At 40.5% G+C, this 72,089-nt stretch overlaps 1 long non-coding RNA gene across 3 annotated transcripts; it reads right to left on the bottom strand.

Moving 5' to 3' along the window:
* Window positions 1–26,103: 26,103 nt before the first annotated feature.
* LOC139678189 (uncharacterized) lies at window positions 26,104–71,736 on the bottom strand. 3 transcript variants are annotated; one of them, XR_011698978.1, is made up of 9 exons: window positions 71,663–71,736; window positions 67,318–67,550; window positions 66,436–66,522; window positions 64,730–64,863; window positions 55,813–56,116; window positions 49,032–49,128; window positions 41,074–41,320; window positions 39,335–39,422; window positions 26,104–27,432 (listed from the first exon to the last, which is right to left on the bottom strand). It is a non-coding gene; the product is annotated as an uncharacterized lncRNA (long non-coding RNA). The 3 variants fall into 3 exon arrangements; XR_011698980.1 differs by having other exon boundaries at window positions 39,335–39,419; XR_011698979.1 differs by lacking the exon at window positions 26,104–27,432 and adding an exon at window positions 27,618–27,657.
* Between the last annotated feature and the right edge of the window lie 353 nt (window positions 71,737–72,089).

Raw genomic sequence — 72,089 nt, 5'->3', positions numbered from 1 at the left:
AGGGGGCTGAACTCCTCTTTTGAAAGTCTTTCCATAAACCAACAGTAAAGTACCACAGTGCCAGTGTATTAAATAAAGTCTCTTTTCCTTAGTTTTCTATTTTCCTTCTTGCACTCTTCTGTACTTCTGTCTCTCTGAAAATCTGAAAAAACCCTCCCTGCAGTTGCATTCCTTATTCTCTGTTTTTGTAATTAGATGTGCGGTCTGTGTTACCACTATCATGGGAAGACAATCAGGCTGCCTGCCTCCTTCCTGGTTGCCTCTGAATTGCTCCAGCTTGCAAAGAAAACATTGTGGGACTTCGTTCAGAGCAGTAAGAAACTAAATATTTATCTTCCCTCTTATAATTTATGCACCATGGGATTAATATGGAAAGTACCAAGATTGAAAGGTCAAGTGAGCTTCCAAACAGTGTTTCACTATGATATATCATTGCACTTTACTATGTCCTCCTTTCTAGAAAATGGAGCACCAGTAGCAGTGATGCACCTAAAGAAATAATTTTAACTGTGCTATGGTCTAGTTTTCAGTTATGTATTTATAAGTTTCATTTAAATTTGCTGTAGGAATAATTATCTCTGCTGGAAACTTTAAATCAGTGTTAGTACCAAAAGAGTCTGCATTTGTAGTTTACCCTTTAATTGTTTGCAGGCAGCACCAGCTGATATTGTAATTATTCAATGGGCTGGCTATGGCATGAAGGTAGTATAGCTGAGGGATTTTCTGGTGTTGGACTAAGTCAGCACAGCCCACATTCCCACCACCCTCCTGGAGCAGAGGCCAGGTAGTGAAATATCTTGTTGAGAATATCTGTGTTTCTTCTGTCATATAGTAGTAAAAACACCTTGTCCTTTCTCATGAAAGACTTTTTGGATGGACAATTTCTCTTTCTCCAAGCTGCTGGAGACACAATTCTCACATTTATGTTCAAAAGACCATACCAGTGTCTGGGATTTCTTAAACCATTCCCTTTGCATGGCCATTCAAGGTAGGCCAGTGCAAGCCACAAGCCAAGCTGCACACCACAAAAAAAAAAAAAAGAAATGTATCTCTGGTAACTTCAGTTTTCTTTAGTTTTAACTTGATTGAATCCGATAATATGTGTCCTTACTGTGTCCTTACTATGTCCTTTATGCATCTGGTCAGTAGAGTTATTCACTTAACCATGCTCTTCTTCTCAGTCTGGAAAAGACTTGTCTATCAGATTGCATCATGGGTCAGAATAACACACTGGTTTCTACTTAGAAGATATTTTAGGTGCTTTAAAGCTGAATGACGCAGGTTCCTTGTGCATGTGGCACTTTCTCCACCTCTTTTTAAGTCTTCAAATCAGGATCATATACCTTTCTGAAAGATATGGTTTATATGCAAATTATTTATTAGTCCCACTACAGTGGAAAATGGGTGAAATACTAAGGCTGGAATTATAGAGCAGCTTAGCATAGGCGACCTGATGACCCCTCCTGGCTTTAAAAATCTAAGTATTTAGCCAAAGATCCGAGAAGTGAATATGGCTTTTTTATAGGCATGATGTTTATGTGGATGTGTATGTGAACCAGAACTCACTCAGGTTTTCCTAGGTCAGATTTGTAGCACTTTAGAGCAAAAGTTCACCTCTTCATGTGTACAGCAGTTATAAAAGAATAATTTGAAAAAAGAAACTAATACCATAGGTAAGAGATAAATAAAACAATGGAATTTTTTCCCCTTAAATGTCACCTCCTTTGGAAGAAGAGAAGAGGAAAACTATATGTGGCTGGCCAAAAAAAAAGGGAGGGGACATGGAGAAGAAAAATCAGCCATCAAAATCTTCTGCTTTGCAGATAAGAGGGCAATGAAAGACTTCCTGCACACAGGGAACAGAGGTCCCAGGGGCCCAGGGGCTGTGGCCAGCTGGGAAATGCCTAGTGCTGGATATAGAAACCCTGGCAAAAAAACAGCTCCTGCCTGGCCCAAAAGTCATAAAAAGCAAAAGGGGAGAGTGATGGTCCCGACCCCTCTGCACCCGCCTGGCCAGGCGGATTTAACTAGTCCAGCAGTCACATCAAAAACACCCTTAGCCTTTAGATGAATGAGCTGTTTGTTTTTCTTCCCGATGGCTTGATAAGAGGTCACAGGATGCATTCAGTTTATTTTCTTTTTTTCTCACTTTATTTTTCCTTTTTTTTTCTTTAATATATAATGAAACAATAGGTTAAGAGAGAAGCCCCAGCCCAGTCCCAATAGGTCTCTCTGTCCCCCGCGCTGCTCCATTTCCTGCCTTTTTTGAAGCAGACATCCCGCTTTTGTTTTCCCCTGTCCCGGCCAGCGCGTGTCGGTGTGGCGGCCACCAAACAAATGGGTTTTGGCCACCGCCACCTTTTCGCCCCCGTCTGCCCAGTCACTCATGGCCGGCGGCTTCCTGAGGTCCGACAGCCGCTGCCGACCCGCCACCAGCCTCGCAGGAAGACATGGAGAGGCCTGCACCCGCCTGGGCGGAAGCGACGGGAAGTCCCTGCAGCTGCCCGATTGCCTGCGGGACACGGCCCGGCCATGTGGGCGCACGGCGAGGGAGCCTTCCTGTTGGCCCGGCCACAGTTCTCCCCCCTGGTGCTGGAAGTTCGCGGCACGCCGGCTCGCACACGCACGTCGGGGGAAGTGCTGGGAGCGGGAGATAAGGATTCCAGCTGCCACCCAGCTCTGTCGTGGCGGTGAAAGTGCGGAATAAAGCCAAGGTTCCTGGGAGGACCTCTCCTACCTGGAAGGGGACACTGGGTGTCTCCAACCCTGGTTTATGGGAAGGGCTGGGACCAAGCAACTCACTAGACAAGAACAAGTGAGTGTGCTGGAAACCCTCAGTGTCCAGGGAGAGGCAGGGAGGAAGAATGATCAAGGCTGGAGTCAGCTGTTGAAGCTTTCTCACCCCTTCCTGGACTGCCAACCTGTCAAAAAATCCTGGGATGCAAATGGGTTGTTTCAGATATATGTGAATTCCATGGGTTTCAGGGGTTTCAGTCCCTGCCTCTGGTCATGCACCAGTATGACACCAGGCCTCCTCTAAGGAAATAATGCTCCTAATCACAATAAACAGCTGAAATTCAAAAAGCAATCACTGCCCCTCTCTGTGCCCAGAAGGAGTTGAGTAGAAGTAGGAAAACCAAATTTTCCCTTCTGGCTGGAGCTGCCCAGAAAGAAGGATGGTGATGCACACAGGTTTTGGCAGTCCTCAGGCAATGAGTCTCTGCTAAAGGGAGGGATAGGGAGATAGCATTTTCAGGAATGAGCTGCTCCTGTCTGGAGCTTCCTTGTTCCATATCAGCCCAACTTCTGATTTTCTTATAAAATTGTGAAATTTGAAAAAATTGAGATCTCTTAAACTGCTCATTAAGGTTCTCAGTTTTCCACCTTCCATCTGATGACCTCTTTATCATTCCCTCCCTACAAGTGACCTTTTCTTTTGCACAGTGGATGAAGAGTTCATCATCAAGGCAATGCAGGAGTTAAAAATATATTCATATAGGCAAATTCGAACACTGAAATAAAATTGTCTTCCTGAGGTCATTGTCTCTCCAGACCAAAGTGAGGGAGGAAGTGCAGGAATGTGATGCTGATTAAGATACCACATGCTGGGAAAGGTATCAGTTTAAACACTTTAGACTGTTACCTGCTCAGCAGGGGAGACCTGAATCCACATTTGATGATTAGACCATATTTATGTCTCAGCTCAGCAAGTTTCTATACACCAGCCTGATGAGTAGAGTGTATAAAACTCACACTGGTGTCTCCATATTCATCAGAGGGGTGAAAAAAAGTTTCACAGGTATGTTGGATTTCTAAATATGTGGGTGTCCAGGACCCATTTACCCCAGGCTGCATTATGGAGAAATGAGAGTCTACCCACTCTGACCCCTTTCACATTTGGGATGAGTCATGCAGCAAGCTGAGTCATCTGAAATTAATACTCATTTACAGCTGCATAGGCAACAAAACAAAAATGTGGTGCCTGAAGAAAAGATTTTCTAGTACATGGAAACTCTGTAGATATAGATACATACACAAAAATATATACACATCTATCTATAAACGTTGCATACACACCTATAGGGACCTATGTATGTATTTTGCAACTTTACATCAAAAACAGTCTCTGTGTTACATTGTACAGTATTTGAAGGTCTCAAATTCTGATTAGCATTCTTGATGGGTTCTTTCAGCATGGTTTACTCAGGAAACCAGGCTTATGCAATCACAGTCTGTGTATGTGTGTACGCGTCTGTCACCATTAGACATCAGATAATTTACACAGGAGAGAGGCATTATGAATGTCCCTAGACCAGGAAAAGCTTCACGGAGAAATAGCTGCTGTCAGTATTTTCACCTTAAAGAAACAGAGTGAACCCAGCTAAAAGACATGTCACCATTGAAAACCTTCATTAGGTTTTATTATATCCTATACTTGGGGAACTGTTTGCTCCATAACTAAAGAATTATAATCAATAAGAAGTCATAAAGGATGTCATCAAAGAAGCAAAATGCTACTCATATTTTGTATTAATCTGCTACATTTTTCACTGCAATATATACATTTTTAAAGGTTTTGTTTTCAGTTTAGAATATTCTCCTCTTGGCTGTACACAAGTAGGTTTGCAGCCCTGGGCAGAGCTCACCTTTCAGGATATTACACTCCCACAGGACCCAAACCAACTTACATGACACAAGGACTAATATTTCTATTTGGGAGTTAAAGCTGCCCTCCAAATGCTCATGAGTGATGTGAGAGAAGGGTCTTTAGCCCATATGCTCTGTAAAATAGAATTCCATAGTAAAGTCTGATTAGCACAACTTCTGCTAATGGACCTGGATGTTCCTTCAACAACAGCCCATGAAGTTTGAACCCCATAAGATCAAATTATGAACTTAGAATTTAATATGGGATTTTATATAGGACAGTAGTTTAATGTTTTTTCCTTGCGTTTTATGTTTTGGGGATTATTTTATACATATCTATCTATCTATCTATCTATCTATCTATCTATCTATCTATCTATCTATCCATCCATCTATCTATCTGTATATATATACAACCTTGGCACCAAAGTTCACACAAAGAGCAAAGAACTGGGCTGCAGTGTTGCTTACACAAAATATCAAACTCAAACAGCTGGGATTGCACCTGGAGAAGTCCTGGCTCCTGCCAAATTCATCTCTGACTTGGAGAGTTACTCCAATGCCCAGTTAGGCATTTGTACCCATGTACATGATATTCCATTGACTCATCTCATTGTTACAGTTGGAGCACAGGCAATTTACCAGAGTTCTTTTTGAGGGAAATAATTCAGGGATCTGAAGAAAACAGAAAGAGAATTAGGGTTTGAAATGCTGATATTTCTAAAGAAAAACACCAGTTGCCATGACAATAAAAATGTGAAATATTCAAAGAGGTCAAAATTAAAATACATGATTTAGTTGTCATGAAAATAGTGCTACACACACACACACACACAGAGCCTGTGGATTTTAGTTTTTCAGATTAAATTCTTTTATTTGTTTTGTGTAGACTCAGGACCATCTCTTAGAGTATCCCTCACTGTTCATAATCCTTCAAACTGACCTCTGTTCTGAAGCCCATTTCTGAAATTGAGTCCTTCTGCTTACTAATAATTTCTAGAAAATAGAAAATGTGTCAAACAGCTCTAGCCCATCTTTACATCTGTGACTAAATGGGACTGAACAGGCCAGGAGAGATGGAGTATCCTCAGCAGGGAAAAGATGAGAGCACTTGCTTCTGGAATATGACTATGTTGGCAAATAGAAATGCTTTGGGAAGGACAGACCCACAATCAGTGCATTATGTTCTTTTCTTTTCCAGTTCTCTGGAGAGAGAGGGCTGTTTTGGTTTTCATTTTTGTTTTGATTTTAGCCTCCCTGTGGCATATTTCCAGTTGCAATATAGCCATCTTGGCACCTCCTTTCTCCTTCTTTTTATGCTGCTATAAGGAAGACTGGCTCTTACCAGAAGCTCATTTTGGTATCTACATAATAAAACAGTCTAGACGATCCATCCACAAAAGTTGCCAAAAAATCCAATACTCTTTTGAACCCTTAAGATATAAAATCAGATTTTAATTTCTGTCTTTGTAACAGACTACTATAATGAGAGAAGTGTCATGGGTAGCCTATTAAAATGAGAGGATTGCCATTACAAAAACAAAATCAAAAGCAAAACAAACACCAACAAAAAACCCCAAAATGACACCAACAAAAAAAAAAAAAAAAAAAAACAAAAAACAAGCAAACAAAAACAAACAAAAAAACAAAACCCCAAAAAAACATAAAAGAAACCAAACCCTAAAACCAAACAAAATCCCCAGAAACTCCTCCTTCCAGGCTGGGATTTATCTCTGTTTACCTCAGGGATTGCAGACTGGCAGGAGAACCTGCCATCTGATCATGAGATGTGCCAAGTCTTGCAGACTTCTTCTTGCAACCTTGTGCTGTAATTTACTTTCCATGGAACAAGGAAGTATTTGGAAGGATCACTGAGGTGTAAACCTCAAGGTGTACAAAGCACCTTTTGTTCTGCACTGATGATGTTGCTACTCATCTGTGTCCTGGGTTGGAGATATCCAAGAAAGAGCATCCAAATCTCTCCGACTTGGTCACTGTTCAAGCCATAGAGGAGGGCTGGGTTTTTGTCCTCAGGGCCATCTAGAAGAAGGCACTTCAGGAATTCACAAACCCAATAAATTGTAATACAATGTGTGAGTGGGAAAATGGAGGAGAAAGGTCAGCAGGAGCACCAGCCTACTTAACATTTGGGTCTTGCTCAAAGTGGACAGGGGAAGGGGGCACAGTTCTCTCAGAAGCTCTCCATTTACTGAAACAGGTTGAAGACGTTGAGCCACTTAAAATCAGAGTAGCTTTAGAAACTGTTCCTTTGCTGTGCTTGCTCAGAAAACGTCACCAGTAAACACCCTTACCCACACTGTTTTTTGAAGAGGACAGATTCTGATCTCTGTGGTGCTGCTGTAGAGCCCAACTGCATCAATTGTGTCTGGATTTACCTTGCTCAGATCCTTACCAAATTGTGCATGTTGTCTTAATCACTGACACTGGGAAAATCCAGTTGAATTCTTAAGTAATGACTTTGAGCCTTTTTTTTTTTCCAGTCATGAAGAAGTCTGTGCCTCCTCGTTTATCCTGCTCAGAGTGCAAACACACCTGAAATGTCCTGAGAAAATCAGCATCCTCATGGAAAAGGACTGATCTATGGCTTCACTGGGCTAGGGAACAAGCCATAAAAGAATAAATTTTATTAAGAAAGTAACAATTTACCACCAAAAATCTTCGAACCATTCACCATTCACTTAAATTCTTGAATTTGGGGCAAAATATTATTTGCACAACAGACTCAGCTCTCCTTATTTCCATAGCCTGAAGTATTCCAAGTGTTTCCAGCTGTACAGTGCATATCTCATTGCAGTACACAGTGCTCTGAAGTGTGCCAAGTAATAAGCTATAAAGAGAGAAGCAGGACTCAAGCAACACAAGGATGCAAAGCAATATTTTCCCCTGACACCCAAGGTCATGGCATAAAGAAACATGGAACAAGGGACTGTCAATTTTCATTGGAGATGCAGGGTACAGTGCTGCTGTACCAAGCTAACAGAAATAAATTAATGTGATGGCAAACGTAGAGTGTCCTCTTAAAATGTGTTTGTAAGTGTGTTAGTGTGCATGTGCAGGGATGATGCTGCATTGCTCTGTATATTTTCATGGCTAGCACAGACTTAAAAAGAAACACTGTTTAAAGATAATCTACTCTGTATGTGCTATAAATACTGACATACAGTTTTGCAAGGAGCTCTGGGTTAAAAAGCTGAGAGGGAGAAGTATGGTTTGCTGCCCAGTGAATTACTCATCAATATGGTCTTAATTCATTACCAATTCCTAAACAAAACATATACCCAAGATTATTTTTCAGGATTCATTGTATTTATGTTTGTGCCCCTGTAAAGCTGGAAAAACTCTTCCATTCTTCCATTCTCTTGATCCCATAGTAGGAACTATAAATTTATAGCAAAATACAAGAAATTTTGTTTATCTGTATATAAAGTAAAAATGCGGAGTAAATGATGAAGAAGAGTTGGGTTTCTGATTGTTCTGTGCCCAACTTGGAGTCCTGTGAAGTCAATGGAAAATCTTCCTATGGCTTAAGTGAGGTTTATATCAGTCCCTTGAATGTTATCAAGCCAGCCAGGAGGATTCATAGCATTCACTTTGTGGCTCCAACTTACTTTAATTCTTTACCTAGCATTTCTGAAATGCAGACTGTAAGAGAGCATTTCTTTATAGTTAAGAAAGCACATGGTGCTTAATTTTAATGGAAAACTCTTTTTTAAACACAGACAGATCCTGCTGTGTTTGACAAATATGTTCCAGAAAGAAGCTCAATCTAGTTGTTATGTGTAACTTTATCTTATTCCCTTTTGAGCACTACTGTTCTTGCAAAGTGATCTCTCAACTGCCCAAAGTCATTACACTTTTTCCCTTTCACATTGTACCTCTGTAAATGTCAGGCATAACTACATTTTTATTTGCAGAGATACCACTGCTATGAATGAGTAAAAATTTCCTGCTCCCCCGCCTCCTTCTCTTTACCCTGTGCGCTTTCTGCTAATATGATTTGTTGAACAAATTGTTCCATTAATCTGGGGCTGTTTGACAGAGTGAGAAAATAAGTGCCAAAGTGAGAAGATTCACAAGAATCGGAAATCTCAGTCCCTCTTTCTCAAGGTAAATAGTTATTATATCAGGGTGTCAGACTGGTGAAATGGATGTACTTTCATTCTCAGTTTGTAAATGTCACTTTTCCTCAGCCCATCAGGGTGACAAATGAGGTGTGGGTTACAGTAAGAGTTCATTCCTTGACAAAGTTCTTGCTGGCTTATTTCAACAGGAAAGTAACCTCCCCTTTCTCCCCCCCCCCCCCCCCAAAAGCAGAGGGAGGGGGCCACATCTTCACTCAGGAGAGAAACCAGAAACAAGGCAACCCGGGCTTGAATAATGCCCAAATTGCTCCCATTTGCTGCTAAAACCTGGCAGAGGTTTCTTCAAAAACAAGTCATGACACACCTTGTTTGTCTTTCTAGTCTTGCTTGTTGTTTTTAGCAAAGACCCGTATGACATACTTTTACTGGTCCTTATGTCAATATTTATTGAACAAGTGGTCAAGAGAGGCCACTTTTAAATCCCTGTCCTATCAGGTTGTTAATTACCACACTGCAATGTGTTAATGAAGAAGAACACCCTTTTCTTTTGACAGTTAATTGATAAGAGATCAGGAGGCCCAATAACTGACAAGGAACATGAAATGGCTTCTTTGATTGCCCCACAGATCATGGTGTCAAGTCATAGGAATAGAAAGGAGCCCACATGGCTCATGGGGAAGCACAATCCCAGGGAGACTGTAGTGAGGAAAGAGCAAAGGATGATCCAAACAATTTGAGTAATAGGACTTCTTTGATTTCTGAGTCTCTGATAACCCTATGGACTCTCAGGAAAACAGGATTTGCAGTAACTCACGAAATGTCTTTCAAGGCTAAACCATCATCTTTAGGACATGGACTGTGAGTTTTTTTAATTAATGGTCTGGTAACCATGAAAGGAAGCTGCTTTGTCCAGAATTTGCCATATTAGTAATTCAGATACTTTTTTGATGGATTTAACTCTTTTGTTTTGGCTCATAGCGGCTTCTAGCATTTGGAACTATCGGACGACTCAGTTTGGATTCTCATATTGAGAACAGTTTGTGAGGCGACTGTGCTTGGTGCTCATGAACAAAACAATTATCAACCAAGCAGATGTGATTTTGTGAGAAATTTTGAAGAAAAATGAAGAAGAAAGTAACTGTGGAAGGATGTTTTTAAATTTAATTTGAGAATGAAACAAAATTTCCTTCAAAAGCTAGGAAAGTAAGGAGGCTGAAAGGAAAAAATGCAAACATTCTAAAGACCCCACCTGTATTTTCTTAGACACTCATCAGAAGCGGCATTTTTCCAGGTAACTTTTTGCTTTTGGTGAATCAGCATTTTCTGATGAAAATACATTTAATTGGAGAGTGTCTGCCCCATTGGCATATAATCCTGCACATGCCATAAGAAATGAAAAGGTCTGAGAGTGAATGGCAACAGGACTTTCAGATCTGGATCTACTGCTTGAACTGAAAGGCTCCTAAATGAACAGCTATTACACACTCCTGTGCGTGTTCGAACCCTCAGAGGGAGATATTAATTAAATGCATGTAACATGTTTCTTTCCCTGACTGATAAAATGTCAGGCTTTGAATTAGCTTGATGATGACAATGCTTATGATTCAGAAATGGAAATTTGCTTTTCATTATTAAGAAAACCACTGTCCTCCAATTCTCACTTAAAAGAATATTTCTACCAATGCTTCTGCCGTTAAATTCCCATGTTGGAATATTTGTTATGAATTAACATTAAAATGGAGACTGCACATAATCAAAGCAAATCTATCTGATTTTTTTTCTCTGTGTGCACATTTCCAATATATTTATCCCTGTAAAATCCAAGTAGCAGATAGTACTGAATTTTATATGATATCATACACATTTCAAAGAGATCACAGTCTTATCACTATACAATTATGCTTCACTTAACAAATCGGGGACTAAAAGGCCTTAATGAAAAAGAAATTTTAAGAAGTAATAGTACAGTGAATAAGAAAAACAAATCACTTCACACTGTGACTTTATTTTTTTAAAATGTTCTTCTCTTTTTCTCATCAAGCTTGCTGCTGCACATAAATTGTTCTTTGAAGACCTATTTTCTCCAGTACTGGCTAAAATAAGCAGAACAAGTCAACAATATCTGCCCACTTTGCCAGAGCCTTCATAATTTATGTCTAACCTGGATAGGAAAAGCCCTTATAAATTTCAACAAATGTCTCATTAATTAACACCCCATCTCCCTAAGCCACAGAGCAGCTGGTGAAAGGAATTGTGTAGGTTGATTCTGTAGATATAAACTAGGTCAACAAGAGGGATCCATACTCACTATTGCAAGCTGATATTTCTCTGGAGGGTATTAATAGTTTCTCGGATCTTTCAGCTTAGGCTCAAAACTATACAAAGTCAACAGTATAAAGCTGCTCAGCCTATGTACTTAAATTAAATAAAAATAAATTTAAAAAACCACAATGCATTACAAGGTTTCTGTGCAATCTGATGCGATGGGTCAAATCCTGAAATCCTTCCTTAGGCATTCATCCAAGACAATAGGAGTCTTTCTATTGATTTAAGTGAAATTCGTATTTCAAAATTTTTCTGGTTAGTATTTGATCATGCAAACCCTTTACTGATTGCACTGTATATTCATGGCGCATCTGAAGTCCTTAGTCAGGCAAACTCTTTCTTCTTGCCTGCATGATAAATTATCTAGAGAGCATTTTTCTCTGCTCATTTCTAAATACTCCTTAGCCTATTCAACATGCTAATTTTAGGGTAATTTATTTTTTCTATAACTGTGCATAATTCTAATAAAATTAAATTTTAAAAAATAAGGCTGGACAGCAAGGAATTAATATTACAGGTCTATCTAATGCAAGGACTTAATACAAGGTGGAAAAATGAGAGGAAGAAAATGCCTAGGAAGCATTTCCCATGGTATAGATGTCTTGAATATAAGAACCTTGTCTGAAGTGATCTGAGGAGGCAGACAGGCAATTTTCACCTATTCTTAGTGTTAGTATATATTATATCATGATTGGATGCAAGGAAAAGAGAGGAAAATGCAGTGGCTAGCAGGGAAAGACTAGCATGTAAAACTTTAAGCAGGATCTGATAGCAGGAGCAGAGAATCAATGGGAGGCAGAGCAGAGGAAGACTTTTCCATGCTGGCAGACTCATTTCAAAAAGCTGCATAACTAGGAGTGTGATACCTAAACACACGATAGCAAGAAGGTGAGCATTTATCAGAAAAGAGGGAGGGCAAGTAGGGGATAGAGTAGGATGTGAAAACAGCAAAGCAGTCAGGAGAAAAGCCATAAAGCTCCTCGGAGGAGATAATCCAGCCTCTCGTGAAGTCAATGGGAGTTTTGCCATTGACTTCAACAGGGTCAGGATTTCACCCAGGGAGTGTTAATATGATGTGGAAAGAGATAGGAAGACAGGGGAGATACTCAAGAGAGAGAGCAACATGGTCATAGCATATAACATTAGCATATTAATGGCTATAGCTGTTTTACTTTACAGCTCTGTATGAAGCATGGAGACCATAGGAACTTCAAGAATACTAATATGTCCCTCATTATTAACTAATGCACTGTCAGGAATACTCAAAATAGAGAACTCCCACCCTCCCCCACCACTATTTCCTCCTGCAATATCTCATGAGGGAGCTTGAGTCAGACTAATTTTGGTATTAAAAAGCAGTCAGAACAAATATCATCATGTCCAGTAAACCTAATGTATTGATTGAATCCAAGCCGACCACAAAATTTAATTGCAGGTCCTTAATTATTTGAGGTTAGGAAAAGTTACATTATAGTTTGTGAGTTAAGCTAAATAGATCAAGACTTTTTATCTTGTAAAAGAACAACCTAGAAGGGGGATAAGGAGGTCAGCTATAGGTCTTTAGCATCCTGGCTGGCCTGGAAATGGCAAATAGATAATGAGTCTTCACTGTCTCTACTAATGTAAGATGTAAAAGTCATCAAATGAAACTAGCACAGGGTGTACTCAAAATGAATAAGATTTCACTCTTTGTAGCCCAAAGGCAACTTGTAAAATTCCTTGCAACAAGATTTAGGAGTGATTGTATGGTTTCAAAAGCAATCTATGGAGAAATTCATGGAAGAAAAACAGACTGAGAGATATTCAATGCATAGAGAGCCTTTGTTGAGGGAGTTTCTGAGTCACAGATCACTGAAAAGCAGCCCAGTAGTTTAGAAAAATACTCTTGCATTGTTCCCCAGATGCTTGCTTATATCCAAATCCAGAGAGCACAGGGGGTTATATGGCTCTTAGGTTCAACCAGATGCAGCAATTTTCTATTCTAAGGCAATAGAGGAAAATTTCTTTAAATAAAGTCTACATTCCTTTTTTTTTCCTTTTTTTTTAATCAAACATTCTGGGGGTTCCAGATAAGGAATAAAAGTGTCTGATGTAAAGTTATGTTTGTCAGAATAAGTCCACTGGACAGCTCTGCAAGGCTTAGCTATGCCATTGCTCACTGAAAGGAGATGGGGGTGCCAAGAAATCGACAGCTTTGTTGGCTGGGATTTTGCCTTCTACTGGAAATTCACTTAGGAGCTAATCCAAAGCCAACTAAGTCAATGAAAAACTCCCATTAAGTTTAATGGGTTTGAGATCAGGCCCTTAAATCATATGTATGCAGCTAAATCTGCCAGTCCTTTAAATATGCTTAAATTTACCTTCTATTCCCCAAAGCACAACTGCATCCCTCCAACACCTGTTTGACAGAACTATTGAATATAATAAGAAAACCTTCCAGAATCACAAGTGAGCTGTGAACACCAACTGCCACCAACCTCTTCCGAAGCCGAGGTAGTTAGTACCTGGGACTACTAAAAACCCATAATCAGGGATGGTGCTGAGATATGAAATACAAGTATTCCATCTGTTTAAGCTGAGCAGCTCACTAAACATTAGCCAACTGCTAAGTTGCTGCTTTTCTACAAACTGAGTCATCCTCATCACACATTCCGCTGGGTTTTAAATGATTGACAGGAAAAAAAGCTAAGAGAAGCAGCTATTTCTTTACATTTAGCTGGTTTGTCAGGGCATTTGAAAACTTCTGGATTAAGGTGAAAATGCTTGAGGATTAAGTGGGGAGTGAAGGAAAAGGGAATGAAAACATTTTAGTGCTGTGAATTTAGAAGTCAAGCAGACACACACAGGAGAGCTAGCAAGACCTTACCAATATGCTGTATCTAATCAACAATATCATTTAGAGTTTCCCACTTTATGGAGGAAAAAAAGTAATGTTTGAAGGTTTCTCTTCCTGGCACTCTATCTCATCAGGGCCTTAATATACTCAGCATGTGTTTTGCAAAATGGGATTTTGCAAAAATCATGGTCACCCCTTGCACCCAGGCAAGAGGTATTAAAAGATATTCATCTTTACAAAGAGTGTCCTGAAATGATGGAAATAAATATAAGTTCCAAGAACTTTTGAGAGAGTTAGCAGGGCCTTGATCACACCAGACAGTTGTGAATCATAACAAGAGCTGTCTAGGAATGTATTATTCAAATGGAAGCACTAATGTTGATAATATTCACATTTAAAAGATTTGTGAATTATTTTAACGTTGTCCACTGCATGAATGACAGGCAAAAATAAAAAGAGGTAGGCAAAAGTTGACTTGAGGGGGTTAAGAAATAATTGTTTCATTCCTTGGCCTCTTGCAGGTGTCCAGCAATGTTTTGAGTGCTTTATTTTCTGTGTCTGTTTCCCCATCTAAAATTTTTGTGCAGGGGGGAAAAAACCAAAGAGAGAGAGAGAAGAAAAATCAGAAGTTATCAATATTACAGAGAGTACTGGGAAGTCCTGTCAGGTAGCAGATTAAAATATCTTCCACAAACTGTGAAAGCTTGGTTTGGAAGACTACAGGAAAAATTAAGGAAGTTTTTCAAATGCTTGAAGTAAGTTTAAAGACTCCAGGGAGGAAAAAGGCAAATAGGAAGAACAGGAAGATTTCATATTATCACTTGTAGGATGATGTTTCTTTTGCAGAGACCCCCAGAGCTGGAAGAGCAAAAAAAAAAAAAAAAAAGAAATAGTGAGTCATTAATTCTCAGCTCAGTTGTTTCCTTTCATGTTTGCTATTCAGAGGAAGTAGTTTATGCCCATTCTGGGACTGGAAACGTTTATATACACAGTAGCAGCAGCAGAAGCATCACAATAACTGAATAATTCATATTAAAAAACCCAAACTTGCACATTTTATAAAACATTGCACAGGTACTGCTGTGTTTGCCCACATGAAGGGCCCCACCAACTCTCTGCCTTCAATTCATTGCCTAGAAAATGTCCCAATGTTTAGGGTAAAAAATAATGTAGATTACTAAAGACAACTACTACCTATGAATAAGATGTTTGAGGTATTTTCAGTTTATTGGTAAAGATTGATTCATGCAGCATACAAAAGTAGCAGCTATGATTCCAATATGTCCATCACAGCTCTGATTAATTCTGAGTTTTCTTCTTGGGGCAATACCTGAAGGGGGCTCAGGTTTGGGTGGTGTGGTTGATGACAGATTTTAAGAAGCAGCAGTGATTTCCTTCATGCAACTCACAGCCTCTCATGGCCTGTGTCCCAGTTATTTTAAAGACCTAACTATAAATTCATCTGCTCTCATGGCAGTGATGTAAGAATATGCTTTAAGGGAGATGAACCCAACCCTGGGTATGTCTTGGTGATGGTATCTTCACTCTGAAACCTGCTTCACTTCAATCCCAACAAGACCAAATTCCCTGGCTCCTCTCTGACTGATACAAGCTTACGGACACATCATTGGAATGAGCACCAGTTCAGGGTTTGTTTTATCAGAAAAAAAGCTACAGAAATTAGACTGAGTCTTCTACCAAAAAAAAACCCAAAAAACCCACAAAACGCCACAACAACCTGATGCTGTATATGTTGATGAGTTTCTCAGATTTAATTTGTTGAGATGTACCCTCTTCAGGCACCCCAGGTACCTCCTTAAAATGAGGGGGAATAAAGACAGGACTAGGGGCTTGGAACATCACATAAATCTGCACCCTTCCAAGCCCTGTAAAACGCATGTAGGTTAAATCCCACTTAGAGAAAGGTTGGTTTTGCTAAGTGTGGCATGATTTTTACTGAGTGTTTTACTCAGCCTGCATTCTGGTCCTCAGAAAGCATGTGTAAGTACACATGTCACTAGCTGATGTAAGCACCTGAATGCAACCACCTATCATGTTTTAGCCATTTCTTCTTATTAGCAGAAAGGATTTTTTCTTATTTTAATCTGTACATTGCAAATGCGCTTCATTTTAAATGAAATAAAAATGTATGCATAATTAGGCATAGCAACAATGAAGCATTCCCATTTGGAAATGTCCTGCCCAAACCCACGGTCGCATTTTGGTACCAAGGCTTTCTAATACATGACAGGTCATTACCCATTAGTTTTGAATCTTTTCTAAATGCCTTGTTTCAGTTAGAAACTGCACAGTAGGAAATTAAAACTTGTTGATAGATTGGAAAGTTATTAAGCTTCCTTGCAGTGTTAAACAAGAATTTACAAGAATTCGCTCTCCAGATTTATCAGGGATATATTTACAGTTCTTGAGTAAGTGTGAATATTACTCACTGGAGATATTTAGTCACATACTGTATCTCTCTGAAGGGAGACCATATTGCATTAAATGTCTCCACCATGTTCTGTAATTTGAAAGATAAATCCTTGAGTGCTGATTAGTCATATATTGATACAGAACATCTATTATTTTGAGTCTATAAGAAGATTTTCATCTCTGTAATATTAATTTCTTGGCTATCATCATGCTTTTTCTTAGCAACCATCTTTCATTATCATAACTCAGGCCACTCGATATTGTTAAATTTCCTCATGTACAGTGCCAGAAATGACATTGCAGGTGGGGGAGGTAAATCTCACTTAAATTAAATGGTTTGGTGTGGGCTTAAAACAAGAGCAGACACTGCCAAGGTTTTGTGTGAAGTTTTTCCAGTGACACATTTTGTGGCATTAAGGAAAATGCTCAGGCTCACAGGGACTCCATTTCTACATCTGAAAAATGGGTTGTAATGAAACATCCCAGTGATATGAGGCGATGTTGTCTCTATTCCCAAATTGTTATGTAATATATTCGTTAAAATAAGGTCTAATAACCATGATCAAAAATAGTGTTTAGCAGCTCTCCTCCCACTGAATTCAAGTATCTGACTCTGTTTGGGTATCTGGTAAGTAAAAAAATAAATGCTCTGTCTTGGGTGTGTATTCTGGCCTAGTTATAAAATACAGGCAGCAGTGGTGACCAGAATAAAACCTCAATTTACCAAAAGAAAAGGTAAAATAATTTTGATCGTATTGTAGGTAGTAAGAAACATCAGCTATATCTGATACACGAGTTTTACTCAAAACTCAAAGCCAAAATAGCTCCTGTAGTCCCATAGCTCAAAGGTGAAGCTAGGAACAATTTTTAAGCATTGATTTTTGACTAATCATCAGTGTAGCACTAGATTTTGCTGTCTTTAAATCACAGCTGGGAATGGTATTCTCAAAATACTGTGGTTGAGTAAGAATCGAATTTCCATGGAAAGTTACTTTTCACAACGCAATATTGTTCCTATACATTAGAGAAATATCAGTTCTCCTTGTGTGTCTTCAGCCCACTTGTCAGGAGAAAATTTGTCATGTTTTCAGTTTTTCTTATTTTTTCCCCTTTCCATTAAAAAGCAAACAAACAAAATCCCCAGCAAAATAGCTGCCCACTAACAAAGTGCACAGAGGGACCCTAATTTACTTCTCTCCAATTTAAAGGTTGTGTAAGTGTTTCAGGATGAGGAAGATTTATTTTTTTCCTAGAGAACAGGCACAGCACAGACATTTGGTGCCAAATGCCCTTATGCTGCCCTCCTAACACCTCTCAGCTGTGAGACAGAGGGAGTCAGACCAAGGGATGACACAGGATCTCATCCCTCTGCCTTTTCAGCCCTCGTCTCTCTGAAGCAGTAACGATCACCAGCAGCTTCATGTCTTTTGTGATCAAAGAAGCTGCTCTAACTCCAGCAATTAATTTCTCCTATTGGGACATCAGGGGCTTCAAACAGTTCACAAGCACAGCAAAATAGATGGCAAGACTCCAATTTACTTCCATGAACTTTCTAGGTCAGAAATCGGGTTTTAAGGGCACAGAAGATCATACTGTCTGGCTTGCTCTATAATCCTGGAAAAGAGACCTGTCCTAGGCTGACCAGCTTGGGAATCGAGGCCACTATGTTTCTTTAGTAAGTCCTGCAGAAAAATATATTTTTCTTCTGGCTGAATGCTCAGAATTCTTATGGCAATAAAGGGGGGGAAAAGAAATGGAAACAAAAAGAACAGGAGAATGGAGGCAAAAAGAGAAAGGAGAAAGGAGAGAAAAGACAAAGGGGAAGAGAAAGGGGAAAAGAACTTCTACTGTGTTAAACCCAGCTGGATATAAACCTTCCATAACTTCACATACAGATCTTAACCTTTCCTCCCTCAGTTTGACCAAACTCCTGTAGTTCACAAAATGTTATCACAACCAAGTTGAGCTGACTGCACACTCACGACCCTTCAAGAACTCAGACCACTGTGAGACAAACCAGCTGTGCCAAATCCTGAGCTGAAGCATTGCCATGAGGTTCATCTGGTTTAGATCAAAGGGCTATAGGGTGACCCTCATCAGAAAGTGCTGGGAATAGGAGTCCTTAAACCTTTTGATTCCTGCAGTCCCTCAACTTCCAGATAAATTAAAATATTTAATCAAAATCTAATGACAGTGATCTTGTTTGTAGAAATGCTTTATTAGCCCTGCATTTTAACCACATTCTGCCTGGTTCCTAGTGCGACCTAAAGAACTAGTCGGCATTTATTACAAATGCAAGGCAGAAAGCTTCTGGCTCAGCAATTAATCACTGACATAGAGGAATTTCTTCTCTCCAGGTGGGGAACCCATCCAAAAACTAAGAAAAATAATCGGGCTAATTAATTCTTATCTGCAAAGAGCAATTAGATAAATGACCTAAAAACAGGCCTGTCACCCCTAGTGAGGTGCTCGGCTTCTAAATAGAATAATGTCTCTTTGCCAGGCCATCTCTGCAGTGAAATGGAGATCACAAGGAGGAAGGGGAAAAGACAGCATGTGGGGAGGGAATGGACTGATAGGGGAGTAGGTTAATTAGAGCTGAGACCAGCCATTGATATAAAAAAAAATTAAACCAAAGCTCTGCACTCGGGTAGATTTGCTGTGATCCCATCACCTTCACAGCTTTGCCTTTGTGCAGTCAGTGGTACTAAGGAGAGTGCAGCCAAGTCTCCAAGCTACTTTTCAGGAGGAAAACTATTCACCAGGCTTGTCCACCATTGCATTGCATTTCACCTTGGTGAGTGGCACCCCTGACATGGCATTCTTATTAACTCTGAACTGTGCATCTCTCTCGCTTGGAATGATGGTGCCAAAGTGAGATGCAGAGTACTGTGCTTCAATTAGTTTGCTCAGTCAGACATTTCTGTTTTAGTTAGGAAATGTGCAATGCAGAAAGCTTCTTGAGTGAGCCAAGTTAATCTAAGCAGCACAAGTGAGAAGGCAACAAGAGTATATGCACTCTGACCTTTGGTAAGCTGTGTATCACCAGCTAAAGTCTTACTGTCCTTTCCGATGTCTCATAGCCAGACAAAAGCCATGAAGGTTGATCAAAAGAGGAGAGAAAGGGCTTTGGGACACTGTAATATTCAGAATAACACGGTTTTTGCAACCCATCTCTTTTTGAGAGGCACAGAAAAGCATGTGAAACATCTCTCTTTGTGTACAAGGAGCTGTCTTCCAAGGTGGTGTCTGTCTCCGTTAACACAAATATTCCTTGCTCAGTGGTGCAAGGTATCATTTCCCCGATCCTGCTGTTCTGCTTACTTATGACACCATGCCATTTCTGATGGCAGGAGACAAAGGGAGACATTGAAGTAATTGATTCAGGCTTATTGAAGTATTTACAGAAATAAGTCTAAATGACCAAACATAAAATACTACAGCAGTCAGATTAAGACAATCCACTCCAGTTATAGTTAACCAGGGCTTTAGCCTCCGAGTAGATGATTTGAGACACTTAAAAGTGTTTTCCAGCTCACAAACCCCATGTCAATCACATTCTGCCTGCCTTGGAGCCATTAGCACAATATCAAATACAAATGTAAATACAAGTCTTCAGATAGTACTACTATTTCCAAGATCCAAAGATTCTTACAGTAAAAAAAAATATAAAAAAATCACTATCCCCAAAGCTACAGATGCTGGTAAGAGACCTTTGTCTCTCTCTGAAAACTTGTGTGACCAAGGTTCCTGTAATTTATACAAAGCAGATGCCTGCTTAAATGCTTTACTCAAAGCTGTCATGGCTCCTACATCCAAGCAGTTAACAATAAATTATAAAGACTAATGGATTAGATCAAGATGTATGAAAACATTGTATATATTCTGAAGAATGATACTTCACCTACCAAAAAACCCATGAATGTTTGGAAAAGAGAAGAGATATATATTCCAGTTAAGTGCTTTGCTGCTTGCATTGGCTGAAATGTGGCAGCACAACAAAAGCAACCATCTGTGTTTAAATACAAAGGAAGAGACAAGCAAGTCTGTGTCAGTTTAAATTTATATTTTCCCTCTGTGATGTTAACGTGAGGTTTAAGGCAGAGCAGAGTCTACAGGATGCCTAAGGATGCTTCTGGAAGATGGATGCATGTATTGAAGATGGACAGCTCAGGTCCAGGTGTGAGCTTCTGCAGGACTGGGGATGTTCTGGGAAGAAAGCTTCCTGCAGGAGTAGGATTCATTGCTGAGCTTGTGTCTGCTCTGTAAACTTTGCCAGCATTCAGAGCATAAGGATGAGTAAGTTTCAGTTTGAACTTTTCGTTGCTTATATAAAAATGGACAAGGCTCCAGGCACAGGCTGTTGAGGGTGGCTAATTGGAAGATTGATCTAATTAATATCCTCTCCATTTTTTTTGTTAAGATGCAGGAATGTTGTCAAGAATTGTAAATTCAGACAAGAATGAAGTCCAGAGTGAATAGTTGTTAATAATGCTGGATAAGAGAGATGATGGGAGAATCTGAAAATATCACAGGAAAAAATGAAAAACTAGCTGGGAATTTTACAGGCAAATTGGTGTTTTCAGATAGCGTATTTATAAGAAATTATGGTGGCATGTTTTCCAAACTTCCAAATAGAAAGACTAAATTATGCAGATCAGCAATATAATGCCTAACACAGTTTCACTAGTAATTTAATTAAATTTCATAAACCAAAAATCAAAGGATAAGAACAACCAAAATGCAGTTTTTCTGCCAAAGTTATTCCCTTTTATTTCTGAGCCTACTTTGACTTTCATCAAGAAGAGTCAAACCAAGGCTCATTCCTGTCTTATCTAAAGTACATTGACTGCAAGCTATGGGTGATATTCTTGCCCACAACAGAAGTGGACATTCAGAGCTCCTCAGAATTGAAAATTTGGGGGCAACTGATATATAAAGATTAGTCCCCAGTGCTCTGCATATGTCTGCAAGGGCTCAGTTCCCCCTACATGCATCCAGCATAAGGATTTGGAGTCAGGAGAAATAACTTCTAGTTTTTTTATCTTTCAACCAACTCACTTATGTTTAATTTATACAGAGGCAGGTACAGCCTCCTTCAGCACCAGAGCATTAGGGTGTTTTTAATGAATAACTTACAAGAAACACTCACCTGCTAACAGGTCAGCCTCCCTTTTGTGTTTCATTCCAGTTTCATTAGTAAAGAAAAAAAAGACCTTTGATTGGATTAATGGAAATAGAACCACAGGGACTAAATTATAAAGCATCCAGTGGTTATTTCTAGTAGCTCCTACTTTCAACTGGGACTACGATTTTTATCATCTCATGCTCAAAGCTTTGGTATTTAAGTATGACTATCTCAGACTGCAACATGGAAATGTTTTGTTTTAGCAGAAATCACATTTCATCTTTCTCTCTTCAGTGATGCAGCTAAACAGCGTCCAGTTTTAAGGATATCAGCCCTACTTGATCCCTGAGCTGGTGAGGTTGTGCTCTGCAGAAACTTTTGAGCAGACTCCCTTTGATTGTTGGTTTTTGCCTCCCCCACACTTTTCTCCTTCTCATATCCCTGCACAACCACCTTCCAGTGAGGGGCTATTTTTATTTATGTATTTATTTCTTTTCATTGAAACTGCAATATCTGGAGGTGGCTACAGGCAGGACGCAGAGCCATATGCTCAGCCTAACTTATATATACAGCGTCCTGGGTGACAGCCTTTTCTAGCCCATCTGCAGCTGCCAGGGAATCCATTATTTTTCCAGTCCCTGGGGAGTAAAAGTTCTTGAGCATCATTACTCCTAGGCAAATGTAACTGACTCTGCCATGCACCCTAATTTGCTTGCCATAATTATAGGTCGCTCACCCCCCTTTGCTATTTATAAACCCTTTTTATTTATTTTTTGTACTTATCAATAATGAATGGAGGCAAGTGAATCATGGGGCTGTAATATTTGAATATTATGAAAAATGCTAATAACAAGGTATCATAGGCAGCAGCACCCAGGTCTTATCAGCTGGTCAGATGCTCTATTAAGCAGCCAGTGAGGAGTTCAAGCAAATTGGTTATGTTAATGTCCTGTAGTACTTGGGGAAGACGAGGAGTTAGCAATTAATTTTTTTTTCCTCCTTCTTCCCAGGCTGCAAGCCGACAAGGCAGATTTATATTCCTTCTATTCTATGGGACCCCAGCTCAGAAGGGGGGCAAGGTGAAAATGCAAGAGGCTACTGAGAGCTTTCTGAGATCTAATTGAACAGTGCAACTGAAAAAGCTGGTTGAAAGGCTAGGGGGTGAGTAAGGAATAAATGAATAAATAAATAAATATATAAATAAGTAAGCAAGCAAGCGCCAAAACAATGGGAATGCAGCATTCTTCCCCATTCATTCAGCTGACAGTGCTTTTGCAACTTAAACCTGTTTTATTAATTATGTTTGACATTTCCTTAATTAGTTTCATTTACATCCCATCAGCCCCTACCAGACGATTGCCCCATACATCATTTCACCAGAGGACTGAGATGCCTACAGAATTACAAAACCCCACACACACACACTGTAATCCTCAGTAACTCATCACTGTATATTCCATAGATTTTGAGAATTAATCTTTTCAACTCCTCTTTTCCTTTAAAAATATACAGACATTTCATCATTTTTATAATTATTATGAATTTTTCAAAGGAATGTGATGCAGGACTAAATTTTTAGTTTGCTTCCATGCAGAGAATTTGCTTTGTTTTACAGTTCCTATGTGTATCCTGACATTGACAAAATATGGCCTTTACTGAAGGACCCCGTTCCATGCACTTTGCACTGGCTCCACAAGAGTCCTGCTAGTCACCTCTGTGCTTTTCCCAGATAACTCTAGAAACTCACTGTAGTTTTCTTTAATTTATAGACAGATTACTGTTGCCCCCGCAGTTATTATGCAGTTTTCCTTATACTGATTAATTTCTATAAAGCCATGACAGACTTTTGACAACTTCAGAAAGAACGAAAGGGTTTTTGTTGTTTCATGCCATTGCTCAGAGTTCTCTCTGGCATGTTCGTGTCCTACCTCTCCCCCCATCTCCTGCACGGTGTGTGCACTGTAACTCTGTACATTGAGCAGCCTGAGACAGGGCATCAGAGCCAGGCATTTTAATTTTAGAATCAGCTCAGTGCATTGTGCACTGCTGTAAAGAACAGTGAAAGCAGGAGAGGCAGAGCCCTGTGCCTCGCAGGGTGGCTGCTCGGAGATCTCCAGGCTCATGCAGGTTATAGTTTAGCACAAGGAGGATGGAGTGCTTTCAGTCTGGAAGCTGCATAGCCAAAATCACATGGTGCTGCCTCAGAAACATCGAGTTTCCTGTTGAAGCAGCGAGCCCTGCACGCCTGACCTGAGAGAGCCACCTGGCAGGAGGCTGGACCTGCTGCCCGCTCGGGCTGTCAGATGTCTGGTGCGGAACCCGACTCTTCTGTCCAGCTCTCAGCACAGAGAAACTGACTGTTCCTGACTGGGGTAAACTGACAACCTGTTTTTGCTAATCCCAGAACGTGCTACCAGGAGCTGTCATTTCAGAGTCATCACAGTCTCTGTTGATACCAGTGAAGTTAATCATGCAGAAGGAAAAAGCTTGTATTAAAGCAGATAATTATTCCCCATTTTCTTAATACCACATGCAAAGGAAAGTGATTCTTATTGTCTTGGCAAACTATGACATTTCAACACATTTTATGCTTAATATTGATGCTCAGGCATCTTTCTCCTTTACACTTCCTAGATCAGGGCTGTTGCACTGTGCACTGTTATTGTGGACTGCTATACTTCATACTCAGCTCATACTCATTTTGTAGTATTAAAAAATGGCACTGTCAGAGCTAATTGACAATAAGTAACCTGGTTATCTTGACTGATTTGAGACGTTTATCCAATTAAAAAGACAGCTGAGGAGATGTTGTCTCTATCTAACCACCTACCCAGCCTTGTAAGGGCTTTCCAGACCTCTGTGCAACAGCACAGGGTAGGGATCTGCCAGCTCAAGCCCTCTCAATCCAAGTACCAGATGGACTTACAAATCCCAATAAAAGAAATACTAATGCGACATATGGAAATATATTCACTAAAAGAAACAGACTTGAAGAAATATTGATGTCTTGCTTTCTCAGTGGGACTCGCTTGCCAGGGCAAAGCTTGCTTCAGTCCCTTAACCACATTTCTCAGCCATCTTGGCTCTGGGACCAGGTCATGCAAAGCCAGGCAGATATTTCTGAGCCTTCAACAGGATCCAGATGTCACAGATGCTCCTGGTCCTCTGCCCTCTCCAACCTTCACTCAGCTGGATCTAGCCCAGGTTATAACCAACTGTCTCCTCAAATTAAGTTTGCCCAAAACTTTAAGCCTTCACTTTAATAAAATTCTCCCAGCTCTCAACCCTCAGAGGAAAGGCACAGAAGAGAAGATGGGGGAATAACACTCTCATTTCACCTCAGGGGTTATTACATCTGCACTCTGGGAACCAGCAGACATCAGGGCTAGAGTTCCACAGTTGGACTAGACAGAGAGAAAAGAAATCTTGCAATTTGTTCTGAAACTAGAGAAATTTCATCCTCTTTTGGAAGCCTTCCAGGTAAAAGCCATGTCTGGGACCCTCTCCAGATTTTCTGCAAAGCAATGGCTGTTTCATTTCCAGATAATTTCAATCCTCAAGATCAAAGGAAGCCTGATTTTAAAAGCAGGAATTAAATACTGGCAAAGAAGAAGGCAGTTTTAACTTTGCTGTAATCATGCACAGGATTCACAGAGGAATTTTGTCAAAAAGTTTGGGGGGTGGTGGTTTTGTTTTGTTGTTTGCTTCTTGCTTCATTCCTTCCCTTGTTCTCTCTTATCTTTGATCCAAGCATTTCCCCAAGACACTGCAAGAACACGGGTGTGAGAGGAATATGAAGCAGATTGTAGAGAAAAGGTTGATAAGACCCATTCAATAGTTGCTGGTGTTTTTCTTTCTCAAGAATGCAGCTCAGAAGCATTTCAGAGGAAATTTGGAGAGATGAAGACAGAATGAAATACATATCCCTGCAGGACCACAAACAGCCCTGGGTGCTTCACACAGTGGTTCTTTCTGAGTGAGGTCGGCTGCTTTTTAATAACGTCCTCTTCCGTCATTGATGCTCTTTCATGGCATGTTAACCTCAAAGGGTTTAGATCATTTCCCAGTTTTCCTGTTTGGATTCCACTACAAACACACGGACACAACCCCCAAATCCTCCAGTTCAATTATGCATAGTTAAAAATCTCCATTAAAATAGTTTGCTAGATTTATAAGATGCTGCTGGGACTTCAGATTTATCTGAAATAGCTTCAAAAGGCCAAAAAAAAATATTTCCCTGTCACATGCTGTCATACATTGTCAGGGAACCTAGTGCTGTAGCTGCAGTGAAGTTGAATCTGATTAAAAGATCAGCAAACAAGGCAGGTTGAGGGGAATTTGATCTCATCATTGCTATGCCTGGAAATGCCTGTCATCTTCTAGGTTGTCCTGCACTGTGACACTCTTTCTTATCCAGTTTGCCAATGGACGTTCATGGTGACATTCTCTGCAAGCAAAAAGGGGGAAAATAAAAAAGAAAAAGAGGATCTGAACCATTCCAATTTTAGTTTCAAGCCTTGTATTTTTATTCCTCTGAGATCAAGTCTAAACATAAATACCAATTATCAGAGCTACAGACAAATGAATAATTTGATGTAAAACAATCCCGCTTTATTCAAATGAGAGTAGAGGTGAAATTAGAGCTATGCAGGATATTATGTTAAAAAGCACACACACACACAAAAAGAAAACAACATGTCTAATTTTAACATAGTGTTGTTATCTGTGATTAATGATTTCCGTGGGTGTATAACTCTTATGCAAAAATGCCATGTAATCATGTACATATTTGATTAAATAGCTTAATTTGTGTTCATTTAAAAAAAATAAAATAAAGCCAAATAAGCTAGATAATGAGTGGGCGTGTTGTAGGAAAAGCAGATGGGATTTGAGGCACTAGCTGTGTTCAAAGGAAGCCACCAATTTCACTTCAAGAATATTTGCGTATGAAAGCTGATATTTTCTAGAAACATTCATGAGTAGAACACAGAGGGAAATTTTGCCAAATTCTGCTGTTTTTAATGGAGGCACACAGGGAAAAAAAAGTTCAGCTGAGCCCAGTTAAATTCCTACTCCATGGGAAGAGCATCTTTATTTTTTTATTTTTCTATTTTTACTGGGAATATTTTTTTCTCTGAGTCAATTATACCTAAAGCATCCTTTTGTTTACTTCTGAGCCCCTGACAACTACCTTGCTGTTCTTTGCCTTCACCTGTGGAATTAAATACTTATTTTTCATCACACAATAAAAAAGACCCCTCTCCAGACTGGAAATAATGGGATTCTTTTGTGGTAAGGCTGTGTAAATCACAGTGTCAAATGAACGGACAAAGCTTTAATGGGGCTAATAAACACGTCCCTCTGTATTGAGCAAGGGGACTTCTTATGAAAATGATCAAATAAAGTAATAAAAAAGAAGGGGCTTCCCCTCTGGGTTTATGAGCTCTCTTGTTACACATCATGTATGACACACTGACTGGCAGAATATATGATGGACTGTCATACATTGCAGAATGACTTCAATTAGGATGATAAGATGACAAGTTCCCATAGTTCATATCTGGGTTGGCTGTGGGTTTTTTTTTTCAGTGGGGCTCTTACTTTGACCTCTTTCTTTCTAATGTTTGATATGAAATTTAAAGGGCTGGCTGAGGTCATAGGAGACAAAATATGACTTATGTCGGGGGAGGGAGAGGAAGGCCACTGGTTTCTTTGTTTGCTCTTATATCCATGGGTAGGATCCTGTAATTCAGCATCTAACTCACTATTAAAAATAATTAATGCCAACAGTTCAACCCACACACACAACTCCAGAATAATAAACCAACAAGTACAGCCTGCCGCTCAAAACTGACTGCGAAAATCACACAACCTACAAGCAAATCCAGAGGCACATCAGACGAGGTGGTGAATGATCCAGCATCCACGAGTATCATTCATGTGCTTTACACTGTCCAGTCCTGCAGGTGAGATCACAGGGACAGAAATACTTTTATTTCCACAGCAAAGTGACTGACTCCAGGCCCACAAAGACACAGTGGAAGAAGCAGAGGGCTGACATAATTTGGACTTCTGGACTGTCCAGCTAAAAGCTTGATTTACCTCTCTCTGTTTGTCTGAGACAGGTAGGAAACTGTAACTTGAAGGAGGAGTTGTGTCCAAGATGTGAGGCAGTGATGTCAACACTGTGAGCCATAGAAAATACAAAAATGGGGATACAAATTAGGAAGTACTTCTAATTTAATGATGGTTTTGAGGGTCTGAAATACTTCATGTGTAAAAAGTACACCCCCAAACCCTCTGTGTTCAAGCCCTTCTTTCAGGGTTATTTTAGAGTTTTTTAAAGGAGTATGTCCCAATGGTCACCAAGAGCAAATATTGCTCTTGTAAGACCTACATGTAATACTACTGGGTCAGGATCAATCTCAGACTGCTTCTTCTGTGGCAGCTATAAAATAGACAGAATGAAGATGGAAAGCTATTCATCCTCTGCAGGGCTAAGCAGTCTCCATGATATTGCTGATCCTGAAGACCATCATCTGTCTGACCCCAGGAATGCTCTCTGGCCAGACAGTATTGCCTCATCCACTCAGAACCTGACCCAGAAATTTTACATTGTGGCATGAAACAGTCCACCAATCTGGAAAAGGGAAATGTTTTCCAATGGAAGATCAAGTATTTTCCAGGTGGCTTACTCTGCAGATTCAGCGTTATTGCAAAGGATTTGCCTTCAAGTCAAAAAATTGCTTGTGTACAAGCCTCAAAAGGAAATCAGTAAGTGGAAGGAGTAGGATAATGGAGGCACTTATCGCTGAACAAAGTCACAAGTTTGATTTGCATAGATCGCGGCAGGAATGAATATGACTTTGAAGAATGGCACATGTCAGGGTACAGCCACAGAAAAGAATACTCAAACATGATGAGAAAGAAAAGCCTCACTGGGTAGAAACTGAATAGCAAACCTCTCTTCACTTCTCCTTAGCTCTGGGAAGCCACTCATATCAGTAGCTACCAGGAAGAATTTCCTGGGCATCTACTCCTTGGGATAAATTGAGGTCTATATCTATATTAATGTGTGCAGAAACTCCTCTTGGAGGAAAAAGAGAAAGAAAAAAGCAACGAATAAAGGGGACAAATTCAGCTGAGTTTAATCTGAACAGTGTATCCATCACCAAAAATGATACAAATCAGCTATTACTGGATCATGCAAAGGCAACTTCACTACCTGTGATCCTTCCTTTGCTTTCTAAACCTCTTTTCAGCCCAGCCTAATGAATTGTCAGAACTGTCAGACAGCTCCAAGGAATGACAAATGTCTATGATTTGCTGCTGCTACTTTGCTGAAAACACCTGATGTATATAGTCTTGAAATTCACTGTTTTGTATTAAAGGCAAGGGTAAGCTGAAGGAATTGGTGTACATGTAGAGTTATTTTCTTTCATTTTACATATATGTGGTTTACCAAGAAGAATATGACAAAAGTAAGTTCAGGTTGAATATTAAAGCCATCCTAAATCAAGAAATGCCAAAAAAATGAAGTAGAAAGCCATCGTCAACCATGGCCCATTGTGGATATTTACAATCCCATATTTCATTATATTTTTTCCTATTATGTATAATAACTGTGTACAACCCAATATAAAACTTGCAATGATATACCTCCATACTTGCATGATATTTTCTTAATCAGAATTATAGATAATAAAACACAAAGCATTCTAACTCCACAAAGAAATTGTTTGACAGACAATAAGCTCAATCAAATAATTAATCTGACAAATATCAGAGTTTGACTTATACAGGCTCCAAACATTTATTAACTTGCAGCCAGATTCTGTGAACATTTGTCATTGACTTAAATGGGTCTAAGATTTCACTTCTTGACGAGTGACAGGCCCTGATGGGTATTTAGTCATTTCTGCTATACCAGATTGGCACTGTACTTAATACATTTGCTAATTCTGTCATAGAACTTACTCTCTATAACATTCCCCTGCATCTTCCCTAAAGAAACTCTTGTGAAGCTGTCCCTTCAATAACACACACAGAAAAAACATAGTTTTGAAAAACAGACAGTACAAGTCTTGCCTAATTAGCCACTTGTCCAGCACTGTAATGCATTTAGAAAAGGCTCCAATTGACTGGGAGGATAATTTTTGCTGCTTCAATGCTTGCTCGATGATGTTTTCACAACAATCACATTGTTTATATGACTTTATAGGAAAAAGAGAGAGACACAACAATGGTATTATCCTGAAGGTAATGGACACAGGGAGGCTGATCTGAGTAAGTTTGGGAGTGTCAAAAATTGTGCTTCTCAGATGAAAGACTGGACACAAAACACTGAGATCATGGAAAGCTGAACCAGCTGTGCAGGAATTAAGCAGAGCTGAAGATTCCTTATACTGTCACAGGGTGAGGTTTACTGTCATAGTGAGCTGCCTGGGGATCCAGTCCAGATTTCAAAACACTGCTAAAAGTAGGAACCTTAATGACAACCATGAGGAAATTTTGTCATATTTCTTATATATCAACTCATTTACACCTTGGGAAATAGAAATAATGCTATTTGTAGATCAAAAGACACTGCCAACTGATCCTCTTCAAGTATGCACAGTGATCTCCATGAATGGTAGAGACAAGGATGATGCTTTAAAGATGGAAGATGGGGTTGAGCTAAGCCTCAAATTTTTGCAAACTCCATTAATGGTTCAGGGTCTCCGCAAGCCAAGAGCATCCTCAATTCTTATTTTCCAACAAATCAGTTCTATTCCAAACAGAGAGTAATTGCCCAGACCCTGTGAGTCTAATAAAAGGTAGGGTTTGGGAGAACGAACAAAAAACCCCAAACCTATAAAATTTAAATTGATTAATTGAATCCCATGACAGACTGCAAAATGGAAGGCCCTTGTGATGTGTGTCTTACAATAAAACTCCATTGGCACACGCTATCACAGCTGCAACATTGGTGTGGCATGTCTGCAGGTGATACAACGTTGTCATCTCTCTGGATATCATCACGTTCCTCCTAAACCACTCCTGGGGAATGGAGGCACAGATTAAACAGCTCCAGAGCTCCAAGCCATCAGTTTGCTGGCACCTAATGAAATCCAAAGCAATCAAGCCTCTAAACAGGGGTCAAACACTGGAGAATTTAATCTAAAAGGCTTTGTCCTCAGTGGTCAGTTACAATAAACCAGGGAGTGGAAAAGAGGTCACCACATATTAAGTTACTGGTTAAGTACTGTGATCCTGCAGCCTCTCCCTTATGAACAATCATGGGTTTGGACCAAAAATCCTGAGTGAAGATACGGGGTTGCCATTCCCTGCGATGTCACATCAAAGCACATTGGCAGTATTGTCTGAGGATTTCACAGGGCACTGGTGCTGGTGGATAACAAAGGGAGCCTGGTGGAGCTCTGGTGCTCATTCAGCTACCAGAGCTGAGCTCCCAGAAGCAGCCTCAGCAAAGGGCAGAAGGAAGCTCTGAAATACTGCTGGTCCCATAGATGCACTGCAAATGAAGATGTGTATATCCAGACAGGAGGAATAATGAGAAATATATGCCAAAGAGATTACTGGGTTCCTCTGTTAGATTAACTCCAGTTTGACAGTGGTTGGGTTTGGGAAATCCTCTATGATTTAAGAATAAGAATCCTTCTCTAAGTGGGCTAAAACTCGCTGCTATATCATCACTTGCTGTTGTCAAATAAATAATCATGCGAAATCAGCTGCAGAGAAAAGTCTCCTGTAGAAGGGAGTTCATGCATGACATATGATATATCTTTTCAAAGGGACAGATACATCTTTCTTACAGCCAGCATGCAGCTTCCTTCACTGCACCTTCCCTCCCATCCAAATCACCTCAAATAAATGTGAGTTCTGCTGTGTTCACAGTAATTCCTTCATTTTTAAACACATAATGGAAATGTATAACTAGTCCTCATAAAAATTTATATCTCAATTCGTCCCTTTAATTTATAACAGGCCCTCCAGGCAGTTATTATTCAAACATTAATAAAATGCCTATGGATCACCAAAAGCATCAATTTTCACATTCACCTCCCCTCCTATTTGTACATATATAAAGCCAGATTAGAGTTAATGCCACTTCTGTGTCTAACAACAATTATGCCTTTAATAAGATAGGAACAAATGATATATTATCTTAATCATGTTAGGAATTTGAGTTCTTTCCATGAAACAAAGTTGAATTTTTTATGCCCTTTGTGACAATTGTTACTTAACAGCCTATATGTTTGGATATTGCAGTTTATGCAAATGTTCATGTTCTATAAATTTTAGATTTATCTCCATTTATCATTCCACATGTTCTAATACACAGACATTATGGCTTAGTGTCTGACTTTGCACACAGTCTAAAATATGATTAGGATACTTTTCATTTATTTATACTGTAGAAAAAAAGGATGGGGGTAGGGGAAATAGCTGCTGTGGAAGCAAGATCCTCAACTTCCATAAAAACATGTACTATGCAAAGCTGCAAAAGCTCTCTTAGAATTTGGCCTTTCATTCATTAACAGTTGAATTTCAAAGGATTTAAGTTTCTAAGGGAACTCTTAATTCTCTGCTCTAAAAGCAGTCACCAGTTCATTGTATATCACACTTTAACAACTCTTACTCAGGAGAGTAATTATGGCTAATATGAGATCTCCCATAGAGGGACAAGAAGACAACTTGAATGCACAACTGTTTTTGGACTGAAGCTCATTTAAGAGGAGCAATGATCATTAGGACCATAAAGATTTGTAGGAAAAAAAGCCCTGGGATCTTTCATTTTTCTGCTGGGAAATTTAAAGCCTCTTGAATTTGGAGAAGCGAGTAAGAAAAGCACATCCTAGGGCACAGTTTGATTCTGCATAAATCGCTACAATTGTATTGACATCAAAAAAACAGTAACTTGTTTAATATGAAAATCTGGACCTCTTCATGGCCATGAAAAAAAAATCCCCAGGAAAACCAACAAAAAAACCCATACCAAAACAGAACAAAAACCACACAACTACAAAAACCGACTCAAAGCACCTGAGTTCTAAAGGAGGTTAGATTTACTTTTAGATTTCACCCATAGGAACTAGCAGTGATATTTCAAGTGGGTGCTAAGCTAAGGGGAAATTACTAGGAATGGAGATGTTGTTATGGTTTCTTTGCACAGTTAAACACAGTGAATGGACTCGGGAACTCAGCTCCAGCACCTTGCCTTCATGGTGGAAATCTGTCTCCTTCAGAGAGCTTGCAGCATTGATCTGGAGGATTTTATTACAGTGTCTTCCACCCCTGCCAGCGGGAGGTTCCCATTCATTCACTGAGATTTCCCTCCATTGCCCGTGCAACGTGGAAAACGCTGATGAAGACTCAGGGAGGGACCAAAACTAAAGTGAACCCCATTAAGACGGAAGTTGCCTTCCTGTGTGTTTCATTATTAATACTGAGTTCAATTACTCTGATTTCTTCTGTTGATGAATTAGTAGCACCAGAATCAAGTCCCTGGCTGATACCCATTTGTCTTTGCTTATAAGTGCTAATGTGATCCTGTTCCTTTAAAATCAAACTCCTGCTTCAGTCACTTTACATCTTTGCAACACTAACTGTCGTTTCACTAATTGGTTCTGTGTAAATGAAACAAGCTGAAAAACACTGTGGCACCAATAAATATTAATAAGTTATTGTTTGTTTTCTTTACCTTGCTTATGAATTCATACAAAGACAGTGCTAAGACATTAACTCCAGTCTATTAATTGCCACCTGATAATTGCCACCTGATACTTTTCTCCTGGATAATTAGGTACCCATTAGTTCTAATCAAGTAGTTACTTAATTATTGCAGTAATTAGTCTAATGGACTAGCAAATTGAAGCTTTATCACTTTTGGATACTTAATGTTCCTGACAGAGTACTTCACAAGTGTCAGGGTTCCTGATTCAGCAACCTGCCATGATGAACCCCCTGCTGCCATCTCCACCCCACCCACTCTGCTCCCCAGGCAGACACAACCCATCTTGGATGTGTGAACCCCCAGGCAACATAAATGTGAGCCCTTTCTCTTTCCCTTTCCCACCCCTGCCTATGCTTCCCCTCCTGTGTTCTTACTGCTCAGCTCATTCCACACCAAAAGAACTTTGCTGGGAAACTAAATAACATCTTGGCATGGAGATCACATGCATTAGGCTGTACAGCAGCGTGAGTCAAAGAAAAGAGCTAATGTTGGCAGGTGTGGGAAGAAAAAAACAACTGTGAGGGGAGAAATAATAAAGAGCATTCATGAATACTCATATACAGCCCCACTTGGAAAGGAAAAGGGAGAGGAGCAAAGCAGACTGGTGGTAAATGAAGGCATGGCTCCAAGGTCTGGGACTGCTAATAGGGCTCTCTTTCATCTCCAGACTGGAGGTGCAAATATAACACAGATTTTTACTGAATAAAAGTTATAGAATGTTTTTTTTTTCTGCTCATGGTCTGTGTCACAGAGTTGGTAGACAAGAGAACGTTTCTCTGACCCATAGTTTTAGAACGAATATAATTTTTAATTCTTTCAGTGTCTCAGTTCCATAGTTCTCCTATATTAAACTGAGAAAGGCATGTGCCATCCTCACCCCTGTACTCTCTCCATGTCCTAGTCCAAACACTGTCCTTGTGCACTATGCTTGCTTTTGGATACAAAGTTTTTGAGGTGGATATAACACAAATAGACATTTTGAAGCATTAAATGTGGATTTATCTCTCCCGTTGATCATCTGATGCATATTCCCTCCTGTTTCTTCATGTCAGATTTGTATCAGAAGTGATCATCAAGCCCTTTGGCAAGTGTCATCTGCCCCAGACGTTGCAATGTGTAACATGTAAGCGCTCATTGTACTGGGAAGGGGAAAAAAAAGATTGATCCTGACCAGAAATAAAGAGCCTAATTCCATTCAATAATGCTTGACAACTTGCTAATGATTAAACTACTTCACATATGTGGTAAGATTATGTATTCTGAAATAGATGTATTTATTTTTCTTGATCAGATAACTCATGTTTCCATTGTGCTTACACTGGAGCACAGTTTCAGACATTGCCCAGAAAAACAGGCCCTGTGATGTGCCTTGAGTGGGTCCTGCTGGGTTTCCAATCAGCCAGGTACCCGAGTTTGCTTTTTATGGATGGCAAGGTACAGGCTGATGGCACTGAAGAGACATGACTGATGCTCACCTGGGTTTTGACCTACTATGGAACTGGAACAAGGGCAAGTTGTAGGTCAGATATCTCTTATGTGTCAAGAACTCTATAATTTAGGTTACAACACAGAGACCAGAGTCCCCGAGTCTACTATTTAACGCAAACTTATAGACCAAATTAAACCACACAATCTAGAGTCCTTACAAACCATGGAATTTAATTTTAATTTTACTAACCTAGCCTATGTTCATATTATCAGACTTGAGAAGCCAACAGCTTTCAGAGGAAACTAGTAAATTAGTAACTTTATTGCTCCTCATTCTTCTTACTGCATGAGAAGCAGTGTCTTTTTTCAGTTACTTTGCATTCTTACCCAAAATATGACAGACTGTGACAGAGAGGTCACCATCCCCTGAGTTTTCTGCCACAGCTCCACATGCATCCATCACAAACTGCTGTGGTTGTCATTTCATCTAAAGTTACTCTTGAGGTAACAGTCAATAAAACCTTATGCTGCTACTGAAAAAAATCATACCACAAAACTGCCTAAACACCTGTGTGGGGCCACTGAGCAATAACAATCCCATGCATTGAAAGCAGAATTAGGCAAAGCAAATTTGGCCCATTAAGAAAACACATTGCTTGAAATTACAGTGCCCCAGGATGCCTAGATACTGCTCCTGGTGCTGCCTTTGGAGGACACAGCTCCCAGCCCTGTTCAGTATGGTACTTCTATTGCCCTAATTCATGTTGCCAAGACCACTGTCTTTGTCAAAGAAATCTGTCAAAGAAACTTTTGATGGTGAGAAACAGTAAAATTCTTGTTCATGAATAGCTGAAAATTGTAACTGATGCTAAAAAATAAGCAAAGCCACTGTAGGAAAGCAGAAAACCTTGGAAAACAAGTGACTGTTGGATCCACCTGGCGTGCTGAGTTGTTTGCCTACTGCAGGCACCCAGAACCATACACGAAGCTCTCAGCATGAAGCCAACAACAGGGAAACACTGACAGCCTCATTCCCACAAATTGCTTGGACTTCTCTGTCCCACTGGAAACAAATTTGGTGTAGAGCTGCTTCTCCCTGAGTGCTCCCCACATGCACAAGCTGGCACCTGAGGGACAGAGCAGGGGGCAGCAGGTTGGGGGACCCATCACAAGGTCTCACCCATACTGTGGCTGCTCCAAGGCTAAAGAGAGACTGTCTGTCTCCAGCACTATCGATCCAGCAGAAGCACTAAATTCTTTTTAAGGATGCAGAGAGACAGTGAGTAAACTATACGTGACAGATGTTAGTCACATTGCTTAATGTACTACTTGAAGGTGTTCAGATGCTCTGGTGATGAGGGTACGAATAAAACTAAGGCAGAATAGAGTGAAACAGGCTAAGAAAGGATTTTTAGTTTTAAAATGCTTAAAAGGCTTTTTCAGATTGTGGGGGTGTAAATATCATAGTACCCACATCATCGATTTTTCCTCAGGAGCTGACTTGGAGGCACGTTTGCAGTTCTTCAGAAATGACACTGTAACAAGCAAATCAGAAGACAGACCAAGAACACCTTTTATGTTGAAAATACCTGGAAAAACTGTCCAATGATTACTGAGAGAGATGCAGAAGTCATTAAGACAAATTTGCTTGAAAACCTTATGATGGTGTTTTATGCATAAAGAACCTCCAAATAATAAAAAAGCAAAATTCATCATACCCTTTCCCCACTTCTCTCAATGCTCTTTGTAGCACTTAGTTCACAGGCTCAGTTGCAATCAATTGTAGCTTGTAACAATTCAGCAGCTTAAGATCTCCATAACAGTTTAGACCACCGCTGTTCAATGGGCTCCACAGCTTTCAGGAAAGCCTGCAAGCCGGTGCTGGGGAGGGGTATGAGTGCAAAGCAAGGAGGAATCAGGCAGGCAAGCTGCTTCCAATTTATCCAAAATCTAAGATTTTTTTTTAAGGGGTGTGGGTTATTATTGGAAAGATCTTAGTCTTCACCTCTCTGAAGAGCTGTCTGACTGCTTCTTTTGTTATTTTCTTGCACGTTTTGAAATGAATGCCAGCCTATAGGATAGAGGGAATAAGACAAGATCAAAGACAATCATTCAGCTTTCTGCCACCGAATAAAGCAGGGCTGTTTGTCTGTATGGTAAAGTTAGTAGCAAAGTAACTACAAGGTGGCCACTTAATGGTTCCTCATGAGAACCTCTGGTGAACATCTAGTGAAAGACACCTTGCACAAGGGGAATAGGAATATTGCCTAAGAGATGGCCCCTGAAATGTCAGCAAGGAGTAGCTAAGTCACAGTCAGTCTGAGCATTGCTCTCATCTCCTGACGGCCACGAGCAGCCACATCCTGGGAAGAGTTTGTCACCCAAACAATTCAGTGGCAAAACAGCTCTCAAAAAGCAGTGGCTGGCAAGAAGAATCTGAAGAAAGTGGAGTGATAACTACTTTGAAAAGAAACCCCAAGCCATAATTTCATCCTTCTGGCCATAACCAGAGAAAGAGCTGGAAGCAGCAGCAGGAGCAGCAATGATATAAGCACAGCCATCCCTAGTCTGAACCAGCCCCCCAGAAACAGACACTCCTGTGTCCTCTTAAAGCAGCAAATAACCTGCTTTTCTGCTAACCCTGCTTTCCCTCTCTTTTAGATCATCCTAGTGTAGCATTGAGGGGATCCGAGGGTAAAAGTATAGACAGAGGAGGACAAATCACTCTGAAATTTGGCTGTATGGGTGGCTGAATCCCTGGATTTGGGGATCTTTGCTTTTTTCTGGTTTGTGTTTTTTTACAGGTTGTTCTCATCTGCGTGTCAGACGGGGCCATGATGAAACCCAACATCTTGTGGAGACATAAAATGGAAAACAGGCAACTCATCAGAAAAGTAGCAGCTGTTTTACACCATCACAAAACAAAATCATCATACACTAAAAAGTAGATTTAGCAGTTTAAAAGAGCTACTAACGCAAAATTAGCTGGAGACAAGAGCGTGGTTTTGTAACTGACAGTGCTTCACTCAAACACCCTAATTCATGTAAAAACAACTTAGGAAACATTAAACGGCTGATGCTCTTGGAAAGGGGAAGAGCATCCACTTTCAATGGCTGCTTAGGAAGAACACGCAGATTTATTACATCCTTTTTTTTTCCTTTTACAAATTTTAAATAACAATTGTGTCAAAACTGCCACCTCTTAAATAACAGTAATGCTATAGTCCTCCTGACAGAGGGAGACACCAGCTTTTATTGGCAAGTCATTTGTATTTATTGCGGGCTGAAAGCCAGTAAAAAGGTTGTACAAAACTTTAACGGTGAATGAGACGGAATAGGAAGGCCTTGAGCATTTTGGATCATCAAATACTTCAATAACTGGATATGGCTGTTCATACAACCATAAATTCATACACATAGAAAGGATATAAAGACAAGATTGCCACATGAATGGACTTTCTGTTGCCTTCTGGAGACTCATATTGTAAGTGCGATCTGTGCTAAATACAGGTGCAACACAAGCTTTCCTTTGGCCCAGCGATATTTCCCATTGAGGATGAAAATTTCCCTGTGCTGTAGCTACATCCTGCCCATAACCAACACAACTCCTGAGAGTCAGAAATTTGCCTGGCAAGAGATTCAGCTCATCACTTTACTACAAAAGGATATGTGGCTTGGCCGGAGGTCTGTCATCTTGTAACAGTGAAGGGGTGACTCCTGATTGCTTTGGACTAGATTTAATTTGTCCATACAATTACCAAGATAAGAACTTGGTTTACTTTTTCCATGAAGTAGCTGCCCTACTCTGGCTGAGGTGCTTCCATATCTCCCATATTGTCAAGTCCCTTCATCTATGTGATCTGACCCTGCCTGTCTTAAGGGATCAAGTTCCATCAGCTCCTGCCTGAGGAAAGAATTCAGGGCTGTATATAAAGAGGAATAAAGTTTAAGCTGAGGTCTGACTATTTTTTCTATGCAGACAAGTTGTGGCCCTGAAAAAGTCTTTTGTTTCCTAAAAAATTATGAGGATGGGAGCATAAAAAATGCCCTGTACTTCAAGGGTATTTTTATTTAGATCCTACTCTTTAAAAGACTATATATAGCAGTATGAGTCTAGTTGCAATACAAAGTTTGAAGAGTTGCAGACTCTTGGAGGCAGTCTGATGGATCTAAATTTTTCAGCTAAACAACATCTATGCTCTTGACCTGAGACCTAGATTTCACATTTCAGGAATTAAATGAGCATCATTTTCTAAAAGACATTAGACCAAGGCTGGGCTATCCAAAGCATGGCTTCACAATTTAGATGAAGATGTTGTCCTGTCAAGGAGACAATACCTGACATATCTTTTTTCTCTTGAAAAGCCAGACCTAGTTTACTACACCACTTTGTGGCTTGCTATGTGCAGGAGGTAAAGGAAAAGAGGAGGTTGTTCTGGATTTAACATCCCTTAAGGGAGTGTCTGCAGTAACAGGGCATAAGGCTTAGTGACACAGATGATCTGGCCTTGTCTTATATTATTCTGTTCTCAATTTATCCTAAGACTGTGCCAAAAACCTGCCAAAATATAAGGGAAATATTTGTGACCCCTGCCAAACTGTGAAGCTTCTGTGCCTGAGTTACATCACATGCTTTGATGAGACAAAAGGATTTGAGCTTGAAGAAAGGGAAGTGTGAAAGGAAAGGTATTCCCTACCTGATGCTGCAAAGCTGGGGTGTGTGTCTGAGTGCTCATCCTCCTTCCATGTAGAAATCTTATTTTTCTCAGGAAGGCGTTCAACCTGCTTAAAAAAAAATTATTTAAAAAAATTAATTTTGATGGGTGCAAGTAGAAGAGATCCTTCTCCCTTGAAAGGGTTGTATTCAGCCTCAAGGAATTGGAGCCCACATCTTTCTTTTGCTGCAAACAGAGAAATTTAGGTTGTGGCTCACAGGTGTGTCCCAAAATGGGATCTTTTAGGATCTGGCAGTCCCTAGAGCCACCCAGCTGCAGCCCTGGGGGGATGGAGAGAGAACCTCACCACCATCAAGGCACAGAGCCAGAGGAGAGATCTACTGATCATGTTTCAGATCAGATGGGTGGCTCTAAGTGACCTGTAAACACACTCCCTGAGCCCTGAGCCACAACATTAAGATCCTAGCCACCACTAGCACTTCTGAAGTAGTTATTAGTGACTGAACTAGCACTTGTCAACTGCGACTTCAGTTTCAAGTAATAGTTTAACAGCATCAACTTGAAAAAAAGGTTATATTTCAGCGTGTCTGGTGTGCTGCTGACACTTAAAGGAAATAATTGGTAGACACAGAGCAGGGGCAGATGCCAGTGGTAGAACAGGAGAGGAGGTTGGACACTCAAAACAAAAATTCAACAATATCATGTGATACAAGAGCCAGGAATCCATCCTAAGCCCTGGCATAAGAAGGGTGATGAAGCTGTAACGCAACCTGTGGAAAGAGCTCTGTTCTCCCCACTAGGAGTTGAGCTGCTGTGACTTTTAAAAACTCATCTGCAGTTGCAGTTTGCAGCCCTGTTCTGACAAGAGGACAGAAACATGTTGCCCCTTGCAATTGTTGGCTAGCTTTTTGGAAAGCACATGTAATGCAATCTCCAGCTGATTTTTGGCTTCAGGAAAACAAAGACCAAGAGAAAGAGCATTTGTGTATGCATGTGTACTGTGGAGAAGGCAGGAAATTGCCTGGAATGCAGTGTACAGTCTCATTTTACCTGTACTTTGGCTGTGTGATGCTAAAAGAGAGGAATTAGCATGCAAATCCAGCAGCCTCCTAGCTGTCATCACCTTCCAATTAGCTGCATTTGATTTCAGTGGGCACTGATGGATTGTGTCAGCAAGTGAGGTGGGATGTATAAAAGGTGCTCTGGCTGCCACAGGCGGGAGAGGGCTGCGTGTTTGCATGTTTTTCCCCTGTGCTGGTTGCCAAAATAAAAGCACTTCTGTCACTCACTGGACAGGGGAGCTGCTTGTGATTGTGGTAACTCTACATTTTTGCAAACATTGATGCAACAGCCATAGAATCATAGACTATTCTGAGCTGGAAGAGACCCACAATGATTATCAAAGTCCATTTCCTATTTGATACACCCGTTATGAAGGTCAAAGCAAGGGTGTCTCAAAAACATGGTTTGAAGGAGTGTTTCTGGTTACCATCCCATTCTGCTCCCCTACTGCCATTTTATAGCCCTTTTCTAATTTATTTATTACCAGCATTGCATGAGGCATCTCACAGTCCCCATCACTGAGGTTAAGAACCTGCTGTGCTTCATGCTGTAGAAATACAAATCTTGTTTCTTCCCAGGAAATGCACAGGCAAAACCAAGGGAAGAGGAACTGACAAAAGAGCAGAAGGAATAGCATGAGAACATGCATGAGAATAAAATGCAGCTGCATCCAGGGAAGGAGAGCTTTGTAAACTTACCTCTTATTGTCCTAGGGAGACAGAGTGTCTGTTCTAACCAGCCAGTCTGAGAGTGTGGACAGGGCTCTGACTCCTTGGCTGCCACTATGACCTTCTCCTGCCTGTGACCAGCAGTGTTGCAGCAGACCAAGCTGAAGTGGTAGAGTGTGTGACTGTGGCAAAAGAGCTTCTTCAGAGTGAAGGATAGCTTGTATTTGTTGAAATAGAAGAACTCTCATGGAGAAAATCTTATTTCCAGGAAGGAAGCCTAAACACCAACAACTTGGTTACACCAATAAGCCAGAGAAATTACATTGCAGAGCAGTTCTGAAAAACAAGCATGTGATCTCCTTTCTGGAGAACAAAAAAATAGGATTATTCCACAGATAAAATCCAAGTAATTCTAAACACTGTAAGAATTCTGTTTTGTGGAGGACCAGGAAAGTGAGCATCTTTTCTGTTTGTTATAAATAAAACTCAGAAAGACATAGACACATTCTGTACATAATAAATAAGAGGGAGGTGAGCCAGTTACTAAATTGCTTACATTAGAAGTCTTAGTAACAAGTGTGGGCTCCCGGTCATGATATTTAAAAAAAAAAAAAAGTAAAGGAAAGAGGGAGACAGGGACAAAGTGGCAAGATTTTGTGAGGAGGTAATTTGAAACTCATGGTCAGCTTAAGATGACAGCTCACCACAAGTGAGTAAATGTCAAAGGAACTGCATGAAAATTTAGCTTTGGACAAAAAAACAAGTCAGGAGTAGACTTGTGAGTCACTGTCATAGCAGTGATGCTTGAGTTGGAATATGCAGACAAGGTTGCCTAGAGAAAAAGTGGAAGAGATTAAGGATTTATATTTTTGAAGCCAGGACAAAATTGGAGGGTGGGGAAATAATTAAGAACCTTCAGTCAACCAGAGAAGCATCAATAGATAGAACAGATTTCAAAAAGTAAGCAATAATGCTAAAAATTGCTGATGGGTCAAGATGCTGGGGCTGTAAAACTGCTCTCAAGTTTTGCCTGAGAAATACAGAAAGGTTTTGTTGAGAGCTATTTCAGTGGGATGTACATAGGACAGAGAAGTTGGAGAAAGCACACTGAACAAGCCTAGATGGGAAAGGGAGCAGGGTTTCCAGAGGGGCAAACAAAGAAAGAATGAAATGCTCTCAAATAGAATACAGCACTGTAATTATGAGAGCTGGAGAACACAGAACAGTGAAAGGTTCAGTAGCATGAGAAAGAAAACGAGAGGGGAAACTAAAGATCAAGAGATGAAATTAAACTTCTGGGTTATAAGGGTAAGAAAAGAAGAAAAATATTTGTGACTCTGATGGGAAAGGGAAAAAGAAGGGAAAAACAACCTGATTCAATTTTCTCTTCAGAAAAATCAGCAAGAGCCTGTACACTACTGTAAACAAAGAGAAAAGGGGAAAGTTGAGGAAGAAGTAAAAACTGCATTTGGAAAAAGATGTAGGAGATGAGGACCAAGGGCTGAAAGAGAAGAAAGGGGGGCATTATCAGGTGAAGGCAAATAACTCAGATGTAGAGGAGAAAGTGAAGCTGGAGTGGACCTGATAACTGCACCAGTGAAGGGCCAGGATGGGACAAATCCGAGGAAAGAGAGCAGAATGGATTTCAGATCCATCTTGACCTGCAAAATGATAATTGAATTTGTTCTAAAAGCAAGGAACAATGAGTGAAGAATTTAAGCTACTGTTGAAAACAATTGAACTGTAACAAGAATATCAATGGTACCCTGAGCTGTACATCACCTGTTTCTATTGGGTTTAAACACCTTAAAAGAGAAGCTTAAAGGAGCCCTGCGACCTTTGGCATCTACCTGAAATCAGGCCTGCAAATCCACCCCATGTCTTGCTCAGACTGAGAACTTCTGTCCTTGAAATGTTAAACTCCTTATCTGGGTAGGTGTGGACAGTCTTGTGTATCCCAGAGACAGGAAGAAATTTGACGTGAGTATGTCATGGGGAAGGGGGGAAATCCCAACTCTTGAGAAATGTCGAGAGTGCATGTATTTTTGGCAGAGGATGCCAGTCAGACACGTTCGCTGTTAGCATCCATAGAGCTGAATTCTGAAAATGAACTGCAGTACAACAAACAGAGATTTCACAACTGAAAGAGGCACACTGGCATTTGTATTAGCTCTGTTTGACACAATCTGATGAGCTGGGCTTGGCTGGACAGGAGCATCCACCATCCACCCACTTCCACTCCAGCCTGCCATCCCCTCTTCCCCATGTCTTTCTCACCATCCTGGGAAGAAAGAAAATCATAATCCTCCTGATGCTCATTGCTGTAGGAAGGTCAGTTCCTGGGCCAAATGCTCAGCTAATGAGTGGAGGCAGTGCTTTTACCTTGTTCTGACTGAGGGTTTCTTGTGACAGACTATGGCCACCAACTCAAGTCAGGAGCATTTGACAGAGCCCAAAGAAGAAACGTGGTGGGGTCAGGGGAGGATCCACTCCTCCAGGATAGTCTGCACTTCTTCACTGACCAGAGTGACTCCTTTGACCTTGGTGGAGTTACCCTGATTTACCTGATGGAAGTAGCAGAATCCAGCCCAATAAATTCCATCTGTTTTATAGCTTTGTGTATGAAAGGAAGGGAAGTTCAGACCCTCAGTCCCCAGGGCTACTTTGGGGACTGACTGTCAAGGTGTGTTTTTTATTGTGTGTACTGCTTGTCTGATGATAGGAACTAAATTGAGAAGAGGCTCATTTCTCACAGGCCACTGAGCAACCAGAATGTGCTAACTGTCATACGTAGGAAGCACTCAGGTGTCGGGATTGTCAAGAGAGAAAGTGCAGTGCTTTTTATTAACTGCAAGAGCAATCAGCTCTGTCTGGGTCTGCTCAGTCTTGTGGAAACACATAGTTCACACTGGGCAATGCTCAGAGGCTTAACACAGGTATCAACACTGTGCCTCCGGTAATAACTTCACATCAGAGCTGTTGCATTACAGACTGTTGCATAGTCACAACTGTACTCATGGTGCTTGGCAGTCTGATCCCTTGAAGGCATTTGCCAAGCCTGAATAGGCTGAAAATTGCACGACTTCATTGCATATTTAAAATGGATTTTGTCTTGACCTCCAAGGTCTTGCGTGGTTTATGCAAAGGCTGTGTGCACCCCTTTGCCTCGTGTGGTGCCCTGCTCAGAGGCTGCCTGTGCTGCTTCAACACCAAGTCTGAGCAAATGCAGCTGCTCCAGGGTTTTGGAACACAGCAATACAACCAGGCAGCATGATACATGGCAGAGGGACCCCAAAAAGAAAGAGTAATAAAGATTCAGGGTCAGACCAGACGGGACTCTGAGCAACCTGGTCTAGTTGAAGATGTCCCTGCTCATTGCAGGGGGTAGGACTAGATGACCTTAAATGTCCTTTCCAACCCAAACCCTTCTATCATTCTGTGGAGGTGTTTTCAAGACCCTAGTAGTCTTTTTTGCCTTAAATTAAGGACAGGTCTGCAGAGCCCTTCCCTGAAGGATACAAAAATACCCTGGTTTTGAGGGGGCTTAAATCTGATCTTGAATTTATTTTGGGTAACTTCATTTGAACTAAAATTGGTTTAAATTCAAACACAATTAAAAAAACTCAAATTACACTTTTGAAAACTATTTCTAGCAGCAGCATCAGTGTCTTTTAATGGTGGTAAAAGAGGCAGATGTGGTACAGGTTTCATTTGCATTCTGACACCATGTCACTGCTGAACTCTGTGAGAGGAGCTAAGGGACTTTCTTTTCTCAGCTGGGACATCGTCAAACATGACCCAAAGCCATGATCATGAGTAGGAAAGAGGTCAAATATCCCTCAAATCCCTAAATTGCTTCCACACTGCCTAGAGCTTATGACAAACGGTATAAAAGGTTCAGTCTCTGTCAAGGAGTCAGTCCCTACATATGTAAGAGCTGCTGCACCTCAAGAAGCACCAGAAGTGGGGAAAATCTCTAACCTGTTGCCTCAGCTGGGAGTTGTGTGCCTGCAGTGATGGGTCTATTACATTTCCCTAGCATAAAGTCAGCTCACAATTAAATATATGTGTGTGGGCAAAGTTCCAATCTGTTTACTTCACCGCTCTACCCAGGGAAAGCCCGGAGAACAGCATTAAAGCAAGAGGCCAACTGGGCCAACAGAAATGTTCACGGCTGGCTGCAGTGCAGCACTTAGTTGCAAACACAGAAAATAGCCCACTACATCAGAGAGAGAAAAATGAAATATGAGAGGCACACTGCCACTGCAGCAGCTGAGTCTCTCCCTTTTCACATGGTCGGAGTGCTGAATGTCCCTCTCTGGTGACTCCAGGGTGCAAAGCTGCTTCGTGGTGCTCTACAAAAAGCACAGCCCCAGAGCCATGCATGTGATCCCCTGGTTTATTAGGGTGAGCTGTACATTTTGTGGACAAGTGAAGTGACACATCCTATCACCAGAGCAGGGTCAGTGAGCTGTACAGCAGTCTGTGCCCTTAGCAGGTGCTTCAATGTCAAAGGTATTAAAGCTGGTTATTTTCAGCGCTGTGCCAAGTGCTGTGCAGGCTTGTTCCTCCCCTACCCCCATTCTAATTAAATTTATAGGCAGCAACTCTGATCTGGGCTAAGAGTGGAGCTGTCAAGTTAAGGGAGAAGCACCAGCAGTGCAAAACCCTCCAGCTGGAAAGATGGAGTTTCTGAGGGTTGCTGTATTTTCTGGAAATTATCTTTCCAGTCTCATCTCTCATGTATTTCCTGATATATCTCATCTTTCTCTCTGTCTCTCACATATCCAGGTGCACGCACACACACAGAGGCACGTGCCCACTCTATGAGTTATGTGCTATAGTGCTTTGATTTGGTGGATTACCCATCTTTACAGGAATATATACAATATAGCTACGGGCTCCATCCTTCTGTCAGCTACAGCAGTGTAAGGCAGACTGCTCCAGCAGTGAATATGCCTCAGGTGATTTAACCCTAGATACAGGCAGTTCCAGTTTTCAGTGGAGCTGGTGAGAACAGCAGGTTTGCAGCTCTCAGCTGATAGTCCTATGAGTGCGTGGTGCAAAGTTGTCCCAGGTTTGCACCTCATTCACCACCAGAAGATTTGTTAGAACCATGCTATGAGCAGGTCCCAGATAAACTGGGACAATCTTGGTCACTGTTCCAAGACTAATTTCCCTAGCAAGGCACAAAGCTGAGCTCTTCATGTGATTTGCAGTAGGTATTTCCTACAGCTTTCAGCTTCACCTTAGACCATCCCTGCCAGCTTCAGTGTCCCAGTGGAATTCTTCTATACTGGCTTAGTGCCTCCAGAGACAATAGCACCCTAAGGGATGAGGCAGCCACAGGACCTACATGGTGCTCTTTTTGCCATCTTGAATTGTTCTCCAGGAGTTCACCTGACCTAGAGTGGGAGATGTGATAAGATGACAGTCAGCAGTAAAGTGGCAGCATGCCAGACAAATGCATTTTCTACAGCCCTTCTGAGGGTCATGTCACCAAAACAACTTCAAACTACAGTGTATTGTTGCCTGCCCACTCTATGGAGGCAATTGGCTGGTTTCTGGCACAGTAGAATGCTCATCCAGTTCATTTCCCTCTGCCCAGATTGAAAGAGGAGAACAATTCTAATAAAGCCATCCCATCCAGAGGCTGCTCACAAAATCACCAGGGAAGAGGGCTTGGGGGAGGATTTCAATATGTTGTACACATTGCAGTTGGCTTTGAAGCAAGCTAAACAAATGGGAGGGATGATGTGATTCTGATTTCTGCATTTCCTGGATGAGATGTTGCATCACAAAACCCAAACCTCCTCCCCAGAGTTTTCAGAAGAAAAATTCCCCTTGACCATTCTACTACAACTGCTATTCTTAAAGCAGTTTTTCAAAAGTGCAACAAATCAGACAAAGAGAAGGGGAAAGATATATAGGGACTAAAGGATAAAAAATTACTTTTTGGTAGAGTAGGGAACCTGCAAGAGGTGCTGAGTGCCCACAAGGGAGGGGGATTCTGAGGGAAGATGGACTTCTTTCAGAGTCAGGCGTTGGGTTTTCCCTGTTACTATTTGCTCACCTTTTCTCAAGAAAAAACCACAAACAAACAAAAAATATGAAATGAAAAAAATCAGCCAAACAAAAACTAAAATACACAACCCAAAACTTCATGGCTGACAAGCTGACAATGTTAGAACTCTTTCTTTAAGTGCCAGTGGTAGGTGATGCAGAGAATGAAGTACTTGTGATACCTTGGTACCATCTTTAAGTAAAATCAAAAAAGTGGAGTTTGGGTGCAGTTTAGGTCTCCTCATGAATGGCTTAAGTTTTAAGATGTTCTGAGATATAATCTGGACAATTTGTCATCCCTTTCTCACCCACAGAGAGGATAATTAACACTGTAAAATGTAGTAGGCTCTGTGTACCACTTTCTGATGTCAGGGGCCCATTTTAAGGTCAATGATTGAAATCCTCTGATGGTGTCAGCCAAGCTTTTGCATCTGTTGCTAGGATTTTACTCAGCAAGGACTCTTAAGAAAATGTACATTCATTAGTTTAAAAGAAGACAAAATTACCCATCCAAACTGCACCATGTTACTTTTGCCACTAACATGTTTCACCTAAGTAGGTGGCAATAAGTGCATTTGCTAACTGGTGATTACCAAAAGAGCTGATTACTAAAACTTTTTCAACACAACTTGGAAGAAAGTAAAGTTAATAATGGAGTTGATCTTCTATTTCAACATGATGCAATTTTTATTAATTTTACTTGAGCCAATTTGTAATGGGAAGGGAGGGAGAAAAAGGGGGAGAGAGCTTGTATTCCTTTGAACTCATGCTGCAAAAGAGGCAAACAAATGGTAAAATATCTTAATGTACTTATATTTTTAAATCCACATTAATTATAAATCCACTTATTCTTTGTAAAGGCAGGAGCTGCAGCCTGGTTGGGGAAGGGAATAAGGGGGTCATGTATAAATTGTCTCCCAAGGACCCCACTGAAATTTCCATAGCATTCAACATATGACACTGATGTGTGAAAATTGACATGAAGATTTGAAAATTGGGACCGAGGGAGACGAAGCATAAAATAACTTCAATTTTGCGCTCTCTCTGTCTCTCAGAGGAATAGTGCAGTAGACTGACCAACACAACACAAACAAGTGAAGGGGAGAGAAAAAATATTCAGGGAGAAGGATAGGAGTTATTAAAGAGAAAACACACTCCTCACTCACAGAGAGAAAGGATGATCAATGGATTTAGTCACAGAGAAATTCAAGCAGAAAATTGCTGCTGTTTTTTATCTGAGAGGCAGAAAGTTTAACCAAACCAAAATTCTCTCAACTCACTCCAAGGCAAACAGTGAAGAAAACCAGCATATTTTGAAACAGTGGGAGAATTCTGTGTGTGTACGTGTAATTTTTTTGTGTGTGATACTACAAGTGTTACTCAAATAAATTGTGGAGTCCTCACCTCCAGAAAATAGATAGAATTTATTCTAGATCTATTCTTTTATTCCTTTTACAGTTTTCAATGTGGATTTTCAGAACTAAGTATTGGTATTCTGGAGCCTCTTCCTAACACTTGTCTGCATCCAAAAACAAAGCCAGCTTTAGGACTGGCCTCTACCCTTCCCGATAAATGATCACTTTGCAAAGGCAGCAGGTACCAAAATGTCAGCGATCTATGAAATAACTGCAAAGTTTCTCTCTTGATGTGTAATTGCTGTTCACAAATAGATACCCAAAATTTTCTTAGAACTGATTAGGTGTGTCCAATAGTTCACACCTTTGAGTTATTGGTCAAAATGTTTAACAGAGTTAGAAATTCCCTTTGCATTCTCAGCAGGACCATCCAACTCTGCTGTGTTGTATTACAGACAGATATGATACATGCAAGAACATGGAGGTTTAGCAAAATTTGATTTGTCATAAACTTGGCCTTAATGTTCCACACCTGATCTGCTCTGCTTTATATGAACACTCAACACTCACCATCATCACAAGCATTGAAGAAGAGTCCTGTTGCTAAGGCTGCTGTTTTCTTTTTGGGTCACAAGTTGTTTGCTGGTTTCTGTTATCCCATAGACATCTGCAAGACAATGGAAGTGCAAGTCTATACATTTCTGCTATGTGTATGGAGATAGTGATGAGACAGACATACAGACCACGGCTTTAGCTTTACAACTATTTGTTCCCTAGTCACTTCAAGTCCTAAGGTCATTCTCAGGCTGAGAGGATACACTGTGCAGTCCTGCACACTCAACCGTCTCCCCAGCCTATTTTTCTTGGGCTTACTTACTTTATTTTATTTAGCTTTGTGGCACATAAGGTTCCTTGTGCACGCTGATATGATGATCTACAAGACCAGTGTTCACATGCTATGGATCTCATTTATTACGAAGTGAAGTATATAATAATGAAAAATAGCTGCAGCTATTCCTCCTCTCTCCAGGGTATCTCAGCACCCTTATGGATGACCGCACACACAGTCAGCTCCATAGAAACAAATGGAGGGGAAATGGCAACACGGTGCTCAGAGCTGGAGGACTGAGTGCCTTTGGTCTGGAAGCACACTTGATCCATAGCTTCTGTTGAAGGCACATTACAGAGAGTACTGAAAAAAATATATTTTTTGAAACAGCGTGACTAGATGTGGAGCAGATTGGCCTTGTAGGAAACAGGGAGCAGGCAGAGAGGAGAATTCTCTGCTGTAACAGCCCGTAGGAAGCATTTGTCAATAAACACCTTGAGGATTTTCAATAGAGTCCAAAGGAAAATGCCCCACAATTCATAGTCTAACACAAGAGCTGCCCATCATTGACTCTTAATGCTCTACTGAGCATGAAAACAACAGCATGGAAACAATATGAAAAGGCCTTGCAGGTAATTTCACAGGGTAACAAGAAATGCCAGGCTTATTGTAATTACTGGCACTGGCAACAACCGAGTTAGTTTAATTTAAATGCTGGGACCTTTAGGGCAGCTTCTGTGCTTCACACACTGGATTTTGTAAATTTTGTGCTTTGACTCATCTGATGTAGCTACATAAAATTTGGTGATTTGAGTTGCACTCAAAATGTGGTTTTGAACTTCCACAATTAGAAAAAACTAGGACATTACATTAAAAAAACCAAACCTGGAAATTATTTTCCTGATGATCACCTGCTTCCAGAAGGAATAATTAAGGAATATCATGAGAAAACTACAAGAATTCACAACACTAGAACAATAACAAGGATGATGATATTAATAAGGGTTTTAATATCATGTAAAGAGAAAATAAAATGCAAGGCCACAGTATCTAATGATTTCATTACTTTGTTTTACAGCCTGTTGCAATACACTGGCCATAAGACAGCATTGCCTTGAATACAGTTCTGTAATGTGTGTCACAGAAGATGTCTTTTATTTAAGTACTTACATCTCTCTGTACTGTGCCTGAATATGGGCGAGGTTGATATAATCTCCCTTTCAATGAACTCACATCATCAAGTTAGTTCTAATTTACAAAACTATGTGATCAGAATATGGCCCAATACTTTTATTAGCACGTTTAAACTACTCAAGAAATCATTCTAACAATGAATTCTTCATGCAAATAATAAAACTAATACCTACAATGCTTATATTTGCTGTTTTATATTTCAAATACTCTTTAAAATTACCTGGATTTCTCACTTTCAGAACTCTCTCAGATTGTGTATGAACTTTTTGTTCTTGTTCCTCTAAAAGGCCCACTCATTCCAATAAAAAGATGATTTGAAAAAGAATTTATTTATTTATTCATATATAATCACAGCACAGATTGCATTAAATGTTTTTGAACATAAATATAAAACACTCCTGGCTGGTTTCATGCACTTGGGAGATAGTCATCTTCCTGTGAAGTTTGAGATGAAATATTCAAATAATAAGAAAATCAAAAGGATAACACCTACCTTAAAAGTCCTGCAGAAACCTGCTGGGAAAAGTTTGAGGAGGAAAAATAGGAATGATAAACTGCCATTTTTGAGAAAGGATGGAAGAATCACCTCGATTACTACCATGGAGAAATGTTTTCAAGGTTACTTTCAACTCCAGAGCAATAGTAGCAAATAGTTTGCAAGCTGTCCTGAAGGTTTTAACTAGAAAAGTGATATTCATAGAAGCAAAAAAGACAGTTATACGCCATTGGGTGCAGTGTAATTGGCACTCAGCCCCAGCTACAGAGGTTGCAACTATGTCCAAGCTTTCTCTGAGTTTGACACAGAGTATATATTGAAGTTGGAGGCAGTTTAGTGAAAGCTCATTTTCTTGGACTATATAGTTCTGTCAAAATGCAGCCGCTTTACAAACAGCTTCAGAAATAAAGATGGAAAAATAAAGTTCCCACAATTCTGAAATGTCCACTTTTAACAGCTTGAAAATAGAGTAACAAGAGTTTTGTATTTAGTTTTTCTCTGTGTATGTATTAAATGGCTGTTAAATTAGCCCCCTAGTTTTAGATAAGCAAATACATAGTTAGATACATATGGTTTATACATGTGTGTAATATGTGTATATAAAAATATCTTTTTCTTTACTGGAATTTTAGAATCAGAATTTTCCCTTGTTAGAATACGTCCTTTATTGTAAAATTATTTTAAAAGCTGAAAAGCAAAATAAAACACTTTGTAAAATGGATAATCTAAAACTTCAAATATCTTAGAAAGGAAAGCAAATTAATCTTAAATTATTTTCCAAGTGCTGTTCTGCAATGGATTAATCAGACTTTTCCATTTATGAGGAGAAAGTGAAGGAAGAGACTATCTGATTAATTTTAAGGTAGATGTCATGGGTAAAATCAACTAAGTGTATAGAAGAAGCAGCCCTTGTTGGTTTGTAGGCATCACATTTTTTACAGACAGACAAGGCTTCTTAAGGACATTCTTGATATCTTAATACCTCAATCTTGTTCAGTGTCATTTCTGAATGAGACCATTGTTGAGGCAACAGTGAGTTGCATAGCTCCATCAACCTTCTTTAATTTGCTTGGAGATTATGGGAAAACCTCTATAAATCAGTTTTATGACCTCATGAAAAACTTACAGTTGTATGGCATCACTTGCATGAATTATGAGATAGCCACAAAAAGGACCAAAGATGTCAAGGACACCAAAGTGAAGCTTTATGTACCCGGGGACATGGCAATGCATTTCTCAAATCTACACTTGGTAGAGATACCAAAAGCAGACATGGAATCTAAAAGTCTCTGTGTCTCCTTAACATGAAATAGGACTTAAAATGGCTGGGAAGGAATCATTAAAATAATCTTGATGAGGGTCATTAGTCTGAAGATATAACAATTTAATTTTTCATTAGCATTAAAAAAAAAGCAGAATCTACACAGAAAAATATATTTAATGAAAAAGAACGCAGGTCAAATACTCTTTTTTATTCAAATAAACTTTTTAATTTTTTAACTTTATGTTGTCTTTTGTTAAAGACTTCATACAGCCTGCATATGCTGCAGTTGCAGTTACGTATTCCAGTTGCCCTTTCCTGGAATTCCTTCTGCTTTAACACTACATCTCAATGTTTTTTTCATATTTGTCACAACCTAATCTAAGCATCACTGAACTTTATGTTGCTTCATGGTACTGTAAACCTAAAGCAAAGCCTGAATTTTGCAGATTGAGATGAGCACCTACAGGTCAGGTTCTTTGTGGAGTTAGAGGCAGAGATACCCATACATATCCTGACTATAGTTAGGTGGTTCCATCAGCACTGACACACTTCAGAACATCAAACTGATTTTGACACTGCTTCTTTTTAAAGGGAGACTGGAAGAAAGATTCTAACTGCGCTAAAGAACCCATGCCAGCTTTTTCAAGGGACACAACAATATTTGAATTATTATTTTAATTTTCTACCATATAATAGAGAATTATTTTTAAAAAATAAACCCCAGCAAAATATTCTGGTTTTGTCAAAACATTTCTTTTTTTTTATTGACACCAAATAAATCTTATGATGTTTCCTGGCATGAGTACTGAATGTTTCCATTGTCACTGCATCCAGAAGAGCCAGGGTCCCAAATCTCAGCCTCCCTATGTTGAATAAAATGTTTATTCTCCATCAACAGCACTAATGCTCTGCCTAAATATAACTCCACTGGAAGTTCCCAGGAGAGGGGAGGCAGAAGGTCCCAGTCTCAGCCAGAGTGAATCCCTGCCAGGCTGTTAGCATCTGACCTCCCCTCAGTCCCCTGTGATCTTGTGAGCAGGGAGGGAGAACAAGTACAGCTCTGTAGCACCTGTGGAGGGAGGATGTTGGTGGTGCTGTGTTGGCTGCATTGCATATCTGTCCTGCAGCCACTGAAGGTGAGTCTGGCAATATTTGCTTTTAATTCCCACCCTCTTCCTTTTCTGTCGTCACTGAAGATTTCCCTGGGACTGCTCTTATTCCTTAGAGCTGAGCAGGTTTTTGGTCTAGGAGAGAAGTCCATTGAATACAAGATGTCTGTGCCCAGAGTTATAAACTAAATGATTCCATTTTCTATTATAACAGGACTCAGTGTCTTTCTTTGGAACAGATAGCTGAGACAAATAGATAGACTTTGCTTTCCTCCCCTTCTCAGGTCTGCTCAGCTTGATATTCCTACTAATTCTCTCACTCAGGCTCTGCTGTTTCAGTTCCTTCTTTCATTTTTCCCCTCTGCCATTATTCCAGTGGTTACTCATCCCATTTCACTCCCCCTAGAGTGTCACCAGGCTGCTGCCAAGAGCTCTGCTGTTTTCCCTCCTGTTGTGTTCACTCTTTCTTTTTTTTAACTTTTAATCTCAGCCCTCCGTGAGGTGTGCTGAACAGTCATGATGAAGCTTTCAGGATGTTAGAAAGTAAACTGCTGGAAGAGGTCAGCGAGAGCAGAAACCAATAAAGCACAAGAAGGAAGTTTGATATGTACGAACAAAGCAATTGGTAATGATGTGAAACAGTTGGGTCAAACAAGAGCTGTGCACGAATGAAAAGATTCACCTCCAAACACCTGAAAAGTTTACCTAGCCTGCTTTTCCTTGACGGGAGTTAGTCTGTTGCTCTGAACCACTGGTAACAGCTTTACACCCTGCTTTATTTACACATCTCAACACACACATGAGCGTCTGGCCATCAGCAGCAGGGTAGATTCCTTTTTCAAAAGAGACTCCTTAAATCCTATAAGCCCCCTGCTTCCTTTTCTCTCCCATTCATTGTTGCTTATTACCTGAAAGGTGGGATTTAAGTTTCCAATATCCTCTTTTAGCACCAGTAAAGCCTTTGAATTCAATGGAATGGCCTCTGATGTATGGGATTGTTCAGTGTAAAGGTGGCCTTGTTGAGCTCCTACTTAGTCAGACAGTAATCAGGTACTGCAGCTCCCACCAGAGAGGGCAAAATTCCCAATTTGCCAGGCAGGAGAGGTTTGCTTACAAGAGCAAGATGGTTTTGGTTTTTTTTGAGATGGATTTCACATCTGAATCTTCCAAACTGACACAGGAGAAAGGGAAGAAAAAAGGGGGAAAAAAAAGGTAGAGAGAAAGGGAAAAGAGAAGATTTAACTGTCTGTTCAGATTAAACCATTTTCATGCTAAGGAAAAATCAATGTTTTATGAAATAGATAATGAAAACCAGAAGCAATAGGAGACATTTTGGACACAACATTTTAGTGACTGCCTTCTTTCCATTCCTCCCTTCTGAGGGGACATATTTTTCCTCCTTTGATATTTGGAAGCCAAGGCCCTCTTTTGCTCTTGATACAGCTCTGGGCAAATATTTTCATGAAATTTCCTGAGAAAGTAAAGAACTCCCTCTTGGTCCATGCTGCCTCTGTGTCATTGATGATATCCTCTAAGGAAGTGTTCTATTATTTCCACAATGGCTGTGGTACATTGACCTGAAGGGAATAAAATTCCTAGAGCCTTGCTCAGATGGCCAATTTGACAAGACTTTTCCCTTCTCTGGGAAGGCAGCCAGCCTGCCAGCTGCAGCTTGGACCACCTCTTGGTGGATCTGGAGGGCCCTTTCTTAGACCTCAATGAGGGCAGATTTTATTAAAAGAAAAATTACAATATTAATAGGAAAATTATTTTGTTGCTAATGACAAAGAACTCAGTTTCTTCTTACTTGGAAGCAGTTATATACCCAACTATGCCAATCTCAATATTATCTCAGATGGGTACTTGTTCCCAGGAGGCGCTTGGGGGGGTGACCTTATGTCACTCTACCTTTGATAAAGCACTGCCTGCATGCATATAAATCAATTAACATCATCAGCTTGTGCTAATTTTGAATTTAGATGGCATGATGAAAATAAACAAGGGTGTTTATGCCTGTCTAGAAAAAAATCACAATAACAAGCTTCCCTCCTCCCCACTGTACACACACAAACACACCCACAGAGAATGCACATGCAAACCACTGATTTCAAGGAGCCTTCATTTAGCTGCTTGTGCTCTCTCTGTTTTCTAGGACAATTTGGACAAACAAAGCAGTCAAAATAACACCATGCGACATATAAACATCCCTTGTCAGCCATTTACTCTCTGTTTTGCTTCTGTGTCATTCCCATTCCTGCTTTTGTTGTTGTTCTGGTATTACTTTCTTTAATTTAGGGCACTCTGAGGGTTGTGGTGTTACCAGACGGGGAAGGAAAAGACATTTTGTAGTGGAAAGGATTACTCTATTCATTAATAGAGTTTCCTTTTATCATAGCTGACTATCCGAAAGAAACATCACATTACATCCTCCCCCCACCCCACTGGAGAGCAGGACTTACTGATGTTCATGGTCAAGAAGTCACATCCCGAAGTCTTGGGTCTGGACAACAGCAGGGTACGCAGCTGGAAACATCCAGGAGGGACACCAAGCCTCAAGACACGGAGGATGATCAAAGGAGTCCCAACAGCCATTGTGATAAAACCAAATGGAAATTTCCCTCACTGGCAGTCAGGTGATTGGTTTGTAGGTGGTGACCAAGGCACAGCAAGTGGACACCCAAGGAGCTTTAAGGCTACGAGCTCATCAGCAAAAGCTTCTTCTGCTTCCTTCTGGAGGACTTCTTGCCCAGGCTCTGTCTGTGTCTGGACAATGAGTGGAGTATGAAGGTGCTATTTGGAGAGCAAAACACTTCACTATGTGACATGTTTAGTGTAAGACAAGCAGAACTGTATGCTGAAAATCTATTCTCTGCCATTGACATAACTTCATGATAAACATATTCATGAACTAGGGGTAATTTTTATCTCTGATTAAAGCTGTAAGCAGGCACAACTCTTTCCCAGTTGACAGCTCTGGGCAAGGAATGGATATGGCAGAACTGTCTAAAATACAAGTCAAGTTAATTTCCTTGGATCCTGCAATTCTCATCAACATGGGCATTTTCTGACGATCTGATTTACTTACCAGCAGTGGCCAGCCTTCTATGCCAAGGCAAAGAAAACCAGGACATATGCTGAAAAATTTGTAACATGGTCCCCTAATCAAGTGCTGGCTCCATCCTGTATCCTGTTATAAATTGTAATCTACATTGTGTCTACTATACACATGTCATTATTCTTTCCTTACTCTGCCTGATTGCATTTAAATAGTTTTTTAAAGTCATTATTGGTTCTGGTCTATTTATATGCTGCTTGGTTTGGTAGTTATCACCTTTTCTTTTTAGCAGAGGGACTCAAGGTTTCTTTTATTCTTCATATCCGAGGAGCCAATTAACTTCCAGCATCCCCCAATGCCATCCCAATAAACAGAGGCTGTTCTAGCTATATTTTCTTCCACAGGGAGACCAGGGTGTTCAGCCAGTTCTGAATCCAGTCTTAGCACTACACCATGGCTGAGATATTCAGAGGATGGTCTCAGCTGAAACACTGACCACTCACCTGGTTACTTTGTGTGCTGCTTTCCTCCTTGCTTTTCTACTACACTCAGACTACCTTTGTATCGCTTTCACTCACAGACCCGTTTTCTGAGGAGTACTAGATGAGAATATCCATTGTTGGAGAGGGAAAACTGATGGGATTTTTTATTTTTAGTGAATTTTAGTTATTTTTAGTACTTCTACCATAGACTCTTACTTTTCTCTTCATACAGTCTCCTTACTTCCTCCTCATAAATCCACAAAATACCTTTGAAATTATTCGTCTTTCATTTAAAACTGCTGGGGGGTAGTCTGGCCCCTGTGTGGTCTGGGGTGAGGAATTAAAACACAGTAGCAGCTTTCATGGAAACAGCTGTCCTAAAAAGAAAGTGACATACAGGCACACACTGGGCACAGCCCCTCCATAAAAAACATAACTCCAGGCCTCTTAAATATCCTCAGTAAATCTCACTAGGAGTTTTAGGGAGACATTATATTCATTTAAGACACTATAGTCAGGCAGCTTCCTTGCTGCTTGGGGTCAGAGGAGCAGTGCCAGCATCAGGCACACAGACAGGTGGTTGCTTAGGGTGGCAAACTGAGCAAGAAGTGGCATTTCTGGTGGTCTCTACCCTTATACCTCTCTGTGCTCTGTGCTTTGTCCTACTTTTGCTAAACTGTCACCTTTCGGTGTGGGGGAAGGCAAAACTGTGCAGGTGGTTGCATTCCCCAGGACAGGCAGAGTGATGTGACTGGAAGTTGGCCGAGTCCCGCCGTTGCTTTACGCCATCCCAGCTGGTAGCACTACATCATCCCTGCAGAGCTGGGCAGGTGCCTCGATGCTGGCAGAGGGGGAGGGCAGGGATCAAGCATGACTCAAGGTCAGGAACACAAGCAGCAATGCAAGGGGGAAATGCATCACAGGCAGTGGGGAGCCAGCTCTGTCCTCCTGGGAGTAGCTCAGAGAGGATGCTGTGAAGGTGGGACTACCCAGATGCAGCCACAAAATTAGACTTTTCTCTCCTTGAGAAACAGGGAGAAAATGAGGTGTCCTTTAGACAGTAAAGTGCTGTTCTGATTAGGCCTGCAAAGAGGAGAGTGCTGAACAGGAAGGCAAAGGGATTTGAGATGGGTGGCTACAAAAAAACATGTAATGAAGGATAAAGTGCGAAATCTTGCTGGCCAGTGGCAAAAAATCCCTCCATTTGTGCATCTAATAGGCGTGTGACACACACATGGTGGTAGTAGTTGAGCCTTCCCATCTGGCAGTACTGATTAATCAAGAGCCTCTAAACTGAGGAAACCTCCGAAAATATCCATTGACAGGAGCTGAGAGTGTGAGAGAAAGTAAGACAACTCCAACTGTGTCGGCAGAGGCTGTGCTTGATGCTAACAGGTGGTGATGAACACTGTGTGATTTAGAGCTCAGAGGGGAATAGGAATCTGAAAGATCAAGTATCATTCCAAAACACAGACAGACTTTGGGACCTGATAATTCTGGCTTGAGGTCTTCCAGGACAGAGCTGAACATGAAGTCAGGCAGAGGAAATAGAGAAATTGGCTCCAGTTCAGCATTCCCTGCCTTCAGGACCTTTTGTTTACAAATAGGTTAAAAAGAAATTATTAGCTCACCTGATATACCAACCTTTTTGAGAAGAAGAACAATACAAAGCAAAGTCTGCTTCTGTTCAAATCTTAGAGCAGTATTCAAAGCTCATTTCTTTCTCTCAATAGCACTTGCATCCTTTACACATTAAGTTGCAGTGACACCCAGACCTGTACATTACACAAATGTTGATTGCCAGGATGAAGACTGGCAAAAGTAGAATGTACAACTGATTTATGAATGCAATTCAGTGGCTCTTGCCAATATGCTTTATAAACAACCTGGTTTGTTGAATTGCTGTACACATTTCTGCAAAGATACATGTCTCAGGTGCTCTGCATGCAGCAAGAACTCCACAAGGCACTAAGAAAGTGAAGGAGAAGAGATGGAGTAAATGCAGTAGAAGTTCTGGAGAAGAAAAAAATAATTTCCCCTCAGTTGCAAGACTGAAGTTTGGCAATGGAAGGAGCTCACTGTCTTGGCAAGCCTGGGTGTTGCCACAGGAAAGGACTTTGGAACTTCCTCAGTACTGTCTCCAATATCCTTAGCAGTTTTACATCCTGTTCTTCTAGTCAGGCAGAGAACTACCTTGAAAATAGTTTATCCCTCTTACAGTCAGCATTAGGTGGTAATATTAACAAGCAAAGGCTCTGCTATTGAACTCAAATTAAACAGGATCTGAATTTGGGCTGATGAAGATCTGGTGGGAGAACTGTATAGAGTGGACAAGAATTTGTTTTCTTTTTCCATTGTGTCAGAGTGAACCCTCTGAAAAGAGGACGGTGCAGCTTTAATAATAAAAAATAAAAAAAATGAAGGAAAGAAATGAAGGAAAAAAGAAAGAAAGGTGCCTCAGTTGTCTCGGCAGCTGATCAACAAAGGAGCAGTCGTGAGCTGTAACCTCTTGGAGCTGCAGTCTGGAACATGACACATGTCAGGCTATGATAAATGGTGCGGAGTGTGTGCAATTTCAAGCGCAATGCCCTTGAGATGCTCAGGACCCCGATCGCAAATGTTATTGTTAAATTAAACCTTAAAGGAAGGATTGGGAAGGGGAGGGGTGGGTTTATGCGTGTGTATGTATGTGTGTGTGTGTGTGTGTGTGTGGATGTGTGTGTGTCTGTATTTATTTATATATATATATGGATATATGAAATGCACAGAAAACAAAGGGGAAATGGCAAGGTGAAGAGAGAAAAACTTGGTATTTCATTTAATTGAATTGTGCATCTTCCAGGTGTGACTGAGCTGTGGGAGAACTTCAGGCAGGATTTTTCTATCCTATGGGCATTTTATTACTTTTACTCCATCACAATTTGATAGCTAGAGATCAGCTAAAGTAGGCAGGTGTAAGACTGGAGAATAAGTAAGTAAATAAATAAATAAATGGCACAGATGTGCAGTTTCTCTAGCAAGTGTTCTGTGTCCAGGTACCTTTGAATCTGAATGAAGGAAGTTTCAAAGAGTATAAGTGGTGATTTTTGGGAGCTAACAGTCTCTGAGGGCTGGTTTGTTAGTTGGGCTGTTATTTGATGATGTGTTTGTTCTCTCTGAGACAAATACTCACACTTAAAAGCTGCTCTGAGAAAGAGATGTTCACATCCACCACACACTGTGAGGAGCACAGGGACTTAGCTTTGCAAGTCCTCCAGGCACATTTCATTCCCAGCCTACAAGAACAGCCCCGATGAGTGCAGCGCGTTGCTTCTGTGGTGTCAGCCTCCTACTTTTTCCTGTGATTTAAGAATTGGAGTGGGGACAGAGACAGTGAACATGCATTTTAGACAAGCCATTGCAATACAGTAAGAGGTTAAGGGGTATGGAATGGAGAAGAAAACCAAGTAAGAAATAAAGCAACCTCTCCTTTATGCTGAATAACCTTTTGCCGGGAGAGGTGGCTAGGAGGGATCCATAAGCATTACCTCCAGCTTTGACATCAGATGGGTGGTGTGAGAAACAGGGACTGGATCTCTTGAGCTCCCATCTCTGCAACTTGCAGGTCCTCCCTTGCTCCCTCTAATGAGGTGAGAACCAGCAAGCTCCAGCCTTGAGGTTGTCTCTGGTCACTCTGGACCTGGACTTTAATCTATTCCTCTCTCTTCTTCCTTCCGTTGCATATTTTGTGTCTTCCAACTTTTATGTGTGCAGAGGAGGCTCCAGTTTTAACTCACCCAGATCCCTCAGAAGTCCTTTCTCTAATTTCTCCCTTTCCATCCTCCCTCCCCCACCACATCCATGCTAAGTGCGATTAGTATAGACAGTGCAGGAAACACGGAGGAGAATGGAGCTGTGCAAGCAAGGGGGAGGACACGAAGTAGGTGAAGCACGGGGTGGGGGGAGCTGGAAAGTGTTCAAGGGGAAATGCTTGCATGGCTCACATAATTGAAGGGAAGAAAGAAGCAAATGAAAAACGCTCATTGGAAAAGGAGGTGGGAAAAGCCTTTAAATCATGATGAAAAGTAAATTCAAACAAACAGTAAAAGGTAACAAAGGACTAGCAATGACTCATTAGGCAAGATATATTGTTTGTTCTAATTTTTACCAGGTACAAGATAAAGCCACTGGTTGGGAATGACCAGCAAAAAGGATCTCCATGACCTTTTTAAAACTCTTACAACAAGGAAAACAGGTAGCAGAGATCTGTCTCCACCAGCACTAATCCATCTGCTTATTACTCCTGGTTGCCTCCACAGTGACTCATTGTCCATTTAAGCCTTCAGAGTGTCACAGCAACATTAAAACTAAGGTTCAGATTTGGGAAATATAACAAATTCAAAGAACATATTAGATGCCAATGTACTAAGATTATTATTTTTAGAAGGTATCTTACAAACATCCTCCAGCTTGTTTTGTACTTTTTGGCTACTATTGCCTAGAGTCCAGGAAAAGTCAAGTCCTTTTTGGGTTCTGTGGAATATTTTCCCCATGTTTCTTGTTACTAAAGAAAATAAACATTAGACAAAAGCAGACTTTATTGTATCTATAAATAATTCAATGCAGATGGATTCATGGAAAATACCAGCAGGCAGATTTTCAGAGGGAAAGAAAGAGAGGGAATGCTTTAAGGTTAGATGGTGAGGAAACAGAAAGAGCAAAGCAGCAAGAAATTGCAAGATGTATTGAGAAGAATAGAAAGAAGAAGGTAACTAATGAGGGGCAATTGAACATAAAGATACCTTGGAAAGACAACCCAATCACTTTGAAAAGTTCATATCCTTTAGTTATGGGCATGGGTGCTTTCTGCCACTAAGGAAAAGGAAGCATTTGTTATGTGTCTTCGGAAGGTTCCTGAGACTTCCGCTTGATCATTTCTCATATTGATGAGTTACCTCTCCTAACTTTTTCTGGGGGAGACAAGTGTCAGTTGCTGATAATATTAGGATGCTTATTTAACAGTGTATCCCTCCATTAAGACCTCTGACAGGATCCTGTGGGCTTAGAAGTGCATGTGGTTCTTGTGCATGTACGCCTGAAAAATAAGCTCTATGAGTTGATAAAACTTGTTGATATTAAATGTTCTATTTCATCCTAGGAAAACACCTATTACATTATAACATTATAGCAATGGAATGCTACATGAAATGAACATTAAGAAAAGCTTGGTCCATAGGTGGGAGAAGCTGGTGAAGAGCTGAGTGGTGAAAAGGAACAAGGGCATTTATAGGAGGGATGGAGCAGCTTTGCTTGGCTGCAAACAGCCATTTCAAAGCCACCAATTTTGCTGATGTTGCACCAGAAAAACCTTCCTTGAGTTATTTCTTCTTCCAGGAAAAGTGGAATAAAAGCCAGTTAGGAACTGAGCTGGATTCATTGAAGCAAACAAAAAAGCAAAAAATCGTACATGGGCTTCCTCCCTGCACCATAAAAGACGTATGAGGTGTGTTTGTCCAGTCACTACTTGGACAGTGATGGTAATTTTGTAATGTATCTTGGCTTTTGTTTCTGTGCATAGCCAAAAGGCAATGGATATTGAAGTGGAAGGCAGAGGAACTGTAGAACAGGTTTGTGACAACAGCTGCATCTGACTCTCCTCCCTAAGATTGCTTTTGGGAATGGTGCTGCAGTAGTGAGCTGTCTTCTGTGAACACAAGGCATCAGGAGAGGGAGACAAGAAGGTTTCAAGGGAAGAGAACCACCCACCCAGAGGTGGGAAGAGAGTTTTGCTTCAGACACTAGAGAAACAGAAGCACAGGGAGAAATCAACTTCTTGCCATTCTGCTGCTTTGCCACTCGCTGGGGGAGCAGCACATTGTTCTCCATCTGAACAATGCTCAGTTCCCACCACGTGCAAAAGGAAAAGAATGTGAGCTTTGCTGTGCTTTGCTTTATTATCAACTTGTGCAGTGCAGAGATAACTGCACAGGCTGCTCAGTCCCCGAAAAGCAAAGATGAATTTTGATCAAAATTGGATTACAGGGCATTTCATTTCTACTTAAGAATGGTTCTGAATTGGTTTCCCATTTACTCAATATCCAAAAAAAATAGCAAAATAAAACCTGTCAAGACTGAATAATGCTCCTGAAAGAAAAATAAAGCTCAAAAATTTGCTGAAAAATAATTGGACTGAAACAGCTCCAAGTCAGATTAGCCTTAAATCTTCTTAAGAATTATGAAGACTCTTGCAACCAAAGGCAAGTTGTTTCATTAGGCTGATTCTGCATATTTAATTCTCAGTCTGCCAACTTAATGCAATTTTTTTGTTATTGGAGCCATGTTTTCTTAATATATAATAATGACATTGCATTTAGTTTAAAAGTAGAAATCCACAATCAAGGCAATCACAGACTATTAAGTGTGCAGTCAAATCTCAATCAAACTGCGTCCAAATGGGTTAAAGGGAGACAGAACTGCCAATTGCAAAGTAAAGCCCAGCCCTTCAGCCCATCTTGAGACCAAAGGAATAGTACTCTCTTGACTTTAGCAGACTCTGTGATGGAAAATATTTCTGTCCAAAACAAAATTGGCCTGCAATCTGGGTAAGCTATTCAGAGCAAAGAGTAGCAAATTTAGCCTTTTCTCCTCTTCACAAATCATCCATGTACGGACTTTGTTTTAATGCCTTTGCATTTGTTTGTCAGACAAACACTATATATAGAAATATCTCAGCAGCCTCGCAACTTTGATTATATCTTGTATTATCTACAATAGATTGTGGTATATGACTCGTCCTTTAGGTTATGATGCAATTTAGCCATAGAGCAAATATGTTAAAATACCAGTGTAAAATGTACTAAATCAGATCCTCATGAATTTTAAAGCCTGGAGTCTGAAGCTCTTCCTCAATCTGTTTACCAAATCAGTGTGGCTGCTCTCAAATTATAGTGCAGTGCCCCATAAGCAAGATCAGACTTATGAGCCATCATAAACCTACTTTGCACTTGTAAATGGGAGCTGATTCAGCTGTAACCTGAAAGAGGATTTTGGGACCACAGTATTAACATTTTCAAAAGTTTTCTACCATTGTAAACTTTCTGGATGCCTCCAAAATCATCCAGCATGCCAGGCAGTGGGATCTGAGTTAAGTGTCTGTTCTCAATAGATATCTATTGACATGCAACAGAAATTTCCCCTTTGTTTTAAAACAAAACATGTTCATAAATCTTTGTATGTTTGTGAGGGGATTATTTGTAAAAAAGGTTTTAATACCGAAAAGAAAAAGAATCTACATTTTTGGCAAAAGATGTAGAAATGTTGTGCATTAAGGTTGGATATTGAGGCAAATTTCACTTACAGGGTCAAGGGCTCAGTGTGATGTCATAGAAAGCTTTATCAACATTTGCTACCTTGAGCCTAATTTGGTAAAAAAACGCTGCTTAAGGACCTCAGGTTTTACCTCTTCATGGAAGAGATAATGTATATCTGGCTTATGGTTCAATTGAACACTTAATCTCCCTTTCATCCAAGTACCTGCTCATACCCACTACAGCTCACTCCTCCTTTTTCTGGTTCCAAAAGACCAGAGGTAGGGCTGTCTCCCATAGGCACCGGTTGCCCAGAGAAGCTGTGAATGCCTCATTCCTGAAAGTTTAAGGCCAGGTTGGATGGGAGTCTGAGCAACATGGTCTAGTGGAAGGTGTCCTTGCCCATGGCAGAGGGGTTGGACTGGGTGATTTCTGAAGGTACCTTTGAACACTAATCTCTCTCTGTGAGATGACTGAAAGCTATCCTTATAGCCTGAGTGGACATTCAGGAAAAGAATAGTTGTTCTATAATTACACAAAGCCTATTTATTACCTGTGAGAGATTTGATCCTCAAGTATGTGTCAGGGAAAGGAAAGTATTGCAAGGCTCATGTTGACTCCTCTTGTCTTGATGTTTGCTTGTATTTCTCTCCAGGAAGAAAACTTTTCTTGCTGATGTGCCAATCTCTTGGAAAAAAAAAAAAAAGACAAAGATTCCCCTTCTGCCGACATTCCCTTCCGAGTCTGGGAACCTCTATTGTCTTTTCTCTGGTAATAAATGATAATAATTAAAGGCAAATACACAATAATTAGTCACACTAGGTTTATCCATCTGGCATACCTGTATCTCATCACTGTGTCTTTGAAACAGATGACAAGCACCATATTGCACAACATCCTGCTAATGGGTCTGAGCAGGGAAAAAGAAGGTAAAAGGGTTACTACAAAAAAAAATTAAAAATAAGAAGAATAAAGAAACAAAAGAAGAGAAGAGAAAGTACAAGAGGAAAAAAAGTGGTCAGCAACAGGGAGTGACAACATTATAGAACATTACACAAACTAGTGGTGGCTGACTGTCAAGTTATAAACCACTTACTGGCAGATGTTTTTTCAAGTAGGGGTTAGGAAAACATGGAAATATGCAGCCCTCTGCATATCTCCTTCTTAAAATACCTGTACCTGACAAACCTAGTGTTGAAATAAAGATCATTTCCTGGAAGATTTTAGCTGGGCATGCAGATGTATGGGGAAAACAAGCCTTTTTAAGAGATTTTCCAGGCTAACTGAAAAGTTCGGGTTTCATTCTGAGGATAACACATTGTGGACCAAGTAATCAGCTATTTTGGCCTGTCTTCCCTAGGTTGATTGATGCACACCAGGAGTCTCTCCATCGCTATCAGGGCTGCCTGAGAAAAGGCAGGCAAAAATTAATACAGCAAAGAATTTTCAACAAATATTTACTTCTTTTAAAAAATGATCATACAAGTCTGGCATTTGATTTCTGGGAACTTGTGAGAAGCGGAGATTTACTTGTATAAATAATCACAGGGAGCCAATTTCAGTCACATGTATTCAGATTTCGATTAAACCTCCACAAGTGCTCCAACTCCCTCTCAAACAGACAGCAAAACTTGGCATGCACTGAGAGCTGATTGTCTGCTTGTAATGATTTTTGGGCTGTAGTGCAGTCATGCCCAAGACACCAGGCATGGAGCTATGTTACCTAGCTGCATAAAAACAAAGAAAGCACACAAAAGCAGTGCCTGACCAAAAGCCTCTATAACTTTGATGCAAGATGAGCACCAAGCAGAAAAGTGATTTTGTACTTCCCTAAGTCTACTCTGCCTGAGCCTTGCATAGTGATAGCTGAATGCTATCAGTTGGCACTCTCTAAAGCAGTAAAATAATAAGAAATAATATTTTTGAATAGTCTATAATACATTCTGAGGTAAAAAAAATCATTGGTAATTTATACCTGCTACCCATCCAAGCTTCAAGGCAAAATCTTTCTTCAGAAACATCAAGCTGCCCATCAAGCAGCTCTGTCACACCTATACTCTGCAAAGACTTGTATCTGGCTGAGGTTTAAGGAACATCTCAACTCTGTCTTTGCAGTGAAGGTACCTGTTCTGTAGGTGTTATTGAGCTCAAACTCATCAGAAGTCATAGGGTGGCTGGTGTGATGCCAGCAGCTGAATTGTTTTCTGTTAGACATTGCAATCTCAGGAAGAGAATAATCATGACCTTGGCCAAGCTTACCTGCATTCAAGCCATGCATCCATGTGTTTGTAGAAGCGTTAATGGCAGATTGGTTCATTTTCATGCAGTTCTTGTGCATTAGGAACTCTGACCATATAGGAAGATAAAGAAAATAATGGAAAATGCGTTTTGAGTGAAGAGAGGTTTAACAGGTGATGCTTTCCTAGCACCCCCTACTGAATTCCATCACTGACCATGTTAACATAGGGAATGTCTCCTTAACTCTATTGTGAGAACAGATTTTGTTTTTTATACACCTGGAGGTTACTTTGCACAAGTTTGCATCCCAGAAGCACTTCAGCCAAGCTAAGCCCAGTGGTATACATCACACACAATAAGTTGCAATGCTCTCACATTAGTCTACAAATGCAAAAATTTGCATTAGTCTGCAAATGAATTGTCTCCCTTGGCCTAGGAAGCACCATGATACTCTGGGATGGGGAACTTATATAAAACCAAAGCAAAACCCTGGAGTTCGTCATTAATTCTTCCTAGGTAAATTAAACAGGGACAAGCTATTCAAAATACTTCCTGTACATATTTTCTATACAAAGAGACCTTCTCTTGTTTGTTTCTCTCTTCCTCTGGACAGTCCCTAGTGATGCTTTTCACAGCTCTTATGGAAGCAGCTCATTGTTCTGCAGAGACTTAATTAAAGTGTACTTCCATGTGAAATCAGGCTATTGTATTTATTTAATCTTTATGGTAATTGCTGTAGAAGGGCTGTGACTGCCTGCATCCTACTCTCACACCCACATCTCTCCCCACCCCACGGTCACCACTCCCCAAAGGAAATGGCAAGTTGTTCTGCCCTGGTTGAACTTCTCATCTACTCAAGTGATGCATTTGAACTTTAACCCACAGACAGCAATATTTGCTCACCATGCCAGCATCTTTCACAGACTTAAGGTGTGCTGGAAGAGCTCTGGAGAGAGAAACATTTGTTGTTTTCTTCTCACGAGCATTAGCTTGGACTGAATTGACGTCTCACAATTGTATCGACTTATTAGCAGAGCTCATGAGGTATTTCATACTTTCTGTGCCAGTCCATAGGTCTTTCCTAGGTTGAATTTCAGGCTGAAACTGTGCACTCCATTACCATGAGAAGGTTTTTTCTTAAAATTAAAAATTAAATGTCTGTAAGTCCAGTTTAAGCACCTGAAATGTTAAAGATATTATGTCAATGAATACACAATTGCCAGGTATCATTTGTGTCCAAATAGTCTCCAATCAAAGAGTAAAATAATGCTCTGGCACTTAATTACTCTTGTGGTGGAAGGAGAAATGGCTACATTGGTTTTCAGAACATTTCCCCAGTGAGATAAGTTTTTTTTACAAAGAGATGTTAGTAAATTGAAAACAAGATCAGGTTTCATTGACTCCACTGTGCCTGGAAACAGATGAGTAGAGCTGCAGTGAGGAATAAAAATCAAATAAATGTAATTAAAGCCTCCAAATGGTCTGATGCCAATGTGATTGGCAGTTATTATTTTCTCCTCAAAAACTGAACTCCCAAAAAATGTTTGTCCTGAGATGCACCAGCAGACAGGCGATCTGCCCCTCTCTGAGACCATACCTAAAGTTCAAGTTTGACTCAAGAGAGTCCAGTCACACCACAGGAAGAGGAAAACTGAAGTTTCTGGCTCATCAGTGTAAGGATGGAATTGCATTTTCTGGCATACTCTAACATCCTGTTCAAATTACCATTGCTGCAATCCTGTCCCATACAGAGACTTCATATTTAACATAATTTTTCAGATTGGTTGAATAAGACACAAGAATCCAGTATTTCATAAATCAGTTGTCTGAAGCACGGATTATAATCCAAAGCATTTCCAGAAATTATCTTGTCTGTCTTCTGCAATTGATAACCTACACTTTTTTGCCATATGAACTGACTATTCTCTTTCATACTGTCCCACAGGGCTCTGTGCTGGCCCTTGTGCTTGTGAAACTCTGAATTGGCTTCCTTTTCTAAATCAGCATGAGGAGTGAATTATTATTGCAACATCACATCACTATCGCTCAGATTCACTTTGATTTATCTGCAGGCTGATCCCAACAGCCCAGCTCTGCCTTCTTGCTGGGATGATGTGTTGATGCAGCTATTGTTTTAAATCTGGTGGTAGAGAGACCATAGCTGTGCTCTTTCTTTGCAGTTTGCCTTTCTGGATGGTGGGCTGCGTAGATCCACACTGACATAAGGGACACGTCCACCACTTTGGCAGCAGATATGAGAAACCCTTCACTAGGCAAAAATGGAATAATTCATCTCCACTGCACTGCAAAAGCTTTAACCTAATCCTTTGGGCACAGAGAATTGCTTCAACTCGAGGTTTTATAGCCATTCAAAACTTTTTTAGTGTTAACTCTGGCTGTTCCTGTTCTCCATGCAACTATCTGATGGCTGTGTAGACCCCACTAAAACCTGACTCTAGAAAAATCTTCCCTCAAAATTAACTTTCTAATTTTCTAATACCTGATTTAATATTTCTTATTCTGTTTCAGTTTTTGTTGCAAATGCAAGGTAAAAAATGCTGCTGAAAAACTTCTTAAGATGTATAATATTCAATGGACAACATCTGGAAGCTCTAGCTGGAGTCTGAGGACAACCTCTCCTAGGTGCTATGTTTGCATGTCAAAGGGGGCATATTTCGGTCTTAGAGGGCTTTCCATCTTAGGAAGACACCAGATTTAGTAGGAATCTAGAATAACCAAAGATGTTAGAAAAATGAGTATTTGTCTCTTTTGCTTGTTTTTTTCTGGACCAGGTGCAGTTTCTAGGTAAAGAGAATTTGGAGGATTGTTTATGGGACTTCAGTTGGATTTGGGTTTGCTCCATAGCTGCAACCACAGCTATCTGAAATCTGTTCCTACACATTCCCCCTTCTGCAGGTCTAGAAAACTGGGACGAGCTTGGCATACCAAATGAGCTTCCAGTTTAACCTGCAGCCCCTCCTAAGTGTATCTCCTTAGACCCTTGCCCCATTTTTAATTTCCTCTCTAGTACAACACCTCCTCTCCTCAGAGAATTGCTCCTTCATTAAGCTTATTTTTGGACCCAAAGGTGCTGTCAGAAAAGGCAGGAGTGACAGTTCTCTTTGATGCAAACCAGATGATAACATTGCACTTGCTGGCATGTTGTACCTATAGGAGTGTAGGGAATATATCTTAGGGGATGTTTGATCTTCCATGACTATCTTTTCCAATCCCTTTTTTTTATATGGTTTATATACTCCCTACATGTGTCCATGCAGTGCTGCACCAAGGACTGATCTCCAAAAGAGTGTGGCCATATTTGAACTGGACAGTGTTGTCCTTCAGGCCCTGAAAAATGCATGGGGCCACACCTTGCAGAGCCTAAAGAAAAGAAACAATATAAAACAAAACAAAAAGCCCAGCAACTATGAACGGGCAGAAACTTCAGCTCCATTATCACTCCCCTTCATCTGCTCAAAAACCCTCGCTGCAGGGGTTGTCATGGTGATGCAGGTTTGACCTCTCACTTTTTACTCTTCCAGGAGCTAAAAAGGTAAAAATGAGCCATTCTGTTTCGAATAAAAATCAACCTCCCTCAGTCAAAGGATGCAGAATCGTTTCTTCCTTTTGTCAAACCTGATGTTTCCATAGGCGACACAGAAATAAATAAATAATGAGCACTGGGCATTGAGGAGTATCCATAGGTTCGGCAGGATGCAGCAGTGACCATGGTAGATGGCAGGAGTGGTCCATCCCCAAGTTTCCTAGAAGTCACAGGGTGCTGCATCCCACATTTCCCTTTTGCCATCTCCTCCTGTCTCTGTGGCCAACTCCTTACTCAGGCACTTCAGCATGGGGTTTGTGTTTGTGGCAGCTCTAGGGCAGAAAAATCAAACTATTGATTGAACTGTGTGGCAGCCTCGTAAGGCATTATTAGCAGCCTGCTATAAGCAGAACCAGAAAGGGTAAAATAATTTATTTTTATTAATGTTGTGGAGAGTTGGGCTTCAGCAAACCTGATATTTGGTGGTGTTGGCAGCAAAGTGATTGCACCATCTCCTTGCCCCTGGATGAAGCTGGTGATACACATGGAGGTCCTTGTGTTTGTATGAGAAGGTGGCCTAATGTATTGGAATAGAGCCTTTGTCTGAACTATGAGCCAAAGTAATCTCCTTCTGTCAGTTACTATTGAATCTAAGACCTCTGCTTTGATAACCAAATCCTTCCCTACTTGCTCATTCCCCCTGTCTTTTCTCTCCTCCCACAACTTTCACACAGTGCCAGGGTAGTTTGACATGTGAAACCAGCATGACTTCAAATCAAATATTCAGGTTAATGATAAGCTGGCCTTGAATGAAACATTTGAAGAACCTTGGGTGTAAATTCCCCAATGCTTCACATGACTTCATCAAACCTCTTTGTGCAAGAAAGTCTCCACCAGTTCTACCTTAAGCAAGAGCTACGGAATTTATTTGACAGAATCAAAACAACTTGAGGTATATATATGTATATATATATATATAAATACACACATACACACACACATATACATATTTTTCATGTGTGTGTGTATTTATATATGTCTTATATATATATATATAAAGCGCCAGCCTTAAAATCCTACTAAACTGCAACTGAAGTCTGGAGTCATCTAAAGTTCAAATTTTTCCCACGATTTGGTATGAAAGTTTCTGAGAGCAAGTGTTTCTGGACCATATGCCACTGCAGAAGGTCTTCAAAGCATCAGACAAAGGGAGTTCAGCTCCTGTCCAAATACCATTATTCTCAGACCAGGGACCACCTCTCTGGAGATTCTTCATCCACATGCCCTTGCTTCCACTCCTCTCTCCTTCCAGATAAGTCTTAGGGAAATGGGTTCAACAGATAGGGTCTGGCAGTCCTCCCTCCCACCCCATGTACACTCATCAACCTCTAGACACAACACAATGCCTGGGCCATCTCCCTCAAAGGTTTTGTGCACCCTGTGGTGTTTCAGTAGAATGAAGGCACTTTTGCCTCTCATGTGCTTCAGAAGCAGAGCTGTGTTGAATACCAGGTTCATCTGGGCCCAAGACTACCTCTCAGACCCAGCCATGGGACTACAATGACCTTCTAGAAGTTCTCTTTTGCTCCTTTGCAAATCAGTAATACTCATTGAGACACTAGGGGCTCCTTGTCCACCATCTCAGTTAGTTCCTTCAAGTTTTTTGAGAGCTGAAGAATATGGGCAACCCCTGCCATGACCTACCTTTCTCCTTTGCCAGCCTTCCTGGGGCACACAGACATTCCTCTCCTTATCACACACAGCAGAAGCCTGGCATGTCCTTGTCATAGGTCTCATGCTGCACCCTCTTGCTCATTTCTGGAAACAGCGACAGATTTTCCCTTCAAAGTCATAACCCCCTTCAGCTCCAGCAGTGACTATTCCTACAAGAGTCACCACAACCTCCTAATTCATAAAGCAGAGTCACATCATGAAGGGACACAGCAGATTCCTACTTCCTCTAGGAGACCATTGATGCCTGAGTTATGAAGACAGATGGTGTTAGTGCCAATATTTCAAGAGTATCTTGTGGAAGGACATTCCACAGGTTAATTATACCTGTAAAGCTTTTCCTTTACAACACTAGAGACCATCGAGTCTGGTTTACCTCTATAAAAAGATGGCTGTCATA

Source organism: Pithys albifrons, chromosome 13, assembly GCF_047495875.1.
Source record: "Pithys albifrons albifrons isolate INPA30051 chromosome 13, PitAlb_v1, whole genome shotgun sequence".
Lineage (NCBI taxonomy): Eukaryota > Metazoa > Chordata > Aves > Passeriformes > Thamnophilidae > Pithys > Pithys albifrons.
This window is presented reverse-complemented; position numbering and strand designations above follow the sequence as displayed.